The sequence below is a fragment of the Gorilla gorilla genome, chromosome 11 (genome assembly GCF_029281585.2).
Source record: "Gorilla gorilla gorilla isolate KB3781 chromosome 11, NHGRI_mGorGor1-v2.1_pri, whole genome shotgun sequence".
Classification (NCBI taxonomy): domain Eukaryota; kingdom Metazoa; phylum Chordata; class Mammalia; order Primates; family Hominidae; genus Gorilla; species Gorilla gorilla.
In genome coordinates, this window is record NC_073235.2 from 110,761,502 (window position 1) to 110,832,922 (window position 71,421).

Consider the following 71,421-nt stretch of genomic DNA (forward strand, 5'->3'; position numbering starts at 1 on the left):
TCCCGAGTAGCTGGGATTACAGGCGCCTGCCACCACGCCCAGCTAATTTTTGTATCTTTAGTAGAGTCAGGGTTTCACCATGTTGGCCAGGCTGGTCTTGAACTCCTGACCTCAGGTGATCTGCCCACCTAGGCCTCCCAAAGTGCTGGAATTACAGGTGTGAGCCACCACACCCAGCCATAATGGGCCTTTATAACAGTGGAGATAATAAGCAAAAGGGAAAAACCAGGAATGCTGTGTTGTGCCCTAAGTCCTCCCACTCCTTAGTAATTCTAATTTTTATTTCTTCTGAGATGAGAAATTAATGTTACAACAGCGGTAGCCAATTCTAGAGTTTTGCTGGTGTCTGAGGTCCAGCCAGCAGTTGATTTTACCACCCACCTTCCTTCTTCTTAGCAATTAATATATGGTGGTATCATATGCAGTCATGCATCTCTTTTTTATATGATTGCAATTTTAATTTTAAAAAATGGGAAAAAATGGTACCCTTGCAAATAAAAAGGCAATTCTACAAATTAATATAAAATTCACTGGGGAATTCTAAAGCGAAGGCCAAGAGTTCCCTTGAGGACATGGGAAAGGCATCATGCTGGGGTTTTTGTGTGGTGCTTTGCCAGTCGGCACCCCCTCAGCAAGCCCTTCCTGAAGGGCTTATTGCCCTGGTTTTGAGAAGTCTATCTAAATAAATTACAGCAAACTCTGCCCTCACCCCAGGGAACTGGTCCCTTCATGCTTCTAGAATAATTGAGATTAGCTTGTCCAATCTACTCTCTAGTCATCTTCCTACTTGCAGGCTGCTAGGGGCCACAAGTAGAAAGGGGAGGAACAAGCAAGGGCAGAGACAGGAAGCTGGTTTTCCTTGAGGCCTCATGTGGTCACCTTACAACAAACACTGCAAGGCTTTATGAGCTAAATGTCAACTCACACACAGATCAGGTGCCTGCCCTGAGCTTCTCTGAGCCTTTCTGCCCCGCTGCATCACTCGTCAGTGAGTCTGAGGTCGAATGCAAACACTCATGGAGCAGAGATCAGCTAGAAGCAACGTGAAAACCACGAGGGTTTAAAGTATGGTGTATGCTGGCACCAGCTTAAGGTGGCATTCCCCACCCACGCTTCCCCCTTCACTTCAGAAGGCTGCACCTCCTGTATTGCAGGGATTAGGACTCTTGTAACTCAATCAATAAAGCCTCTGCTCTATGGCCACTGGGGCCATTGTCTTCTGATGTAGCCTGGCCAGGAACCCCATTGTCTGCAGAAGGGAGTTCACTCCTCCGCTGCTTTCATACCAGTGTATCCAATTTCCTTGACAAACTCCACTTTATCAGTTATTCTGCCATTTGGAAAGTTTTACACACTTGGAAGATGTTGCCAATGACATCTTCTGGTGAGTAGCCCAGATGCCATAGGTGAGCGGGAATCTTGTAGGTTTCCTTGACATGGGCATTCACACAGTGCTGGATCATCTCCTTCATGAGCAGGGGGTGGGGCTCGTCGCAGACCCTGAACACACTTCTCGCTGTAACTGAAGCCAGATCCTGGGAAGATGGACTGCAAGTTGTTCAGGGCCTGTCTCATGTCTCCCTGGGCCATGAAGATGATGGCTTCTAGGCCAAAGTCAGTGTACGGAACTATACCCTTCTCTCTAGCATTCATCAGCCTCACACTGGTCTGGGCATCGGTCAGCTTTGTGTAGCGGAGGACTATGCACTGGGATCCAGTGGCCTCTGAACAGAGACGGGAAGGCAGTGAGGTTTCCCTCAGAGGCTGGCATCACCCTATTAGTGCTTTGATTACGAGGATGCAGCTGCATAATCCACACAGCCCAGCCATGCTGGTGGTGCGACTCCTCTTTGGCAGCAGGTGCTTCAGAGAAATGCAGTAAAACAAGGCTAAATGTCAAAGTATTAACCAAAGTATAAAGTATTGCTTTATAAATTGCTTTTCGTTTTCCAAGCATGAGGGAGGCTATAAAGCTTCACGGGCAAGAGTGTGAGCTTTGGACTCAGGCCGCCTACACTCAGAAGGCCCACTGATTAGCTCCATGGCAAATTACATAACCACTCAGAGGGAGTTATCTCTATGGACTATAGTCTGATTAATGAGAAAAAAAGTGAGAAAAAAGAGCAGGCTCTGACATTCAGATGCTGGCCTGGCACTCACAGTGAGGACATGTTACTCCCCTATTAGACATAAACAGTCTCACAGAATAACAACTTCAGACAAGGCTACTCCGAGACCATGATGAAATGAGATAAAATAAAGCCACCTCTTAACTTTGTCTAAGGGCAGACAAAAACAAAGTCAATGCTCCACTCTCAAAATCCCAAGCCCTCACTCTCTCAGCCAAAATGATTAACTGCTACTTCTTTATGGATTACAGGTTTATCTGTGTTCTAGTCTCCCCTCCCTACGGGTAAGATTTCTTGAGATAACTAATCACAAAATTAACCCTGCTTTCTGCTAACATCTAATCTAGAGTGAACTCCAGCTTTTTAAGATCCTTCCCCAAATCACCCAGCTGAAGTGCAAATCAGACAGAGGCCTCAGCCAGCACTGCCCCAGCATGGCCTTGGCTGGCCAGGGCTTTCAGATGGAGAAATGATCCTCCAAGGCAGACATCCATGTGCCACAAGCCCTCAGATGAGTCAATTCAGGCCCAGGAAGACTCTGGAATCACAATGTGTGCTGGGCGTTGGGCCCTTCTGGGCACATGACAATTCGGTCTGGCTGGGGGTAGGAACAGGACACTCACAGTTTCTTTAAAGCTCCACTGGAGATGCTGACCTGCAGCTGGAGCTAAGAACCACCAGTCAGACAAATGTAGAATTCTAAAACTCTCCTTTATCTTCTCCTTAGACTACTACAACAGCTTCTTCATGATGTCCAAACCCCAATTTGGCCTCTCTCTGATCCTTCATCTATGCTGCTGTCACATGGGCCTTCCGGTGATCTTATCTGAAGCATTAAAAGCAAGAACACAGTGAGTCGTTTTAGAGCAGATTTCAATGGTTCCCCTGAAGGCTTGCTGGACTCCATCAGTTATGCTGTCTGCTTCATCCAGGAAGATGATCTTATGTTGACCTTTGGGAAGGATGACTTTTTGTCAAGCAAACATTTTGATTTTATTCCTCGCAACGTCAATGCCCTTGCCATTTGAAGCACTGAGTTCCAGCATGGCATCCTTCAGTGCTGGGCCCAGGATGCTTATAACTTTGTCAGTTCCCAGGGGGCCAGCAAAGATGATGTGAGGCATATTCCCTTCTCTTGCAAAGATCTCCAGCCTGCCCACAGTGTATTCATTCTTGTCATTTTCATTCAGCTTTACTGGCCTATATTTTTCAACCCCACTCTCACATCCAGATGTGCCCATTCCTTATGACCTGGGCCCTCACCTTGCAGCTTGCAGTCGTTGGCCCTGCCAGGGGCCTTGCTGAGGGCAGAGGCAGGGTCTTGGGCTGCAAGCTCGCCTGCACCACCGCTACTCACTTGCACCTCCATTCTCTAGCTCTTTTTATTTTTATTTTTTTGAGATAAGGTCTCGCTCTGTTGCCCAGGCTGGAGCACAGTGGCGTGATCTTGGATCACTGCAGCCTCTATCTCTCTGGCTCAGGGGATTCTCCCACTTCAGCTTCCCGAGAATTTGGGACCACAGGTGCCTGCTACCATGCCCGGCTAATTTTGTTTATTTTTTGTAGAGATGAGGTCTCACTATGTTGCCCAGGCTGGTCTCGAGCTCCTGGGCTGAAGCAATCCTCCCGCCTCGGGCTCCCAAATTGCTGGGATTACAGGAGTAAGCCACTACGCCCGGCCCATGCCTACATTCTCTAGCCTCCTCTTCCCCCATGCATCTCTTATCAATGGGATACATTCTGAGAAATTTCATTGTTGTGTGAACATTATAGAGTGTACTAACACAAACCTAGATGGATCAGCCTACCACACTAGTATTTGTGTATCTAAACAAATCTAAACATAGAAAAGGTACAGTAGAAATGCGAGACCAGCTCGATCGGGGACAGCCTAACCCAGTGGCGCTAGAGGAATTAAAGACACACACACAGAAATATAGAGGTGTAAAGTGGGAAGTCAGGGGCCTCACAGCCTTCAGAGCTGAGAGCCCCAAACAGAGATTACCCATGTATTTATTAACAGCAAGCCAGTCATTAGCATTGTTTCTACAGATACTCGATTAACTAAAAGTATCCCTTATGGGAAACGAAGGGATGGGCCGAAATAAAGGGGTGGGTCTGGCTAGTTACCTGCAGCAGGAACATGCCCTTAAGGCACATGTCACTCATGCTATTGTTCATGGTTTAAGAACGCCTTTAAGCGGTTTTCTGCCCTGGGTGGGCCAGGTGTTCCTTGTCCTCATTCCATTAAACCCACAACCTTCCAGCGTGGGCGTTATGGCCCTCATGAACATGTCACAGTGCTGCAGAGATTTTGTTTATGGCTAGTTTTGGGGCCAGTTTATGGCCAGATTTGGGGGGGCCTGTTCCCAACAAGAAATATGGTATAAATGATAAAAAACTGTACACCTGGCCAGGCACAGTGGCTCACGCCTGTAATCTCAGCACTTTGGGAGGCCAAGGCGGGCGGATCACGAGGTCAGGAGATAGAGACCATTCTGGCTAACACGGTGAAACCCCGTCTCTACTAAAAATACAAAAAAAATTAGCTGGGCGTGGTGGTGGGTGCCTGTAGTCCCAGCTACTTGGGAGGCTGAGGCAGGAGAATGGCATGAACCCAGGAGGCAGAGCTTGCGGTTAGCCGAGATCACACCACTGCACTCCAGCCTGGGTGACAGAGTGATACTCTGTCTCAAAAAAAAAAAAAAAGATTGTACACCTGTATAGGACACTTACCATGAATGGAGCTTGCAGGACTGGAAGTTGCTCTGGGTGAGTCAGTGAGGAGGGTGAATGAACGTGAAGGCCTAGGACATTACTGTACACCACTGTAGACTTTATACACACTGTGCACTTAGGGTACACAACATTTTTTAAAAATGCTTTTCTTTCTTCAATAATAAACTAACATTAGCATACTGTAACTTTGTAACTTTATAAACTTTTTAACATTTTAAGCCTTTTTGACACTTTTGTGGTAATATTTAGCTTAAAACACAAACATTGTATAGCTGTACAAAAACATTTTCTTTTTATCCTTACTATATAAACTTTTTTCTTTTTTTTTTTTAATAGAGATGGCATTTTGCTATGTTGCCCAGGGTGGTCTCAAACTCCTTGTATGATTCTCCCCAGGGTCTGAAAGCTTAAGGGGATGAGTAACCCCTCCCTTCTCAGGCCCAGTCCCAAGGCGCAAGGCCACTTGTGTCAGCAGTGTGCGCCAGCAAGATAGGAGAAGCAGGAAGAGAGCCGGCTGGAAGACACGTACCCCTGAAGATCGAGAAAGAGGCCATCCGGGTACAACGTAGCAGTTACGTCAGACTAGGACACTTCCTGTTTACAGGAGACTATAAAACCTTTGCCCCGTCCTCACTTGGTGCTGACGCCATTTTAAGCCTCGGCCTTCCTGCACCCGGGTGCACCCAGGCGCTCCTTAAAACAGCTTATTGCTCCACACCTTCTCGTGTTGTCTGTGGACGCGCTGTTGGGCTTGGAACCGATACAAGAACCTTACACTGCTGGGCTCAAGTGATCTGCCTGCCTCGGCCTCCCAACGTGTTGGGATTACAGGCGTCAGCCACCACGCCTGGCCTATTCTTTTACTTTTTAAAATTTTGTGAAAAACTAAGACACAAACACACACATTAGTTTAGGCCTACACGGGGTCAGGATCATCAATATCACTGTCTACCACTTCCACATGTTGTACCACTGGAAGATCTTCACGGGCAAAAACACACACGGAACTGTCACCTATGATAATGATGCTTTCTTCTGTAGTACCTCCTGAAGGCTCTGCCTGAAGCTGTTTACAGTTAACTTTTTTTTTTTTTAAAGTATAAGTAGAAGGAGAATACTCTAAAGTGATGATAAAAAGTATAGTATAGCAAGCTGGGCACGGTGGCTCACACCTATAATCCCAGCACTTTGGGAGGCCGAGGCAGGCGGACCACCTGAGTATTGACTTTCTCTTTATGTTGGATTTAGGAGGAGGACAGGACATCTTTTTCTTTGCCTGTATCCCAGGGATAGGAGCAAAAAATTTCTAAGAATAATGACTTGATCAAAGAGATTCGGGGACTCTAATCCCTTTCAGTTCAGATGTTTTAGAATAATTTTCATGCCTAAAGACGGTGATTTACTTTTATTTTTAGAGATAGAGTCTCTCTCTGTTGCCCAGGCTGGAGTGCAGTGACGTGATCTCACCTCACTGCAACCTCCGCCTCCCAGGTTCAAGCGATTCTCGTGCTTCAGCTTCTGTAGTAGCTGGGATTACAGGCATGTGTCACCACGTGCAGCTAATTTTTGTGTTTAAATTTAGTAGAGACGGGGTTTCGGCATGTTGGTCAGGCTGGTCTCAGACTCCTGGCCTCAAGTGATCCGCCTGTCTTGGCCTTCCAAAATGTTGGGATTACAGGCGTGAGCCACTGCACCCAGCCAAAATATGTGATTTTATGTCTTCTAGGAAAATAGTGTAAAATTCAGCACGTTAAGAAGCTTTTGGTTTTCTGAATTATGTTTGACATATTATTGTTGACAGACAGAGGACCCTGATTAATAGCTCCAGGAAGCCATCACTATTGTTGCGAGTTTAAAGGTTAAAGACCCAAGATTTAGGAAGAGTTAACACTAAATAATCCTAGATTCTGACTATTTTTCAGGAAATAAATCTTTATATGTATTTGTATTCTCTCTATATATACACACATACAGTAGGCTAATATACATATACATACAGTAGGCTAAACTCAGTCTACATTTTTTTAAAATGCTTTCTTTCTTCAATAATAAACTAACATTAGCATACTGTAACTTTGTAACATAAACTTTTTAACATTTTAAACCTTTTTGACACTTTTGTAGTAATATTTAGCACACACACACAGTAGGCTAAACTTGCATCCAAGTTTGCCTAGAACAGTCCTGGTTCATGTCTCTTGTCCCAGTGTAATTATTAATAGTATATACTTTCACTCTCAAAAATGACCCAGTGTAGGCCAGGCGCGGTGGCTCACTCCTGTAATCCCAGCACTTTGGGAGGCTGAGGTGGGTGGATCACCTGAGGTCAGGGGTTTGAGACCAGCCTGGCCAACATGGTGAAACTCTGTCTCTACTAAAAATACAAACATTAGCCAGGCGTGGTGGCACACGCCTGTAGTTCTGGCTACTTGGGAGGCTGAAGCAGGAGAACTGCTTGAACTGGGAGGCAGAGGTTGCAGTGAGCTGAGATTGCACCACTGAACTCCCGCCTGGGTGACAGAGTGAGACTCCATCTAAAAAAAAAAAAAACAAAAAAACAAAAACCCAAAATCAAAACAAATGACCGAGTTTATGACTGGGTGTGGTGGCTCACACCTGTAATTCTGGCACTTTGGGAGGCCCAGACAAGAGGATCGCTTGAGCTCAGGAGTTTGGGACCAGCCTGGGCAACATGGCAAGACCCTGTCTCTACTAGAAATAAAAAAAATTAGCTGAGCATGGTGGTGTGCTTCTGTAATCCCAGCTATTTGGGAGGCTGAGGTGGGAGGATCGCTTGAGCCCTGGAGACGCAGGTTTACAGAGTTGGGATTACAGGCGTGAGCCACCACGCCCGGCCACTTAGTATTATTATGTGTAATCATAATATTTTACTCTCTACTGAAATGACGTGAGGCTGAGCTTCCCGTGCGCATGTGGTTTTTGTAAATGTCCTGAAATTATTCCACAAAGCACATATAGCGAAAACACAGTGAATTCTATTTGGACTGGAAATCTCATAGTGGAATGAGATATTGGCAGTGGAAGTGAGAGGAAAGGGATGGTGACTGTTAGGAGGATAGGAGTGCAATAGGTAAGAGTGGACCAGTTCATTTATTTGTTTGTTTATGGAGCTGAGGTAGGAGTCTAGAGGCTGAGAACAACTTTCCTCATCAGCTAAGGCCTGGACTATTAGGGAAGACAATAGGGATAACCTGGAGGGATAACTTGGAGGTGTTTCAAAAAGTACCAATTCACCGCAGTAGCTGCAAATCTAGCCTTGTGAGACTAACTACAAATGGCCTGAGTCCAAGTGAACTGAGCTTTTATTTGAGCCTACATGTTTTAGTCATTACAAGAGTGCTGGAAATAATATCTCTGCATTATTCCCCTTATAAAAGATCGCTTCCCATCATGAAAACATGTTATTATGTTTGGCTGAGTGCCATTATCACTTATAAATGCTTAATGGATTGAAAGAAAGACAGGGCTCTACTAGTGCCAGAAACACAAGCTAAATATTTTATTAGATTTTAAAGGAGAAAAGTGGAGAATGTAAATACTTCAGTACAAATCCATGACTCGTCTAAGAGAGCCAACTTTGGCATTTGGAGCTCCCCAATCAAGAAACCTCCTGTACTCCCCCGGCCTCAGCAGATACTGCCTCCCCCTGTAGTTGGGCATCTCATAGAGGATCCAGCTGCCCTCCAGCACATTGAGGGAGTGAATTTCAGTGAGGTGGAAGCGGTCCTGAACAGAGAGACAGTCGTCTGTGAGCTCTGACATTTGTCCCCTCAATTCATCTCTGTCGTAGATCTTCATTCTGTAAGCGCCGGAGTGCTGGAGTGGCAGACAGAAAAAGCAAGAGTAAACAAACAAAAACAGATGGAAATTAAAGCTCCAGTCCCTACACCTCCCTGGCCACACCTGCCCAGAAGTTCTCCCAGGCCAAGTTTGCTTCTAGAACAACCTGTTGCAAAGTTAAAGAGCTGTCGCACTCCCCAGTCACCCACCGCTGAGTCTAATGATTCATGGGCAGAGCTAGGGCTTTGGGAATTAAGATTTGCTTACAATAAAATATCACATCACTTTAGTGCCTGTTATTTGAGAAAGCCTTTCTCAAAGGAGAAAACTGAGAGTCATTGGAAAGCTGAATGTCATATTATGTATATACAGTGAAAGGAAAATAAATCTTGGGACCTCAAAATCACTAAGCTAAAGGGAAAAGTCAAGCCAGGAACTGCTTAGGGCAAACCTGCCTCCCATTCTATTCAAAGTCATCCCTCTGAGGCTCACCTGAGACAAATGCATCACTGATTGCTTCGTCTCCCCTATTGTTTATGTAAAGATGCAGAGTCATCGAGCCAGACTAAATTGTGTATTCAGTGGAAAGCTGATCAAGGGCTCAAAGAACCTTTTGTCTCTTATCTACTGTTTTTTTTTTTTTTTTTGAGACAGAGTTTCGCTGTTGTTGTCCAGGCTGTAGTACAATGGCGCAATCTCAGCTCACTGCAACCTCCACCTTCTGGGTTCAAGTGATTCTCCTGCCTGAGCCTCCCGGGTAGCGGGATTACAGGCGCCCACCACCACGATTAGCTAATATTTTGTATTTTTAGTAGAGACGGGCTTTGACTATGTTGGCCAGGCTGGTCTTAAACTCCGTCAGGAGTTCAGATGATCCACCCACCTCAGCCTCCCAAAGTGCTGGGATCACAGGGGTGAGCCACGCGCCCAGCTCTGTTTCTTATCCATGTCTAACCAGGAAGCCCCTACTTCCTGTCTTACCAGACTGAACCAATTTACAACTTATACATATTGATTGATGTCTCATGTCTCCCTAAAATGTATAAAAGCAAACTATACCCCTGACCACTTTGGGCACATGTCTCAGGACTTTCTGAGGCTGTGTCATGGGTGTGTCCTCAACCTTGGCAAAATAAACCTTCTTTCTGGTTTTTTTTTTTTTTTTTTTGAGATGGAGTTTCACTCTTGTTGCCCAGGCTGGAGTGCAATGGCGTGATCTCGGCTCACCACAACCTCTGCCACCCAAGTTCAAGCAATTCTCCTGCCTCAGCCTCCCAAGTAGCTGGGATTACAGGCACGCGCCACCACGCCCAGCTAATTTTGTATTTTTAGTAGAGGTTTCTCCATGTTGGTCAGGCTGGTCTCAAACTCCGGACCTCAGGTGATCTGCCTGCTTTGGCCTCCCAAAAGTGCTGGGATTACAGGCATGAGCCACTGTGCCCAGCCTTGGCAAAATAAACTTTCTAAATTGACTGAGACCTGTCTCAGATATTTGGGGTTCACTATTATATGCGTGTGCACACACACACACATATATGTATTTGTTTCTTGAGACAGGGTCTCCCTCTGTCACCTAGGCTGGAGTGCAATGGCATGATCATGGGTCACAGCCCCCTCAACCTTCTGGGCTCAAGTGACCCTCCCACCTCAGCCTCCCGAGTAGCTGGGACTACAGGCATGCACCACCACATCTGGCTAATTTTCAGTTCAAATTTCTTTTCTTTTTTTTTTTTTTTGAGACGGAATCTTGTTCTGTCGCCCAGACTGGAGTGCAGTGGCATGATCTCAGCTCATTGCAACCTACCCTTCCCAGGTTCAAGCGATTCTCCTGCCTCAGCCTCCCAAGTAGCTGAGACTATAGGCGCGTGCCACCAAGCCCAGCTAATTTTTGTATTTTTAGTAGAGAGGGGGTTTCACCATATTGGCCAGGGTGGTCTTGAACTCCTGACCTCCTGACCTCGGCCTCCCAAAGTGCTGGGATTACAGGCGTGAGCCACCGCACCCAGCCTTCAGTTCAAATTTCAACCTATCTGACTTTTAAGCTTCCTTTCTAGCCTCCTGCTCTCAACTTATTTATTTCCCTCAGCAGCAAGTATCACCTTCATTAACTTCTGTTTTTATGACACTGTATCCCATGCCTCCCACACACCACAATTCTAAGAGTTCTGCAGTCACTGCCCAGAAAATATGGAATCTCAAACTTTAGTTTCAGATTTGGCCTTTTCTCTAATTTATACCTCTAAGTGAGCTAATAGGTACTGACCATTAAATTAGAATAGAAATCATAAGACAGGATCCTATCTTCTCAGGAGGAATAATCAAATAGAAAAGTAAGACAAAGCAAGCAAAAGTTTGTTGTTGTTGTTGTTGTTGTTGTTATTGTTGTCGTTTTGAGATGGAGTCTCACTCTGTCGCCAGGCTGGAGTGCAGTTGCACGATCTTGGCTCACTGCAACCTCCATCTCCCGGCTTCAAGCAAGCAATTCTCCTGCCCCAGCTGCCCGAGTAGCTGGGATTTAAGAATAATGTGATTAAATAGGCCGGATGTGGTGGTTCACACCTGTAATCCCAGCACTTTGGGAGGCCGAAGCGGGTGGATCACTTGAGGCCAGGAGTTCGAGATCAGCCTGGGCAACATGGTGCAACCTCGTCTCTACTACGAATACAAAAATTGGCCGGGCATGGTGGTGCATGCCTGTAATCCCAACTACTCAGGAGGCTGAGGCAGGAGTATTGCTTGAACCCGGGAGGTGGAAGTTGCAGTGAGCCGAGATCATGCCACTGCACTCCACCCTGGGGGACAGAGCGAGACTCCGCCTCAAAAAAAAAAAAAAAAAAGAATATAATGAAATAGCTTTTATTTCCAAAAAGATGGAAGGAAAAGACAGAGCCACACTCACCGGGGGGATGAGGCAGCAGGAGCGGATGGAGTCGCTGAGGCCCATCCATTGCTGGTAGTCGGGGTACTCCCCACGCCGCAGGAAGTACTGGTGGCCCTGGTAGTTGGGGCGCTCATAGATCATCCAGCAGCCGCTCTCCACCCGGATGGAGTTGCAGCGGCTGAAATAGGGTTGTAGGTTGGGGCAGTCAGTGGTGCATTCGTAGCTGCGGCCCTGGAAGGCCCTGTCCTCGTAGAAGGTGATCTGAAAAATGGAAGATGTGGGAGCATGGAGTGATTGGCCCCCACTGAGGCCACTGCATTAGGGCCAAGGCTGAGCATCCGGTACCCAGGGCTTACCTTTCCCATTTTGAAGGAAGTGAGCAGATGTTTTCTGGTTGCTGTGTGGGACTGCGGGAACGTCACTGTATATATAGCAGCCCTGACTGCTGCCTCCACAGGAGATCACACAAAAGGGCCCATTTTGGTGAGTAAGGGGATTTGCAAGCTCGCTGCTCTCCGTGCCCCGGTCACTGGGGTTGGCTGAATGGTTTACTCTCATTCTTTCTGGTAGGTTCGGGTTGTTCTAATTCACTAAAGCTGTTGTTGCCATCGAAATGAATAGAGTACACTTTTAGTTGAGCAAAAGGACGGGAGAAATTCTGTCTCTGTGCTTTTATTTTATAGTTTACTCTGCTTAATTGACTTCTCAAAAGTCATTAAACTAAGTAATGAATTCTGCTCAGGGGCTGGTGGTGTTTGTGTGTGTGTGTGTGTGTTTTAGTTTTAAAAGCCAGAATTTAAATAATAAGGAATCTTAAAGAAGAGGGAATCAAGTGAAGTAATCTGTGAAAATGTGTTAAAACCCATAAAGCTTAGTTCAAATTCAAAATTCTGTGATCAGCCAGGCGAGGTGGCGCAGGCCTATAATCCCAGGACTTTGGGAGGCTGAGGCAGGTGGATTGCTTGAGCTCAGGAGTTAGAGACCAGCCTAGGTAACATGGTGAGACCTCGTCTCTACAACAAATACAAAAATTAGCCCGGAATGGTGGCGCATACCTGTAGTCCCAGCTATTTGGGAGGCTGAGGTGAGAGGATTGCTTAAGCTCAGGAGGTCGAGGTTGCAGTGAGCCATGATTGCACCACTGCACTCCAGCCTGGGCAACAGAGCAAGACCCTGTCTCAAAAAAAAAAAAAATTCTGTGATCATCATTGTTGGTGTTTGGGGGCTTGTCTTGAATAAAACTGATACTTGCCTGGAATTTTGTAGGCTTCTGGGGGCTGGGTATTATTTCTTGTTCATGTCTATTCCTGAGCCCTAGAGCAGAGGGTTGGCACATTGCAGGTCCTCAATAATTGGCTCTGACCTGAGAAAAAACAGATAGTTGTGGCTTTCTTCCCCCTTTCAGATTTTCCTAAGGGCCTAAATCCCTCCTTCTGCTGGTGGCTGTCCAGAGTCCTGCCTGCTGTTTGGTGTTCCTGCTCCGCCTCAAATGTTACCACTAAGTGGCTGATTGGTCTTCTCAGGGCATGGGACCAAAAGGGCTCAGAGTTGGTCCCTATTGCTGGCAGATTGGACATTCTACAGTGGAAATAGCTGGATTGGCCTTAATAAGTAGAAGTTAATGCATAGCCTTCATCCATACCACTATGAACGCTCTCTTAGTGAGCTCACTGCCAGCAGTAGGGTGGCTGATGGCAGAGGCTGACTGGTATCAAATGACCAAATCATTTTTTCTACTTGGTTGTTTAGTGCCTCTTCAATGGTGGATGCCCTACACTGGGCCTTCACATGGGATACAACTATCTTCACCCTTTGTGCCCAATCCCCTATATCCCTGCACATTCCTCTACCCCAGACCTTCTTGTCCCTAATCTTCCAATCTTTCTCCTTCCAGGCCCTGGACCAGCCAGCCAAGCCACACATTACTGCTCAATAATTTCATATATGCTTGACCTTGGGCTACTTTTCTTTCTGCACCGAGTGAGCAGCCAGGTGCACTACCTCAAGGTTGCCTTTTGGGAGGATTTCCCTCACTGCTGTCTTTGGGGTGACTCCTGAGTGAGCTATTCTGCAGCAGCATTCTATTTTGGGCTTGTACCCAAATGCCATGCCAATTTATTAGTGTATCAAGCTCAGCCTTCCCCCACTCTATCAGCTGGTCAGAAGGGACCCCTGCAGGCAGTTGTAAGTGTGAGCTGAGAGAGAGCTATTGCAATAATGGTGACTTCATCCGATCCCACAGGGAAGGCTAGGGCTACAGTCGTCAGGAACTTAGGCAAGTGGACTGGGAATCTGTGCCTCTGCATTGCCCCGTAATTTGATGTGGGCTGTTGCCATGGAGAAGTGTAACTTTGGGCAAGGCAGCTTCCTCCAGCAGAGGAAAATTCTTGGGGACAAACTCAGCTTTAAGCTGTCAGCATCTGGGAGAAGGAGTGCTTCAGTCCAGAGTGGAAGTCCAGGCAGCACCAGAGTGTCCACTACAAGAAGAAAATAAAGCTGAGATAACTGCAGTTAACATTTTGGTGTTTCATCATCCCAGCTTTTTTATATGTCAAACCCATGTGTGGTTATACAGTGTTATTTATACTGTGTAGCATTCTCTTGTTTTCTTCTAAGTCATCTTTCAAATAAAGTGATTAGTAATACTGATTAAGGTGATCACATTTAGCCTTTTAATAATTTTTTTTTTTTTTTTTTGTGAAGAGAAACTGAATGAAAAATCATTCTAGACTCTCTATTGGTTAGCTATACCCATGCTTGAGGTCTAGGCAGTATTCAGGAGAATATCTTTCACCCAGTGGACTCACTAAAACAGTGTAAACAGTCTTTATGTGCTGAAAGTTCTAACTCTTAAAGAGACTAAATTAACAACCCTGTTTTATGTAAGACCTAACATATTCAGTGTGATTCATAGGTGGGTGTTTGAGGATCATGATGAACTATCATGTAGTGAGCATTGATCTGATTTTAAATTACCCAGATTTTTATCTGCAGGATGATGTTTAAGTGATTGAGGACCCTAGAGTAACATCCTTTAAGTCATACAAATTCAACCAATCTCTGGTTCTGATACGTAGAAGAATCAGTAATCCTATGAAAGAAAGATAAACTAAGTATTAGGAACACAAAATCAAAATCTCATTGATTCTAATAGAATAAATTTAAGGATTAAGCATATTTCAGCATCAGTTGTGACTCTTCTTGAAGGGCTCACATTGACATTTGTCTTCCCCTAGTGGTGAAATTCCTGTTTTCTTTGGAGCCTCAGTAGGAATTTTCTCCCCTACAGTTGGGCATCTCGCAGAAGATTCAGGGTCTTTTATAAGTCTAGGGATTGGGAGAAGATATCCTTGAAAGGAACTAATCATGTATGTGGGAATAGTCTTCAGGGAGCCCCAACATGAGGCCTCCTTACCTGGTACTGGGAGCTGGTCACTTTTGAAAAATAAAAGAGAAGAAAGAAGATGAAAAATAAAAGAGAAGAAAGAAGAAGAAATTAGTGCATGATCTTGTTATTATGGCTTTATAAGATCTTATATAATGTATAAAAGCCTAACTGAAGATAAAATTTGTTCAGTGCTTAGATCACACAAATCGGAGAGTCTGCCTTTGACTTGGCACGTTAATGAGCATTATAATTCAGGCACATTAATGAGCATTATAATTCAAAGAGCAGAATTACCTGTAATTAACCTGGGTTTTCACCATAGTTTGTACAAGGAGATAGCTACTTTCTCCCTACTTCTCACGAGACTGGTGGCTTCCTCTTCTGGCAGGGGGCAGGGCCCCTAATATCCTATGGGCCCCAAAGATCCCATCTGTCCCAAAGTTTCTAGGTGCAGGGAAGCTGGTGTTCCCAGAGACCTGTAAATAGCTGATACTGTCAATCCAGGCAGCTTGTGTATTTCTCCCACTGACTTATGCTACACTCCAAAAAGGGAAATCTATAGTGGGTAGGGGTCCCTCTGTTGGAACAGAACCTACACAGTATCCAGTAGATACCCAGGCCCTAGCATGACTCTCCATAGCCAGATAAACAGTATGGAGTGCTTATAGGCTCGCTCAGGCCCATTCCTTAACCTATCCCATGTGACATTGAAGAATTTGTTCCAACCCCTTGCACAACTAGTGACAGCCCTAAACAAGCCTTGAGGCAAATTGTTATATTGAGATTACTGGTGAATCAAATTAAATACTTAGAAATAAAATGTTGGTTCAAGAGGTTGGTGAAAGAGCTTCATCTGCTGTTTCCAAAGTCATGGGAATGTCTGGGCCTTGAATTCAAGTCCTCTCAGTTGCATAGTCAGCTTCTGCTATTGGAGTATCAGGCACCTAGGCTGATTAGAGTTGTAGGAGGGGAGAGTGATAGTTTCAGGGCCTGCACCATTGCTTGGTGGAGAAACCAACACTTGAAAACAATACCACCTATGACAACCTATCCTGCTTGTCCCATGGTCTGGATTTCACACTGCTTCCTCTAAAAAAATTTTGCTTTTCATCACAATACTAACAACCACTGGGAAATTGTTGACTAGGCACTATTTGTGGAGAATACACTCAGGGGAGCAATAGCTACACACATCTACTAACTTTTACAGTTTCTGTAACTGCTTGTGAAAAGTCATTTAACTTCCCTAAGCCTCAGTTTCCCAATTTATTAAATAGGAATAACAATGAAAATCAGATGAGACAATGGATTTGAAAGCATATGACAAATTTGTAAAATACTGCCAATGATTTAGAAAATCGTGTCATATATGTTGTTAAAGAAAAAATTATCACACTTGTTAAAGTGGTAAGGAAGACTGTTCAGAGAGGGCCATGGAGATAGGAATAGGGATCATTGCAATGGGGTTTTGCAGTGGGGAAGAGAGATTGTACTCAACTCTGACTCCAAAAAGGACGAATGGGGATTTACAACCTAGGAGTGGGGTCGGGGCAGTGGATGGAAAATTACTAAGAGGAAACACCAAGGATAAGAGGTTTCTGGCTAAACTGACTTGGTAGAGTTATTGCTGAAGGATGACCAAGGTGTTCAGATACCAAGGGAGGGAGATATTCACTAAAGTGACTCAGGAGGATTCTCGATCAAACTGGATTCTATAAGGACAAAAAGGGAAGCCCGAGGTTGGACCTAGTAAAACAAAAGACTCAGAGAAGACTGACTATAATTTTGGTAAAAAGGGAGAGTGTATTAGTTTGTTCTCACACTGCTATACAGAATTACCTGAGACTGGGTAATTTATGAAGAAAAGAGGTTTAATTGACTCACACTTCCACAGACTGTACAGGAAGCATGGCTAGTAGGTCTCAGGAAACTTACAACCATGGCGGAAGGCAAAGGGGAAGCAAGCACATCTTACCATGGAGGAGCAAGAGAGAGAGTGAAGGGGGAAGTGCCATACACTTTCAAATAACCAGATCTCACTCATTATCACAAGAACGGTAAGGGGGAAGTTCAACCCCATAATTCCATCACTTCCTACCAGGCCCTTCCCCTGACACATGGGGATTACAATTTGAGATGAGATTTGGATGGGGACACAGAGCCAAACCATATCAGTCTTTGTCAATATCTTAATAAATGCTAAAGATGATAAGATTAATAGCCTTGGTACACCAATTAATAATATGTTTCTAGAATTGAAAGCAAAAATCATATGATCATCTCAATAAAGGCAGAAAAAGCTTTTGATAAAATCCAACATCCCTTCATGATAAAAACTCTCAACAGACTGGGCATCAAAGGAACATATGTCAAAATAATAAGAGCTATCTATGACAAACCCATAGCCAATATCATACTGAATGGGCAAAAGCTGGAACTATTCCCCTTGAGAACTGAAACAAGACAAGGATGCTCTCTCTTGCCACTCCTATTCAACATAGTACTGGAAGTCCTAACCAAAGCAATCAGGCAAGATAAAGAAATAAAAGGCATCTGTATTAGTCTGTTCTCATGCTGCTAATAAAGACATACCTGAGCCTGAGTAATTTATAAAGGAAAGAGGGTTAATTGACTCACAGTTTCATATGGCTGGGGAGGCTTCACAATGATGGCTGAAGGCAAATAAGGAGCAAAGTCACATCTTATAGGGTGGCAAGCAAGAGAGAGCTTGTGCAGGGGAACTCCCATTTATAAAATCATCGGATCTCATGAGACTTATTCACTACTATGAGAGCAGTATGGCACAAACTGGCCCCATGATTCAATTATCTCTACCTGGCCCCACCCTTGACACATGGGGATTATTACAACTCAAGGCGAGATTTGAGTGGGGATGCAGCCAAACGATATTAGCATCCAAATAGGAAAAGAAGTCAAACTATTTCTCTTCACTGATGATACGATTCTATACTTACAAAACTCTGAAGACTCCTCCAAAGGCTACTAGAATTGATGCATGATTTCAGCAGGGTTTCAGGATAGAAAATCAATATACAAAAAACAGTAGCATTTCTGTACACCAATAACGTCCAGGCTGAGAGTAAAATCAAGAACATGACCCCATTTACAATAGCCACAAAGAAAATGAAATACCTATGAATACAGCTAACCAAGGAGGTAAAATATCTTTATAAGGGAAACTACAAAACACTACTGAAAGAAATCAGAGATGACACAAATAAATGGAAAAATATTCTATGATCATGGATTAGAAGAAACAATATTGTTAAAATGGCCATACTGCCCAAAACAATTTACAGATTCAATGCTATTCCTATCAAGCTACCAATGTCATTCTTTACAGAATTAGAAAAAAAGTATTCTAAAATTCATATGGAACCAAAAAAAAAAAAAAAAAAAAGCCCAAATAGCCAAAGCAATCCTAAGCAAAAAGAACAAAGCCAGAGGCATCACACTACTCAATTTCAAACCATATATACTATTAGGCTACAGTAACCAAAATATCATGGTACAGGTAGGAAAACAGACACATAGACCAGTGGAACAGTACAAAAAACTCAGAAATAAAGCTGCACACCTGCAATCATCTGATCTCCAACAAGACTGACAAAAACAAGCAATGGGAAAAGCACTCCCTGGTCAACAAATGGTTCTGGGATAACTGGCTAGCCATATGCAGAAGATTGAAACTGGACCCTTACCTTTTACCATATAAAAAAGTAACTCAAGAAGGATTAAAGATTTAAATGTAAGACCCCAAAATATAAAATTCTAGAAGAAAATCTAGGAAATACCTTTTTCAACATTGGCTTTGGCAAAGAATTTTGGCTAAGTCCCCAAAAGCAATTGCAACAAAAACAAATATTGACAAGTGGGACCTAATTTAACTAAAGAGCTTCCACACAGCAAAAGCAACTATTAACAAAGTAAACAGAAAACCTACAGAATGGGAGAAATTATTTGCAAATTATGCATCTGACAAAGGTCTAATATCCACAATCTATAAGGAACTTAAACAGTTCAACAAGCAGAAAAAAAATAATCTCATTAAAAAATGGGCAAAGGACGTGAACAGACATTTCTCAAAAGAAGACATACAAGTGGCCAACAAATGCTCATTACTACTCTTCAGAAAAATGCAAATCAAAACCACAGTGAGATACCATCTCACACTAGTCAGAATGGCTCTTATCAAAAAGCCAAGAAACAACAGATGCTGGTAAGGCTGTGGAGAAGAGGGAACACTTATACACTGTTGGTGGGATGTAAATTAGCTCAGCCACTGTGGAAAGCAGTTTAGACACTTCTCAAGGAACCTAAAACAGAGCTACCATTCAACCCAGCAATCCCATTACTGGGTATGTTCCCAAAGGAAAAGAGACCATCACACCAAAAAGACACACATGCACACTCATATGTTCATCACCTTGCTATTCACGATAGCAAAGACATGGAATCAACCTAGGTGCCCATAAATGGTGTATTGGATAAAATATGTGGTACATATACACTGTGCCATACTACACAGCCATAAAAAGAATAAAATTCTTTCCATTGCAGCAACATGGATGGGACTGGAGGCCATAATCTCAAGGGAACAGAAAACAATATCCCACATGCTCTCACTTATCAGTGGGGGCTAAACCTTGAGCACACATGGACATAAACATGGGAACAATAGACACTGTGGACTACTAGAGGGGGTAGGGAGGAAGGGGTGTGTGGACTGAAAAACCACCTGTTGGGTATTATGCTCACTACCTGGGTGCAATATACCTATGTAACAAAGCTGTACATATACCCCCTGTATCTAAAATAAAAGTTGAAATTTAAAAAAATTTTTTTAAATATATGTTTCTGTGCATATTTTATTTATTTATTTTTTTTAAGTAGAGACAGTGTCTCTCTATGTTGGGCTGGGATCAAACTCCTGGCCTTGAGTGACTTACTTGCCTCGGCCTCCCAAAGTGCTAGTATTATAGGCGTGAGCCACTATGGCTGGCCTGTTTCTGGGCACTGTCATACTGCCTACACTTTTGTTTATGGTATAGAGACTAAATGTGATCAATGGATAATTTCAATTTTTTTTTTCTTTTGAGAGAGGGTCTCACTCTGTTGTCCATGCTGGAGTGCAGTGGCACAATCAAAGCTCAGCCTTGACCTCCTGAGTTCAAACCGTCCTTCCATCTAGCCTCCCGAGTAGCTGGGAATACAGGCATGCACCACCACCACACCCAGCTAATTTTTATTTTTATTTTTTGTTGAGATGGGGTTTCACCATTTGCCTAGGCTGATCTCAAACTCCTGGGGCTCGCCCTCCTTGGCCTCCCAAAATGTCGAGATTACAGGTGTGAGCCACAACTCCTGGCCGGATAATCTCGTATATTGGAACACTTTTGTTTAATTTAGCAAAGAACTGCTATTTGGTAATTTTGATATCACAGTCAATGATGACTATGAGGAAGAGTAACCTAAGTGGGGACTGTGCAGTCTGAGCAGATCGAGTTGTTGATGTGCTGGTGGTTGATGTATCTGCTCCAGCAGAGCATCCAGCCCTTGCTGTCCACCTGTATACACCAGGTTGCCGCAGCTGAAGCAGGACTGCAGATCACAGTGGTCACTGTTGCACTCACAGTGGTCATTTGCAATGGAATATGCCAATAGCAGGGAAATGCTCCCCAGAACATGTTACCATGAGTTCATGACAAGCCCCTGTTCTAAACTCATCTCACTGTGGCCAGAGGACTGAGGATGCAAAAGCCAGGGTTGTTCATCAGCTGTAACAGAGACTTGGGAGAGAGAGAGAGAGAGAGAGAGAGAGAGAGAGAGAGAGCGAGCTTGTGCATATTTTAACTTTTATCCTTCATTGTGTTATAGCTGTGTATCCTTCCTATAATAGCGCTTTGGAGGTCTTTGAAGCATTGGAAAAGGCAGGTCAATATATAAAGAAGAAGTTAGAAAAAAATGTCCTCATCCTCACTGTTTTATTGAACTCTTATGGTTAAGTACAGAAGCAGTGAGAGTAGATAAAATTCACTCTGGAAACTGTGGGTATATCGATTTAAATTTTGGCAGCCAAGAAGGGCAAACCAGGGAGAACGTTTTTCTTATTTTGCCTTCTAGATTCAGAGTGTCCATGGAAATTTGGGCCTACGGATGGGAGTTGTTCCCTAAGCCTAGAACACCTTCCCTTCCCCTAAATCTTGCCAGATCCTGCCCAATATTCAAGGCCGTCCAGGGTCCTCTTCTTAGGAAATCGCTTCTCAGATCCAGCCCTTACTCCTGTCTCCCTTCTCTGACCATCAACGTCACCTCATTATTGCCCAGCTTCTTTTAAATATTGTCTTCCTCATGCAGTTTCTCCTTTTCCAGGTTTATTCTCTTCAAAAGGTTTTTAAGCTCAAGGATAAGGATCATGCCACACTTCTCTATTCCCGATAATGACTTATTAATTAATTGGACAGATAAATAGACCCCTGGTGATTCCTATTCTATTCTGGAAAACAATTACTCTCCCATATGAGGTCACCCCACGTCAAGTTCAAAGACACAGAAGCCACATGTGTTGAGATACGGGCTTTCTCCTGCTCACTCCTCTACCACATCCACTGCTTCTGATACCCTCCCTTCAGTTCTCTCCAGTCTCTGGTGACCTGGGAAGCCTGAAGGTAAATAAAAATGACACAGAACCCTGGCTAGCTGGTGTAGATAGATCATGGGGCGACGTCCCTGGGAGGTGGAAGGAGGTACCTTGGATGGGTAAGCACACAACCAGTGCTGTCAGAGTAAGGCCTCAGAACTTACCTCGCATGGCTAATGTAGAGGGACAGGAGAGGTGGGCTGACCAAGAGTGTGAAAATGAAAAAGAAAAGGTGATAAGCAGCATTTTTGTGAAGGGAAATAATGAAAGAGATTCCCAGCCACTTCCTTGTATTTTGGAAGATGGATGGGTCCATGGAATGAGACATTGGGTCTTGAATGCAGCAACACATGCTTTGTTGGCTGATAATATCTCTTTGTGTCATCAGAATGGGGAGTGAAGACAATGCCGGAGCCTTTTATCCGAGGATTTGAATACTGAGTTTAACTCTAAAGTTATACACAAGCTTTTTTCCTTTAAAAATAAGTGCAAAACTTTTCCTTAAAAAATACAGGCCTTATTTAAATCAGAAAAATTCACCCATTTAAGGTCCTCTAGAATGGTTAATACAAACTTGTATATAAAAATGTTTGAATGGATCTAACAAAACCCTGACTTTTTCCAAAAACAGTCATTCATTTAGAAGCCATTAAAGTTAACTGAGGTCTTTTAGAGGCCTCAGTGGGAAAGTTCATTACCCTCTCTCCCCTCCCCACACACAAATATTATAGCTTATAATCTGATTTTTCCTGTAGCTTTTGCAGACTTCTTTTCCTGGCTCTCTGGTAACCAGGTACATGTCTTCCACATGAAGCCTCCTGAGTTCATCAGTACATCATTGCATCATTGACATGACCCTGCTGAGCTATGCCACGTCTGCCTTTGCTTAAGTGGATAGGACTGAACCTGCAGCAAACTTTGGAGCACTCATTTGGGTCACAATGATAAAAATAATAATACTTAATAATAGCCTACTGTGTCATTGAGTGTCTAGTATGTTCCAGACGTCGTACCAGGAATCTTATACAAGCTGCAACATGTAGCCAACTCAGTCCAATTAACACCAGGACTACCCCTAATATTTGAGAGATATTATGCCTAGAGCATAAATAGAGCCCCTCCCTACTCCATGAAGTACCCTCCTTTCTCCCCACTCTCTCACATGTCCAAGTTCTGTCCATATGCCCCCTCCTCAAACAGCAGCCTGTGGCTATCAGCATGCCTGGGAGGATAGGTCTGGGGAAGACTCCCTCTTAAGTCTCAGAAGTGATCTTGGGTCTAAGTGGAGGGAATTTTGAAGATCCAGGTATAAAGAGTGTGGTCTAGAAGGAGAGGTGTGGGGATGTCCCATGGCCCCACAAATTCCTGCCCCCCTGGGAAGAGTTCAGCTACAGGAAACCAGAGGGAAGTTCTCTGAAGCACCCAGTCCAGTCTGGGGGTCCTGGTCCACCAAGGCTAATCACAGTACTGATCACTAGGGAGAAACGAATCTGAAAGGTACACATAGCTAGTGAGTGAAAGAACTGGGAGTAGAACTCAAGTCCGTCTACCTCAAGGCCTAAGCTAATTGTCTCTTCATACACTGATGGTTTGTTTTAGATGTTATCTCTTCAGGTGTGCATATCTTATATCTTCTCTAAATTATACACTTGTCATAGTAGGTCCGTTGTCATGCTTTTTTTTGAATTTCCACAAGGTCTGCACCCAAATAACCTGTTCAATCCCTATAAATTCTGTGTATCTTGGGCTTTAACAGGAATTCCAATATATTCTAGTGGATTGGCCAATTTATTAATTGGTGGAAGGCTGATTTCTTTTCTCTTCCTTTTCTTTTGTTTTTGTTTTGTTTTATTTTGTTTTTTGAGACAGGGTCTCGCTCTGTCATTCAGGCTAGAGTATAGTGGCATGACCACAGCTCACTGCAACCTCTACTTCCTGGGCTCAAGCAGTCCTCCCACCACAGCCTCCTGTGTAGCTGGGACTACAGGTGTGTGCCACCACACTCGACTAATGTTTTGTATTTTTTGTTAGAGACAGGGTTTCGCCATGTTCCCCAGGCTGGTCTCAAATTCCTGGGCTCAAGCAATCTACCAGCCTCAGGCTCCCAAAGTGTTAGGATTACAGGCATCAGCCACTGCATCTGGCCCTGAGTTAATTTTTATGTATGGTGTGAGATTGGGGTCCAGCTTCATTTTGCATGTGGATATCCAGTAGTCCCAGCACTGTTTATTAAAAAGATTATTTATTCCCCATTGAATGGTCTTAGCATCTTTGTCAAAGATCAGTTGATAAATCTCCACCCAGGGGTATGTAAAATTAAAAAAAAAAATCAGTTGAACATAGACATATAGGTTTACTTCTAAATTCGCAATTCTATTCCGTCTATATGTCTATCCTTATGCTAGCACCCCACTATCGTGATTACCATTGTTTTGTGGTAAATTTTGAAATTGGGAAGTGTGAATGTTCCTGCTTTTTGTTCTTTCTCAAGGCTGTTTTGGCTATTCTGGGTCCCTTGCAACTCCATATGGATTTTAAAATCAGCTTATCAATTTTTACAAAAAAGTCAACTGGGACAGAGCATTATTTTTGCTTATATAAATTTGGGAAAAAAACTAACATTCCAGAATTGCAGCTCAATATTTTTTATTTGAGATATAATTTACATACCATACAAATCACCAATTAAAAGTGTACAATTTAGTGGCTATTTGTGTATTTACAGAGTTGTTCAACCAATGCCAGAATCAATTTCAGAACATTATCATCACCCCCCGAAAAAAAATCCTTTACCCGTTAGCAGTCATTCCCTATTTCTCCCCAGTTACCGCTCCCTTTTTCCACCCTAGCGCTAGGCAACCACTAATCTTCAGTGTCTATTTGCTTATTTTGGAAATTTCATAAAAATGGAATTATAAAATATGTAATCTCCAATGGGTTTTTGTCAGATAGCAGGTTTTAAAAGTTCACCATATTGTAACATGAGTTGATACTTAATCCCCCTTTTTTTTTTTGAAACAGAGTCTCACACTGTCTCCTAGGCTGGAGTGCAGTGGCATGATCTTGGCTCACTGCCACCTCCATCTCCCAGGTTCAAGCAACTCTCCTGCCTCAGCTTCCCGAGTAGCTGGGATTACAGGCGCCCGCCACTACGCCCAGCTAATTTTTTGTATTTTTAGTAGAGACGGGGTTTCACCATGTTGGCCATGGCTGGTCTTGAACTCCTGACCTCATGATTCCCCCTCCTCAGCCTCTCAAAGTGTTGGGATTACAGGCATGAGCCACCGCACAGACAGATACTTAATTCCCCCCCCGCCTTTTTTTTTTTTTTTGAGACGGAGTCTCGCTCTATCGCCCAGGCTGGAGTGCAGTGGTGCAATCTTGGCTCACTGCAAGCTCCGCCTCCCGGGTTCAAGCAACTCTCCTGCCTCAGCCTCCTGAGTAGCTGGGACTACAGGCGCCCACCACCACACTCGGCTAATTTTTTCGTATTTTTAGTAGAGACAGGGTTTCACCGTGTTACCCAGGATGGTCTTGATCTTCTGACCTCGCGATCCGCCTGCCTTGGCCTCCCAAAGTGCTGGGATTACAGGCGCAAGCCACTGCGCTCAGCTATGTTTAACCTTCTGAGGAACTGCCAGACTATTTTCCAAAGCAGCACATCATTTTACTTTGTTTTTTGTTACATTTTTTCCCACCAACAATGTATGGGACTTTCAATTTTCTCACATCCTCACCAACACATTATTAGCTTTCTTTTTGATTATGGCCATCCTAGTAAATGTGAAGTAGTATCTCATCTTGCTTTTTGTTTCATAAAGAACTCCACTAACGTAAAATTCATATACAAAGAACGTGCAGTTCTATTATAGTGGAAAAAAATCCCAGAGATATGTAGGATAGCAAATATTAATCACTCACTCTGCATATAGTTGAGTCCTTTATTTTTATTTTTATTATTATTATTTTTTTAAAGAGACAGGGTCTCACGTTGTCGCCCAGGCTGGTAGTGTTGATCTCCTGGGCTAAAGCAATCCATCCACCGTGGCCTCCCAAAATGCTGGGATTATAGGCATGAGCCACTGTGCCCAGCCAGAGTCTTCAGTAATTTAGTCTTGATAAAAATTCATATTGGAGTCCAACACGAAGGTGACCACATTGTGATACTGAATTTTAGAAGACACTGTGGATATATTAAATTCTTACATTTGTATAATAATTTAAAGGTAACAAAATTTGCTCACAATCTTTTCCCATCATTTCATTGTGATTATCCTGGGATTTAGTGAAGCAAGAATTTATTATTACTTACAGTTTTCAGTAAGGTAATTTAGGCACAGAGATGGTACAAAGTGACGTGCTCAAAGAGATAAGCTAGGAAGTGGGGTAACCAACCACTTGGGCTCACCTGACACTGAGGGGCTTTCTGGGATAGAAGACTTTAAGTGCTAAAATTGGGAGAGTCCCTGGAAAATTGGGCTGGGTTGGTTACTCTACTAGTAAGTAGCAGAGGTAGGCTGTTTAACTCTTGGTTTAACACTTTTGCTACCAGATTGCCTAGTGAAGCAGGCTTGCCCTTCTCTGTGTGGAAGTTCTCTTTAGAGCTCCTCTCTTCAGCTGGGCGCAGTGGCTCACGCCTGTAATCCCAGCACTTTGGGAGGCCGAGGCGGGTGGATCACCTGAGGTCGGGAGTTTGAGACCAGCCTGACCAACATGGTGAAACCCTGTCTCTACTAAAACTACAAACTTAGCCAGGTGTGGTGGTGCATTCCTGTAATCCCAGTTACTTGGGAGGCTGAGGCAGGAGGATTGATTGAACCTGGGAGGCGGAGGTTGCAGTGAGCCGAGATAGCACCATTGCACTCTGGCCTGGTGACAGAGCAAGACTCCATAACAAAACAAATTATAAAATAAATAAATAAAGATAAACAAGAGCCACTTAGTGCAGGGAACACAACTTGTATATTTATTATGTTTCTATGGGGATCACAACAAGGCAGGCACAGCTTAGTACAAATCGGTGACCCGTCTCAAAGAGCCGACTTTGGCATCTGCACCCCCCCAGTCGTGGTACTTTCTGTAGTCCCCAGGCCTCAGCAGATACTGCCGCCCCCGGTAGTTGGGCATTTCATAGAGAACCCAGCAGCCCTCCAGTACGTGGAGGGAATAGATCTCAGGGAGACGGAACAGTTCTGGAACACACGCGCAGTCATCAGTGAGCTCAGACATAAGGCCTCGGTAGTCATCTCTCTCGTACAGCCTTAACTTGTGCGAGCTGGTCTGTCATGGCAATAAACAAAAGAACAAAAATAAACAGCATGCATCCTTGGGTGTCAAAGAAAGTGACACAATCAGTCTGCATCTTCATGAAGCATGGCTTTTATTTTATTTTTGAGATAAAGGTCTTGCTGTGTTGCCCAGGCTGGAGTACAGTGGCAGGATCACTGCTCACTGCAACTTTCACCTCCTGGGCTTAAGTAATCCTCCCACCTCAGCCCCCCAAGTAGCCGGGATCACAGGTGTGCACCACGACACCCGGCTAATTTATTTTTAAAAATTTTTTTGTAGAGAGGGAGTCTCACTATATTGCCCAGGCTGGTCTTGAATCCCTGGGCTCAAGTGATTCTCTCACCTTGGCCTCCCAAAATGTTGGGATTACAGGTGTGAGCTACTGCACCTGGTTTGAAACATGGTTTTTTAAACCAGTTGATACAGTGTTTCTCCCCGAACCCACTTTCAATGTTGTTATTCTAACAAATTAGGAAAAATATTAAAACGAATCTGACCTGATCAACAAACTGGAGATGTTGTGGAAGAAACAAACATTAAAATACAGGGAATAAAAGTGTGTTCTTTGTAAGCAATCATCAATACAACTGTAGTCAGTGAGTCTGTAGTGAGGATTTCAACTCTCGGTTCCATTTTGACTCCATATAATTGAGTCTTATCAAGCTTGTTTTTGAGTCACTTTTTGCACTTGTAATTTACAGTGATTTATATTTACACTGAGTCCACATGTATTTTCAAGTGACATTTTGCCAAGTCACTTGTGCCATTTGGGTTTCTTGCCCCAAGGAAATGCCTGTTTTATTTATACCTCTTTGCGCATCTGCAAATTTTTCTGGCCTAAATTTGTTTTTTTATTTTTTTATTTTTTTTTAGATGAAGTCTCGCTCTGTCACCAGGCTGGAGTGCAGTGGCATGATCTCGGCTCACTGCAACCTCCGACTCCTGGGTTCAAGCAATTCTCCTGTCTTAGCCTCCTGCTTTAGCTAGGACTACAGGCATGCACCACCATGCCTGGCTAATGTTTTGTATTTTGGTAGAGACAGGGTTTCACCATGTTGGCCAAGCTGGTCTTGAACTCCTGACCTCAAGTGATCTGCCCAGCTCAGCCTCCCAAAGTGCTAGGATTACGGGCATGAGCCACTGAGCCTGGCCGTGATTTCAATTCTTGAATCTCCTTGTCACACTACATAATTTGGTGCCAACAGAAAGTGTAAACACATGCTGCACGTGATTAAAAAAGATTAAGCAGCATTTTGGTGAGGACCATGTTCTATGAAATCCTAATCAATTGTGTGTCTCTGATATTTGTAAGAAACTAGTTGATAATGACTCCTGGAAATTATAAATCCACACAAGTTGAAACATATTTTCCTAGGTTCTAGTAAGTCCTAGAATGTAGTGAAAAAAATGTCCAATGCAGTCAGAATACATTATACCTATATTGTTATCTCATAGTCTGTTAACTTTTCATCATTAAAAAATAATTATCATGGCCGGGCGCAGTGGCTCATGCCTATAATCCTAGCACTTTGGGAGGCCGAGGTGGGCGGATCACCTGAGGTCGGGAGTTCGAGACCAGCCTGACCAACATGGAGAAACTCTGTCTCTACTAAAAATACATAATTAGCTGGGCATGGTGGCACACGCCTGTAATCCCAGCTACAAGGGAGGCTGAGGCGGGAGAATCGCTTGAACCTGGGAGGCAGGGGTTGTGGTGAGCTGAGATTGCGCCATTGCACTCCAGCCTAGGCAACAAGAGCGAAAGCGAAGTTCTGTCTCAAAAAAAAAAAATTATCTAGATAAACTAGATAGACTTTTCTTTTTTTTCTTTCTTTCTTTTTTTTTTTTACTACTGAATAAGGTGACTTTTATGTAGAAATTAGGGATCACCTAGATGCTACCAAGTTTAATTTAAAGGCTATGTTGTGATTTCGCATGCCCTAAAATGATGTCCTTAAGTAAGAAAAATAGAGATTATTGTTACTTTTTTTTTTATATATGTTTGAGGGTCAGGCCTTGCTATTCTTACTGTGAACACTCATCCTGTGTTGGAACAAAATGACTTTTATAAACAGGAATTGATGGCCATGGATCATTGATGCTTTCACATCAGTCAAGTTGAAGCAAGACTCACATGAGGAATTATACGGCAGGATTGGACCGAGTCGCTGAGGCCCATCCAGTGCTGATAGTCGGGGTACTTGCCTCGGCGCAGGAAGTACTGGTGGCCCTGGTAATTGGGACGCTCATAGAGCATCCAGCAGCCGCTGTCTACTCGGATGGAGTTGCAGCGGCTGAAGTAGACCCGCAGGTTGGGGCAGTCACTGATGCAATTGTAGCAGCGACCCTGAAAGTCTCGGTCCTCGTAGAAGGTGATCTGAGGTAGAAATAAGGTGACAGTAGACAGTCAGCTGGAAGGAACATCCCCACACACCACAGACCCCAAATAGACATGGCACAGCACCTCCACAGGCTCACCTTCCCCATGGTTGTTGACAGAGGGTGATTAGCATCTAGTATGATAGGGACAAAGGGGCAACTGGTATATATAGCAGGGAAGCTGCTGTGTTGGCAAAAACAACACAAAAGGGACCTGGGGGTGGTGCATAGGGGGATTTCTGTATTCTCTTTTTTTTTCATTTGAGATCATGGGGCAGTGGGCTCTCTCTCTTTCCGGCATTTTCGAGTTGTCCTCACTAGCTCCAGTGAAAGGTATTAAAGTCAGCAGAGCCATTATGACCTTGGAGACAAAGGGCACACTTCTCATCCTATGCAGCTCACTAGAAATGCATTACATGCCCAGCATTCTGCAATGTTTGCCTATGGAAACTGCTGAGATGGAGGTTGGTGGTTCCATCTGAGGTCACTTATGAGAACACATGCGTTCCAGAAGGACTTGAAGTGTGAAGAGGCAACAAAAAAATCCCAGACAGAAAATCCTCTAATTGAAAGACAATTATATTTCTTAAATGACTTCATCAGTATGATAGGGTTTTGATAAAAATATTTTGCATATATTTATGTAGGGAAAACATAAGATTAGAAGTGTGTACTGTACCAACATATCAATCATGGTAATCAATGAATGGCAAGATTATAGATCTTAGCTTTATGTTTTTATATTTTGTTTTTTGCTGCTGTTTTCTTAATTTTCTATTATATCTGCCATCTTCAGCCAGACAGAAAAAAAAATTCGATTATAAATATAACAATTTCATGAGATGAAAAAATAATAAAATCAATCTTTAAATGTATGACTTTGAGGTGCTGGTGAAAAGCAGTAAATACTGGAAGCAGGTATATTTTGCCTGGAGATTAAACACTTCTTGAGCTAAAAATAAAAAGATACCCTGAGAGTCTCTGAGAGGCTCAAAGAGCAGAAAAATACACAGGATCCTTTCACTCCCCTCCCCCTGCCACCCTCCTTCTAGCATTGCTTTTATTTTTTAAAATTAGCGTGATGATTTGCCTGTGTTTTTCCTTTCAATAGTATCACTGTTTCATTGAACCCAAGTGACTGCCTAACAGCCTTCTCCATTGCTGCCAACTTATTGATTTAGAAGCATTCCTCAGATGTGCAAGTGTGGAGGAAGACTCCAAACCCCAGACTGTCTTTTGTCATTCCACATGTACGTAGGAAGATGAAATCAAACACCTTTGTGCTTTAGACCCACGGAGGGATTCTAAAAGAGTATTTGACCACAGCTAGCAACACACTCACAATGTCATTTGTGAAAATCCTCAGGCAGCATGTAAGGCAAATGCGCAGGTGGTAAAAGGAGAGACAGCAGTAGCTACCGAGAAAAAAATGTTTCCTCATAACTAGCAGAGCTAGGCAAAAGAAAACTGGGTGAAGTCCTATGAAGCTAAACACCTAGTAGTGCATGCAGGGACCACAAGTTGCTGATTCCCTCCTTTGCCTCCCCCTAATTAGCTGCAGGCCTACTGGTAAATCTTACAACCATAATCAAACCCAGCGTGGAAAACGCTGCATTGGTCTCCCAGCCCCACATGAGAATACACCACCATTTTCAGAAAAAGTCTACAATCTCCATCTGTGTTTTTGTACATGCTGATGAAAACTGTTCTGTAGACAGATGGCACACCAAAACCTTAAGAAATGTATTATGTGTACTGACATTCATGTGATCAAGTTGTTATTACATACATTGATAGGCTAAGCCATGTGCCTAATCAGCATTTTGGAAAGGTACTAAAAGACCAGAACATCTTCCCTCCTAGTAGTCATTATAGTCTACTGAGAGAAAGCCTGTATTCATTTTTTTAATGCTTTATTGAAATGATTTAAAAACTTTTTTCATATGAGAACACAGTAAAGGCAAGCAATGACATATTAATTTTATTTTGGATTAACTCTTTGGAAATCTGCCTCCCACTCCATCACTGTGCAATATTCAATGCCACACATTTGTAAAATGTGCTACAAAGCCAGCTTGCTCTAACACAGAAATACTATATACTTTCTGAATTCTCCAGCAGTCTTCCAGTCACAATGAAGTAGCATAAGATCATACTTTTTTTTTTAACAAAATGTAGCCATGCAATATGCTTCTAAAAGAAGAAAGCTCAACATCAAAAATAACACTTCAGTGCAGTTGTACCAAAAACAGTTGTAAAGAAAAATGTACTGGCAAGAGCTGTGGTTTTGAGATGATGCTTCTCGTCTGCTCCCAGAGAATCTATTATGAAGTTCCATGGTACAATTCCAATTTTCTAAGTGACCTGCAGAATAAAAGATGATTTTGGTATCAAGCACATCAATTTAACATGGACACAGACATTACTTTAAGTCTATAGGAAGTTAAGGTCAAATATCAGATACTAACTTACTGACAAAGATAGATTAGATTAATGTAATTACAAAGGAATTTTCATGGAATTATTCTGATATATTTGGAAATTGAGTTATATTTCCCAACTAAATGCAATATGTGATCCCATACTGGATCTTATACAGAAGGAAAAAAATGCTTAAAAAGAACATTATTGGGTCAATTGACAAAATTGGTGTATAGAGAGTACATTAAATAAAAGTACCAATAATAGATATTCTGAAGTTGATAACTATTCTATGGTTATTTAAGAGAATTACTTTGTTCTTGAGAAATACACACAGAGGTACATAGAGTAAAGTGGTAGTGTATATATATAACTTCTAATGGCTCAGAAAAAAATTATATATCTTTATCTATATACAGAGAGACAAAGACAGAATATAATAAAGCTAACAGAACAAAACATTAACCATTCTTGACTGTATAAAAGGAATACGTGGGTTCTTTGTATATTATTCTTGCAAATTTTCTCTAAGTTTGAAATTATTTTTACATTAAAAAGTTATACTTCTCTTAACCAATCCTACCCAAAGCAAATCAGTTTTTGGCCTTTTAGCAGTTATATATTATGCTTGTAGGATATTATTTTGAATTTCTGATGTATTGCTTTGGATTTAAATTTAAATTGTCCTCTCTCTATGTCTCGTTTCCTTTCATGATAGAATGAATTTCTCATGAGTGGTGATAAAGAGAGCGATTATATTATTGCTTGCCACTGTCCTGACACTTTTTTTTTTTTGAGACGGTGTCTCACTCTGTCACCCAGGCTGGAGTGCATGCAGTGGCGGGATCTCGGCTCACTGCAAGCTCCGCCTCCTGGGTTCACGCCATTCTCCTGCCTCAGCCCCCCAAGTAGCTGGGACTACAGGCGCCACCACGCCCAACTAATTTTTTCTATTTTTTAGTAGAGACGGGGTTTCACCATGTTAGCCAGGATGGTCTTGATCTCCTGACCTCGTGATCCGCCCGCCTCGGCTTCCCAAAGTGCTGGGATTACAGGTGTGAGCCACCATGCCTGGCCTGTCCTGACACTTTTCTAAGCCTTTACACATATAACTTATTTAATGCTTATAACAACCCTATGAGGTAGGTACTATTATGACTTTTTAAAGAGATGGAAAACGAAAGCACAGAGAGATTAGGTAACTCACTGAAGTTATTAAGTGGGTAGCCTGGATTCAAGAAGTATGCTGTATTCTAGCTCTTTAGTATGGTCCTGTTCATTCCAAATTTACTTCCTAGTAATGTGCCCACTACTGACGCTTTCCTAGGACAATGCAATTTAAAAAAAAATCTTTAAAACTGTTTCCTAGCCGGGCATGGTGGCTCATGCCTGTAATTCCAGCACTTTGGGAGGCTGAGGTGGGTGGATCACGAGGTCAGGAGTTCGAGACCAGGCTGACCAACATGGTGAAACCTCGTCTTTACTAAAAATACAAAAATTAGCCAGGTGTGGTGGTGCACACCTGAAATCCCAGCTACTCAGGAGACTGAGACAGGAGAATCACTTAAACCCGGGAAGCGGAGGTTGCAGTGAGCCGAGATCACACCACTGCACTCCAGCCTGGGCAACAAAGCAAGACTCTGTCTCAAAAAAAACAAAAAACAAACAAACAAAAAACTGTTTCCCAGAACACTGAGGGTTTTGTTTGTTTGTTTGTTTGTTTTGAGACAGAGTCTCGCTCTGTTGCCCAGGCTGGAGTGCGCTGGTGCAATCTCGGCTTAGTACAACCTCTGCCTCCTGGGTTCAAGCAATTCTCATGCCTCAGTCTCCCTAGTAGCTGGGATTATAGGCGTGCACCACCACACCCAGCTAATTTTTGTATTTTTAGTAGAGATGGGGTTTGCCATGTTGTTCAGGCTGATCTTGAATGCCTGACCTCAAGTAATCTGTCCTCCTTGGCCTCCCAAAGTGCTGGAATTATAGGCATGAGCCATCGTGCCTGGCTGTGATTTTTTTTTTTTTTAATAATTTCCTCTTTTCTCTTACTCTATGAAGAAATTTGGTGGCTGGAAATAAATAAAAAATTCTGAATAAGGCATTGTTTTATCTTGAAGTTAAAAAAATTGTTCTTCAGCTAAAAGACATATAATATCTACAAGCCAAAAAGGAAAAACAGTAAGCTCAAATATTTAAAATGAAAATCTTCTTCAAATACCAAGCTGTGAAAGCATGTTTTTCATCCATTTAATAAAATACTTATTCCTTTAATACAGAAAGAATTCTAACAAACCAGTGAGACATACATATATGTATGTTTATATGTATATGTGTAGCAAATATTTAAATATAAGAAATATTAACAGTGGTTATTTCTGAAAAGTGGGAAAGGGGTGTGAAGAAGAGGGAGTTCTTTTGCTTTTCATTTTATATTTTTTGTCTGGCTTGAAAATTTTACTTGTAAGTGTGTACACTATTAAAATTTTTAAAACTAGTTTAAAAGATACATTACCCAAGAGTTGGACCGGGCGCGGTGGCTCAAGCCTGTAATCCCAGCACTTTGGGAGGCCAAGGCGGGCGGATCGCGAGGTCAGGAGATCGAGACCACGGTGAAACCCCGTTTCTACTAAAAATACAAAAAATTAGCCGGGCATGGTGGCGGGCGCCTGTAGTCCCAGCTACTCAGGAGGCTGAGGCAGGAGAATGGCGTGAACCCGGGAGGCGGAGCTTGCAGTGAGCCAAGATTGCGCCACTGCACTCCAGCCTGGGCGACAGAGCGAGACTCCGTCTCAAAAAAATAAAAGAGTTGGAAAAAATGCCTAAAGTGCACAAATAATAAAGTGTGAAAGAAAAAACACAAACGAGTTTTCTGTCGCTTGATTAAGAAAGGGCCTTTCTGGAAGGGATTCATCTCAGGACCTGGGGCCCTACTAAAACATGGGCATTTGTTTTTTTGACACTCCTGGGCTCGCAAGCATCAATCAGCCTATAGAAAGGTCTGGTCCCCAGAACTGAGCCTTTGATCACTATAGACAGGGCACAGAGATTTGAGAACCGTCACCTAAGGACTATTCGCTTACTACCTACTGCCAATTCACTAAATAAAAATTGTTACTGAATCTCTGCTGCCTGCGAAGTACTTTATATACATGTGAGAAATACTAAGGAAATAAAAGATATGCTTCCATCAAGAATCGAAGAATCTTCATTGGTTGTGGAAGAAAACATATATGGAACAAAATTATATTTAAAAATAAGATACCAATGAGTAATCTTTAGAGGTAGGTTCTCCTTACATAGGGTCCATTGATGAGGCTTGCCGGGGGTGTCTATAAACCCCTGTTTCAGAGATCTTTTTGTGTGTGTGTGATTAAGTTTAAAGTCTAGATTGTGTCTGTGTGTGTGATTTTTGGAGTTGTTACTGTTTTTTCATTGTTGTTTTGTTTTGCTCTCTAAAACTTGCTGCTTCCAAACACGTATAAAAAATGAACTTATTTTTCAAATTCTTCAAAAAATTCTTCAGAAACAAAGATATGGTTCTAGAAAGTCTAATACCTTCGGCCGGGCACAGTGGCTCACGCCTGTAATCCCAGCACTTTGGGGGGCTGAGGCAGGAGTTTGAGACCAGCCTGGACAACATGATGAAACCCCACCTCTACTGAAAATACAAAAATTAGCCGGGTGTGGTGGTGCATACCTGTAATCCCAGCTACTCGGGAGGCTGAGGCAGGAGAATCGCTTGAACTCGGGAAGTGGAGGTTACAGTGAGCTGAGATTGTGCCATTGCACTCGAGTGTGGGTGACAGAGTGAGACTCTGTCTCAAAAAAAAAAAGGAAAAGAAAAAAAAGAAAAGAAAAAAAGGAAAATCTAATACCTTCAAATCTTATTATAGCAAATACGTTTGAAGGAAAATTGAATATGGTGATAATTTCCCCAAATAGTGCAGTTGTTCTGTTATCAGAATAACATTTATTAAAACCCTGATATGACCAAAGAATTCAATCAGTTCCTAAAGCAGTTGCTATGATAAGGTTACATTTCTAATTAATCAGATATAAGGGACAGAGAAGACAGTTTGCCTCTGAAATCTGAATAAATCCTAAGCCTCATGTAGTCCAGTCTATTCAGAGACTCAATTTAAAAATGCATGGTACAACAGCCAAACTAAATAAAAATAAATTTAAATTGTCACTTGTTTCCTGATGCAAACCCAATCATAAGTCAGTATATCAGTTCTCAAAGTTCCCTTCCCCGTTTTCTACCTTACAGCCTTCCAGCATATCTAACATCTCTCATTCAACAAAACTCTAAAATATTCCAGAATTCCAGACACCCACCCTGTACCACTTTTCTGATTCTCTCCCCGCTCAGCTTTTATTCTGTTGATCAGAGAAGTGTCTCTGACTTCTTAAATTTTCTCTTCACTTTGCACATTACAGCTGAGAGCCCAGAGCTGGAAGAACGAAGAGCCCTCCTCCCTTTCTCCTTTCTTTCCAACCCTGTCCATCTCTGACCATTCTCTGAATTCCGCCACAAATAAATCAGGAATCAGATGGACAGGGGAGGAGCAGGGGAGACTCTAAGCAGGAAAAAAGAAAATTACTATTACTGAGAGAGGGATCAAGGATAGAAACATTTGGGATACAGAAATTAATACAAACTTTCTCCTCAACATGCTTATTTGCATCAACAGAGTAACAGCCAATTAACTTGTGGATAGTATTTTTCAAATGCTGAAAAGATAATAATAGCTAGTATTTATTTGGGGTTTACTCCATGCTAAGCACTGTTCTAACCTTTTAACATGAATAATCTCAGTTAATCACCCCGACAAGCTTAAGAGGTAGATATCATTATTCTTCCATTTTGCAGAGGAGGAAACTAAGGCACAGAGAGTTTAAGTATCTTGCCTGATGTCCCATAGCTAGTAAGCAGTCGGCTCTAGATTCAAACCCAGAGCATCTGACTCCAAAGGCTAGACTTTTAACCACGGTATCAGGAAAGTACTCCCAAAAGAGCTGGTATCAGTTTGGTCCAATTTACAATTTCACACCTACTTTGTGCTTTGGCTGTGTGTCTGAAAACCTTTGTGATGATTTCCATTCTGTGGCATTTGCTCCCTTTGCAGAGATGCTGGTGGCATTTTTATTTGTTGTTCCCTTTCTTGACTTGACACCTACAGACAGATGCAGTAACCATATCTGTATATAAAACTTTTTAAAAAATGTGTCCATCCACAGTTTCATTTAATTTCATTTCACTAATTAATTATTTTTGAGACAGGGTCTCACTCTGTCACTCAGGCTGGAGTGCAGTGGTTCCATCACGGCTCATTGCAGCCTCCACTTCCTGGGCTCTAACAATCCTCCCACCTCAGCCTCCTGAGTAGGTGGGACTAGAGGAGGGTGCCACCATGGCCAGCTATTTTATTTATTTATTTATTTATTTATTTATGAGATGGAGTTGCACTCTTGTTGCCCAGGCTGGAGTGCAGTGGCGCAATCTCAGCTCACTGCAACTTCTGCCTCCCAGGTTCAAGTGATTATCTCGCCTCAGCCTCCTGAGTAGCTGGGATTACAGGCGCCTGCCACCATACCCAGCTAATTTTTGTATTTTTAGTAGAGATAAGGTTTCACCGTGTTGGCCAGGCTGGTCTCAAACTCCTGAACTCAGGTGATCTGCCTGCCTCGGCCTCCCAAACTGCTGGGATTACAGGCATGAGCCACTGTGCCCGGCTTATTTTTGTAGGGATGAAGTTTCACTAAGTTTCCCAGGCTGGTCTCAAACTTCTGGGCACACAAGAGATCCTTCCAGCCCAGCCTCCCAAAGTGCTGGGATTACCAGTGTGAGCCACCCCATCCAGCCCACTCACACCTTTAGATCCTTTGCTTCTGGAGTGCTTTGCTCCCATCACCAAAGCATCTGAGAAACAAGACTTCCTTGATTTCAGTAATGGAGGGAAATCAAGCCCTAAGAGCCCCTGGTTCTTTTAAATTCAACCAGACACAGAAATCTAATTCCCATTACAATTTTGGCCTTACCTGGTGAGCCTACTTCCTAATTTCCTAGTTTGACTTACATTCCTCTAAGCAGGTGAAAGTAACCAGGCTTACTCTGTTTGCGGGCGTATGCTGCTGCTTTGGGTGCTGTTAACATGGCAAAGGGGTGCAAGGAGAGGCGGAGAGATGAAACTCGGGGAACCTGAAAGGAAAACAGTCCTACTTTTAAAATCTGTCCATCATCTGTGGCATGAACACCTGCTAGTCACAGCATTTGGCCTATTTAATCAACTCAGAATCCTTGAGTCCAATTGTTGAGTACTGTCCAACGGACACACTGTCCACAGTCCATTGATGGGGCACGTGAAGCATATGAACGTGAACTTGCACACATGGCCTTTTGTTCCTGTACTTGGTTCCCATTGCCTAGAATGCCCTGTCATGCACAGATGCTCTTCACATAGTTCCGTTTATAGCCATTTCCTCCTTTTCTGCCTAGAGGCACCTACCTCTCTTTTACCATGTAGCTCAAATATGACCCCTTCCGAGAAATGTATCCTGATGTCCTCCCACACCCACTCTCCCTTGCTGGCACAGTTCCCCCTGCCTACCCAATGCAGAATTGTTGGTTCACTCATCTGGCCCAAAGTCTTTAACAGGCACTTTACAGAAGAAGAAATATATGAATAGCTGTCCATTGGTAATCAGGGGGAATGCAAATTTAAACCACAGTGAAATACCATAATACACTTAACAGACTGACAAAACTGAAAAAGCCAGTATAGATAACCTGCATTGCTGGTAGAAATAGAATTGGTACAATCATTTTGGAAAGCAATTTAGCTTTATGTAGAGAGTTGAAGATGCTTATACCCATGGCTTAGCAATTTCATTCCTAGGCATATACCATACAGAAACTCTTTTGCCGTGCAATGCTTCTTGCTTTTGCAAGAGATAACTTGGCCAGGCGCAGTGGGTCATGCCTGCAATCCCAGCTCTTTGGGAGGCTGAGGCGGGTGAATCATCTGAGGTCAGGAGTTCAAGACCAGCCTGGCCAACATGGCAAAACCCCGCCTCTACTAAAAATACAAAAAAATCAAGCGAGTGTGGTGGTGGATGCCTGTAATCCCAGCTACTCGGGAGGCTGAGGCAGGGGAATTGCTTGAACCCAGGAGGCAGAGGTTGCAGTGAGCCGAGATTGCGTCACTGCACTCCAGCCTGGGCAACAAGAGTTAAAACCTCATCTCAAAAAAAAAAAACAAAAAAAACCTCAAGTGCCTGAAATGGAAAAATAGATGACAACATTGTGGTATATTCCTAGAGTGGAATACTGTATGTAGTGAAAAGAAACTATAGCTATGTTAGCTATGTGCAGCAGTATTAATAAGTTTCTGAAACATAATGTTGAATGAAAAAAGAAAGACATTAAATGACACATTTGCTAATATCCTATTTATAAAAACTCAAGGATGGGTGTGGTGGCTCAAGCCTGTAATCCCAGCACTTTGGGAGGCCAAGGCGGGCAGATCACAAGGTCAGGAGATCGAAACTATCCTGGATAACACTGTGAAAACCCGTCTCTACTAAAAATACAAAAAAATTAGCCAGACGTAGTGGTGGGCACCTGTAGTACCAGCTACTCGGGAGGCTGAGGCAGGAGAATGGTGTGAACCCGGGAGGCGGAGCTTGCCGTGAGCCGAGATCGTGCCACTGCACTCCAGCCTGGGCGAGAGAGCAAGACTCCATCTCAAAAAAACAAAAACAAAACACCAAAACTCAAAAAATGTGCAAAATTAAACAATATATAGATTAGAGATGCATATGTGGTAAAACTATAAAGAAGTAAAAGATAGTAATCAACACATAATTCAAACTAGTGGTAACCTAGGGCAAAAGGAAGGGTATGAGACAGGAGAGGGTATGCAGAGAGCTTTAAAGCTGTTGATACTGTTCCATTTTACACACTTGGATTTGTTTGTTTGCTTGGTCTTTGTCTTTTAAATATATATTGGTAAGTGTTCATTTGGACACAATTAATATTGAAAGTGTGTTTTTAATCCCTCGTTTACTATTATTATTATTAGTTTTTGAGACAAGGCCTCACCCTGTCACCCAGGCTGGAGTGCAGTGGCGAGATCTTGGCTCCCAGCAGCCTCCACCTCCCAGGCTCAAATGATCCTCCCATCTCGACCTCCCAAGAAGCAGGGACTGTAGACACACAACACCATGCCTGGCGAATTTTTGTATTTTTTGGTATAGACAGGTTTTTGTCACGTTGCCTAGGTTGGTCTCGAACTCCTAGGCTCAAGTGATTCTCCTGCCTCAGCCTCTTAAAGGGCTGGGATTACAGATACTGCGCCTGGCCAATTCCTCATGATTAAGATCTGTCAATATTGAACTTTTGTTTAAAACATAGGTCCCTCCCCTTATCATGAGAACATTTTACAATTTCTGCACAATTCAGTCTGAGTCAGCATCCTCCAAAAAGAGAAGACGCTTGGCAAATTACTGGAGTAAGTGTGAGAGGGTGGAAGCCAGGCCTATCACGAAGGGACCAGGTTGCTATCAGGAGGAAGGAGGGTGGTCATCCCGAGTGGGGGTGAACTTGGAAATAACAGCACTAATATGGAAGGTCCCCTGGTGCCACCATCGTGTGCTCGATACGTGCGGTCTCACTGAGTCCTCAGAGTGATCAGGTGTGTTTGGGTAAGTGTAATCATGCCTGTTTAGACATGCCTATTTACATATGGGGAAATTGGGAATCAGAGAGAAATAACTTATCCGAAGACACACAGCTAGCAAGTGACAAAGCTGGGACTGGACATCAGTCTGTTTGCCTGTGACATGCCCTGGACTTGGATGTCAGTTAGGATGGACTCGAATGATAGCCAGTCAGACGCCGGGGTCCGGCCGCATGAAGAAAGAAGGAAAGCAGAGGTTCTAGTGCTGTCTGACCACCTGCCTTTGTCTCTTTCCTCTTTCTGATGTGCTCATTTCCACTCTCTCTGTCTCCCTCTTTCTCCATCAAATGGAGTTGAATAATATTTTTATTTTTGTTCGATTTGTTGAAGGAAGATTTATGTTCTCTTTTCTTCAGGTTAAAATAGAATAAGACATGGTCGGGCGCGGTGGCTCAGCCTGTAATCCCAGCTCTTTTGGAGGCCGAGGGGGGTGGGTGGATCAGTTGAGGTCAGGAGTTCAAAACCAGCCCTGTCAACGTGGCAAAACCTCGTCTCTATTAAAAATTCAAAAAAAGTAGCCGTGCGCAGTGGCACGCACCTGTAATTCCAGCTACTCGGGAGGCTGAGGCGAGAGAATCACTTGAACCCGGGGGGGGCGGAGGTTGCAGTGAGCCAAGATCACACCACTGCACTCCAGCCTGCGTGACAGAGTGAGACTCTGTCTTAAAAAAAAAAAAAAGAGTAAGACATTTTATATTTATCCGGGGCTAGTTGTCAATAATTCTCACTTGCGTAAGGTCTTTAGTTGAATTTTTTCTATGAGTCCAGAATCCTCAGCAGAAAAAAGCTCCCTATCAGCAAAAAGCAGTTCCCTCTCAGGAGGTAGAACCTGAGGCTAACAGAGTTGGTGAGCAAACCCGCGCCTATGACTCCTTTCTACCATCAGGTGGCAGCACATAACCCCGGAGAAAGCCATCCAGCCTAGCACAGTACCCATATTGTGTCATGCGGCCAATTCCAGCTGCAGGAAATTCTGCATAATCTGATTAGTATTCAACAGAGTTTTAAGCTTTTGCTTGGGAAGGATTTTAGCTGTTGCTTAGGAGACATTTTATCAGAAGGAATCATTCAGATGTATGTAGTAATTAAAGAAGAATCTCTTGCAATATCTTTTTTTTTTTAAAAAACTCTAGTTAAAACCATTTTTTGAAATTATGTTAAATTCCAAAAGGCTCTTTTAAAATAGCTTTACCGTTCAGTCTTTGAAATGCTACATTGCTATCGAGAGGTCCTGCTAATTCCTAATTCAAGATGTGGCAAAAGTCCCTGTGTGCAGCTGATGTGTAGCTCCAAGAGTAAGGCCTGAACTGGCGTTCTGGAGGCGGGGAGCTTGTGAGGCTCACGGGGCAGATCCTCAGGCTCTTAGGCTCTTGTACTGGTAACTCAAATTATGCCCTCTGTGATCACTGGTTGTCCAAAAGAGGCAAAGTTTACATTGTGTTAATAATACACGTGGATGCTTGATTAGCTATTTAATTTTTGAATATTTAGAGCAGTGGTTCTCAATCTCATGTGATTTTGCCTCCCTGGGGACATTTGGCAAAGTCTAGAGACTTTTTTTTTTTTTTTTTGAGACGGAGTCTCCCTCTGTTGCCCAAGCTGGAGTGCAGTGGCACTATCTCCACTCACTGCCACCTCTGCCTCCTGGGTTCAAGCAATTCTCCTGACTCAGCCTCCTGAGTAGCTGGGATTACAGGAGCCCACCACCACACTCAGCTAATTTTTGTATTTTTAGTAGAGATGGGGTTTCACCATGTTAGCCAGGCTGGTCTCGAACTCCTGACCTCAAGTGATCTGCCCGCCTTGGCCTCCCAAAGTGCTGGGATTACTGGCGTGAGCCACCGCACCCGGCCGACATTTTTGTCACAACTGGCGAGAAGCTCCTTGCATCTAATGGGCAGAAGCCAAGGATGCTGTGAAACATCCCACAATGCACAGGACAGCCCCAGAACTCCATTCCCTGAGTAGCAGAACTTTAATTAAAGCTATTATTTGGAGGTTACCATGGGCCAAACACTAAGGGCTTCATTGATTCTAACTTACTTCATTCCCACGACAACCCCATCTTTGCGTCCCTGTTTTTACAAATGAAATTGAGAATTATAGAGGTTAGAACGTTTGCCCAGGATTATTCTGCTTGTAACTGTGGAGCTGGGATTCAAACCCAGGAGGCCAGGCTTTGGAATCCTAGTGCTTAACATTACACAACCTGCCTCTCAGATAATATATCTATATATATACTATATATACATATGTATACATATGTGTATATATACACATATCTGTGTATACATGTATTATCTATATACGTATATGTATACATATGTATATAGTATATATATGTGTACTATATCTGTATATATGTATATATGTATACATATACATTTCTGTATATATGTATACATATGTATACAGATATGTATACATATGTATACACATATCTGTATACATATGTGTATACATATCTGTATACATATGTATACACATATGTGTATACATATGTATACAGATATGTATACATATGTATACTTATATAGTAGTATAGTAATCAATGGCTCGATTTTATATATATACACACATATATATTATATAGTGTGTGCATATATATGCGTATATGTAATATACATTATATTGTATATTATAATATATATAACCGAGCCATCATTCACATCACATAGCAATAAACAAAATACAAGCGGCCAGACGTGGTGGCTCACGCCTGTAATCCCAGCACTTTGGGAGGCTGAGGTGGGTGGATCCCCTGAGATCAGGAGTTCGAGAACAGCCTGACCAACATGGCGAAACCCCATCTCTACTAAAAATACAAAATTAGCCAGGCGTGGTAACGCATGCCTGTAATTCCAGCTACTCAGGAGGCTGAGGCAGGAGAATCACTTGAACCCGGGAGGCGTAGGTTGCAGTGAGCCGAGGTTGCACCACTGCACTCCAGCCTGGGCAGCAATAGGGAAATTCCATCTCAAGAAACAAACAAACAAACAAACAAAAACTAAAACACAAAAAAATACAAGCCTTTAAAGAAAAGTCAGCCTCTGTGATAATATTATCTCTTTCTGTTTAGAGCTGGTTATTGTCACTGATTGTGAGAATGGGGACTATGTGTCACTGAACAGAGAAGGTGCTGAACAAAGGCTCTTTAATGAATAAATGAGTGATCAGATGGATAGGTAGAGATTGGTTGGTCCACTTCTACATGGCCTGTCTTCCCCTTCTAGCACCTTTATTTATTTATTTATTTATTTAATTTTTATTTTTTTTGAGACAGAGTTTTGCTCTGTTGCTCAGGCTGGAGTGCAGTGGCACAATCTGGGCTCACTGCAACCTCTGCCTCCCAGGATATCCTGCTTCAGCCTCCCAAGTAGCTGAGATTACAGGCATGCACCACCACACCCTGCTAATTTTTTGTGTTTTTAGTAGAGATAGGATTTCACCGTGTTGGCCAGGCTGGTCTCAAACTCCTGACCTCAGGTGATCCACCCACCTCTGCCTCCTAAAGTGCTGGTATTACAGGCATGAGCTACCGTGCCCGGCCTTCTAGCAACTTTAAATGAACCTGATTTATCTGAGCTACTCAGACACCCATGTTTGCAAACCTTCTTGACGGATAACCCAGCCAAACCTGGAGGGGTCCACAGTGCCATCCTCTCTAGGATGTGTTTTTCCATATTAGTCTTTTAGCCATGTGAGTTGGGACCAACTAGTCAGATGTGCTGATGCCTTTCTAGACCTCTCCCAGGTACCAGAAGACAGCAGGGAGAAAACAGTGACTGAAACAGAAGGGTTTGGGGCTCAGGCTTGTATGTATATGTGCTGAGGGGTAGGGGAAAAGGAGAAAGGGCAGCCTAGAAGGGAGAAAGCTGCAGAAAAAGACAAGCAGGAATAAAGCAGTATGATTTGCTTGGCTATCCAAGGAACACAGAGAGCTGAGCTTTCTTTGAAAACCAAGAACAGCTTGATCTCTGAGGAGCGTCAGGCCTGGGGTGGCTTATATCTCAAACAAGGTAAGCTCCAATATAGGATATAAGATCTATAAGAAAAGTAATCTTGGCTGGGTGTGGTGATGCGTGCCTGTAATCCCATATTAGGGGAGGCCAAGGTGGGAGGATCGCTTGAGCCCAGGAGTTCAAGACCAGCCTGTGGAACAGAGGGAGACCCCCCCCCATCCCTAAAATTTTTTTTAAATTGTTTTTCGAGATGGAGTTTCTGCTCTTGTTGTCCAGGCTGGAGTGCAGTGGCATGATCTCAGCTCACTGCAACCTCCGTCTTCCGGGTTCAAGAGATTCTCCTGCCTCAGCCTCCCCGGTAGTTGGGATTACAGGCGACCGCCACCACACCTGGCAAATTTTTTGTATTTTTAGTAGAGTTGGGGTTTCACCATGTTGGCCAGGCTTGTCTCAAACTCCTGACCTCAGGTGATCCACCCACCTTGGCCTCCCAAAGTGCTGGGATTACAGGCATGAACCACTGCAAACGGCCTGCAAAAAAGTTTTTAAAAAGTTATCTTGTCTGACTTGCTCACCACTGTATCCCCTGCACCTACAATTATACTGAATGAACAGATGAATGAATGAATGAGTGAGTGAATGAATGAAGTGAGTTGAAACTAGAGGGATCAGAGAGAAAGTTCTGATTTTCACAATGATCAAGGGCATTTGAGTCTCAGGACTACAGTCAGGTTACATATGGATTAAAGTGATAGGAAAGTTGGTTTCAATGTAAACACTTGACTCCTAGGGTGGACCTGGTGGGCTCTTGAACTCTACATGACCCCACTGCTTGCATAATGACCTGCAGTAAAAGAACAAGGGAGGCAGGCATTCCTGTGGCCACAGCCCTGCCCCTGCCCTGCCCTCCCTTCTGAATCCAGGTGGGGGCAGGGAAAGCCACAGTGTGAGCAGAAGACCTGGGCGTGAGGGCGTTGGTGCCCCCCTTCTCCCCTCCCACTGCATGGCCCTCGCCACCTCACCTTCCCTTTCCTCTTCCCTCTTCTGGAGGTATCCAAAGGCGAAGAGATCAGTAGTTCACCTCTAAATGGCAGTTCATATTTAAATGTTTACTTAATGTTCATACATTTACAAGTGGCAAAAATGGAAGTGGTCTTAAAAATTATTCAGAACACCCTTTTTTTTTAAGATCAGTCATATGGAGGCCCGAAAGGGGACAGGGACGCATCTAGGGTTTCATAGTAGTGGAGTCAGAACTCAAACCCAGGTCTCTGAACTCCCAGGTCATTGCTGCTTCTACTGTTAATGATTTCAAAGTAGTTTCATGGGAGGAGCTGAGAGTGGAGCTCACACCTATAGTCCAGCTACTTAGGAGGCTGAGGCCAGGATTTCGAGGATTACTGGGTCCCAGGAATTTGATACCAGTAGTGAGACCTGTCTTTAAAAAAAGTAGTAGTGTTGTGGGAAAGGAAGATGTATCAGCAGTAAACTAGGGAATTTGTCATGAGAATGAGCCTTGTGGATCTTGTCCTAGTTCTAGAAGATATAGTACATCATAGAAGGGAACTGTGTGGACCTACCAGATCTACATTACAAAAAGTGTAAGTGAAAAATTACATTTATTAGAAACAGAGCAGAGGTTGGCATGGTGGCTCATACCTGTACTCCAGTACTTTAGGAGGCCAAGGCAAGCAGATCACTTGAGGCCAAGAGTTTGAGACCAGCCTGGTCAACATGGCAAAACCCCATCTCTACCAAAAAATACAAAAATTAGCCGGGTGTGGTGGTGCATGCCTGTAGTCCCAGCTACTCAGGAGGCTGATGCACGAGAATTCCTTGAACCCAGGAGGCAGAGGTGCAGTGAGCCGAGATCGCACCACTATACTCCAGCCAGGGTGACAGAGTGAGACTCTGTCTCAAAAAAAAAAACAAAACCACAACAGAGTAAAGTTTGGCCCCCAAGCCTGGTACTCACTGCTGCCCCTTCTCAGCCGTACACAAGATACATTTGTTATTACTGCATGGTCTTTTACATATGAAAGGCATTTCACACACATGTTATTCAAGTAAGAAATGGTTATGTCTGGTTTTGTACATTTTGATGTAAAACTGTTATTTCATAATTGATGTCTGAAAATACAACATTATACATTTATACACTAAATAAATTCTCTCTAAAAATCCCTTCTATTGACAATCCCAGGTCACCCTTACCTTGATGGTACCAGAATCGGAAGAAGAATCAGCCCCATAAATTTTAAAGACTTCCTCAATCGGGATACTGTTCTGTTAAACAACAACAGCAATAACAAAGTATGATCATACCATGGCTTTTCTTTTATTATAAAACAAAGCTAATATAGCTCCAGTATGTCTAAAACTGTGCTTGGGTATCATAAATACTAAATACAGTAAATAACTTCTGATCAAGGATAAATCAGTTTTCCAGATACCAATTAGTTATGTCTCTCATTCTTTTCTTTTTTCTTTGCCTCTAAATAAATGTTTTCACATACAGTGTAGAAGTTAGTCTTTTTATTACTTTAAAAAATGAAACATTTACTATTAGTAACTCCTAAACATTTAGAAACATTGGTTGAAAAATAATGTAAATATTCATTACTGTAAAAATGCTCAGAGTAGATATGAAATATTCATATAGGCAGATAGTATTCTTTTCCTTACCATTAAGATTCCAGCATAAGATGATAAAATCATAGCTTCTCGTTCTCTACGATTTGGATATATGGGTCTGCCATGGAATGGTATTTTCCTAATGGGGAATAGGAAATACAAGTGGAAGATTTATTCTTGTTCTTTTTGATGCCTGCTAAGGTTGTGATGATAATTGATAAGTAATCTGCAATGGCTGTGTGCTATCTGCTTATTTATATTAATAAAATAATAAAATTGATGTGATTGTTCCTCCATCGGTGAAATCCACACTTTGAATTTTTAATCTTCCAATAATGGTGATGAATTTGGCCTCATCTATCCATGTTTTCACAGCAATCAAAGATTGGCAGACTGGCCACTATGGTGGATGTTTATGGTTTTGCAAACCATTATCCTTTCCCCTTCTTGTGACAATTTGCTTTGGGGGAACTACCTAACCCCACTGTAAGCCTATATGCTTCTAGGGAAGCTGACTACACCCCTAGATTCCAAAGATGAAAAACACACTGTGGACTGAGCTGTCAGTGTATTCCACCTCCCCTGCGCTGCCACTGTCCAACCCTAGACAAGCCAGGTAACAGCCACTGAGATTAAAAAAAAATATATCCACCCTTCCCCGACAATGAAATGGGCTGAAACTAGGAATGGTGTTCACCCTGAGGAAATGGAGTCAGGAGGTAGATCCAGATGACATTGTTTGAGTTTTGAATTAAACCACGCCTAACACTGTCCTACCCATGGACTTTTCAGATACAAGGGCAATAAAATCTACTCCCCAGCTTTTTTTGCTTAAGGCTGTTCAAATTGGATTTTCAACTGGATTTTCAAATTGGTCATTACAGCTAAACCCTAACTGTTACAACTCTCTAGGATCAGGTGTGTAGTCCAGAGCCATTGAGTAGAAAAAAAATAACAGGCCTCCAGAATAAGCTATTTGATCCTGTCCTCATTAGTTCTGTGTTCTTACCAACTGAGTGAGTCTGCCTGAACACTCACTATACATGACAGAAAATGCTGGTAATCCCAGAAAGAAAATTATTCTGCGCTTCAAACAGCTCAGCTCAGATACATGTCTGCCTAAATGCTTAAGAATTTGTTTGGTAGTCCTTAGGAAAAGGTTACAGTCTTTACCCATAGAACTGACTGTTTTAAATCATGGCATGTACATAGTAAAGCAGTCATGTTTCTAAGACAGAGCATTCTTTATTTTTGAGATGGAGTCTCACTCCGTTGCCCAGGCTGGAGTGAAGTGGCACAATCTTGGCTCACTGCAACCTCTGCCTCCTGGGTTCAAGTGATTCTCCTCTCCTGCCTCAGCCTCCTGAGTACAGGTGTGCGCCACCACGCTAGGCGAATTTTTGTATTTTTAATAGAGGCGAGGTTTTACCATATTGTCCAGGTTGGTCTTGAACTCCTGGCTTCAAGTAATGAGTCTGCCTCAGCCTCCCAGAGTGCTGGGATTACAGGCCTGAGCCACTGCGCCCGGCCCCTTAAGACACAACATTCTGTGCAAGAAAGTCTTTTATCTCACAGAAGTCGATTAGTATAGAGATGCAAAACATGGAAACATGTAACTTCTTCAAGTTGGCAACTGTTCAGGTTCCTCAGGTGTCTCGTTGAAGAGGGATATTCACCCAGTAGTGTTTTCAAATCAAAGTGCCTCACGATGGAAGATGTTAGGGCTGGAACTTCCTCTATCGTTAATCATAGGCACAAATTAAAGAGGAAAGCAACAAACCTACTTCAACTTACAGTTCCTCCCACTCCAGCCAAGTTAAGTCTTCTGAGGGATCCAGCCATTGCAAAGCAACACTGATGGCCAAGTCATAGTGTGCCTGGGAGCAGGAAGCACAGAGAGCAAAGAAACAGGCTTAGACATTGGCCGAAGTACTCCCTAGACCCAATGACAATGGCACTGCTAAGCCTATTCTAGTCTGTCATGTCCAAAATGGGAAGGATCATTAGCTTTAATAACCTGATGCTCGGCCAGATATATTTTTTTTTTTTTCTCAGACCTCACCTCACAGGGATGAATCAGCCAGAAATATTTTGGGATCTTCAGACATTAAATTTATTTCCCACTAGAGCAGTTATCTGATTTCTGTGATTTGGAAAAGAAAGGAGAGATCAGTGAAGAATAATAAACTTGGAATCAGAAAATCTGGGCTCAAATCTAGGTATTGCCAACAACTCACGGAATATCCTTAGGTGAGTAACTGATGCTTTCTGGGCCTCCGTTTCCCTAAATTTTAACATAGTAAAAGGTAAGGGTGGGGGAACAGGGCTGCAGGGAACAATTTCTGATTCTGTGAGTAGAATGTCAGAAATGTGCTTCCAGGGGTACAGGGGCAGTGTGGTGGGAATTTGGAGGGATGGGCCGTTTTATGTCTACCTGGGGAGATAGCTAGAATCCCAAGAAGCTTCAGAGAGGGAAGCTTCATTGGAGCTGGGGCTTGTGGGATGAGAAGGTCTACAGATGGGGAAGGAAATCACAGGCAGAGGAACTAGCATGAGGCAAGGACGGAGCGGGCGGGGAGGGGCGTAGACCTGAGTAAGTGACTTGCTGAGAGTTTCACACGCACGTATAGTAAAAAGCTGAGAACCAATGCGGAGGCTTATTTTTATCATAGTGACCACCTTTTCCTAGTAATTCCTAAGAGTTCTTGTTCAGTAAGCATATTTACCATTTGTCTATCAAAATATTCCTTCTCTCCTTTCAGTCCCCACACACAGAAAAGGGAAGATTGGTTTTGTTTTTAATTATTGTAGAGGCGTTCTGAAGTTTTAACATTTTTAAACGGTGGAGTTATTTCTTCCAGGGACTGAACCAAACTGAACAGTGAACCTAAATGAATAAATAAACAGGAAGAATGGGACCATGACCAAATGTTGCAACCGGATCCAAAGTTTGATGCCTTGGCATCACTTGTTTGGTCATTTGAAATGCAAATTCCTAGGCTACGGCACCCCCCCCCCCCCGCCCCCGCCCCCCTTCACCTCCTGAATCAAAACAGCCTTGTAATACGACCTCATTAAAGTTTGAGAAGCACTGCTCTAATCTACTTAATTTCTCTGTTTAATATGTGTACAGAGAGAATAAGGCTTAACTATTTCCTTAGCTCCAGGGTAGTTTTGAAAGCCAGTGAGCCTGGCTCTACTTTAGTCGGAGAAGAAGAGGAGAGGGGAGTGGAGGGAGAGAGTCTTTTTTTTTTTTAGTGTAAGGATAGTAAATGGGCAGTGAAAAAACTGAGGGTTTGCTAATTTCTTTTGAGTTAGATCTTTATATGGTTTCTTCCTTAATTTCTGTGATGTGAACTTTCAGATCCTGAGTCTGGGCTTCGAAATAAATAACACCAAGGATTTTTAGGGTTACTTAATTTATTTGGTTTTCTCTCACTAATGCAAATGGTAAAGAAATTATTTTGAGAACTACATGATAGCTAATTTTGTCATACTCTTAACTCCACAGATGTAACCTTTTGCCTGGCATTAATTTTGCTTTTTAATCTTCTTTCCTAATAGCAAATAACTCTCATGATTTTTATTTTCTCATTCTCTTTTTGCTTTCTGGTTAGTGGGTTGAAATGACCATATGAACAATCTCAGGGTGAGGGGAAGATGAGGAAGAGGACATTTGGGGGATGGGTGTCAATATTAGCCTTGTTTATTGTATAAATAAGATCCTTTTTCTGTCTCTTTAATACACATATAACACAAATATGACTCGCATCAGCGTGCCTTTCTTTACCATATCATCTAGAAAGGTGAGTTGCCGTCTTCCTTTTGGGTCAAATTCATTTTCCCGAAGTCTGATGCCAATATAATCTCCCCTTAAAAGCAAGAGAGCAGCATTGAACCATTGGAGTGACACGGGCTCAGTCTGCAGAAAAAGACTTTTTTTCCCCCATCCCTCCCTCCCCCACCAAAATACAAGAGAATTTGCTGTTGCTCTGGTAGCTGAGTTAATATTCGGTTTTGGTTTACATGATAATTCTACAATGCTGCAGTTTAAAATGTCTAACCATAATTAACTGAAATAACATTTATCTAAAAATTAAACTCAATTGGAACAGAATTTACAGGAAAGCAAGGAATATGCCAAATACCCACACACAGAAATGGTTTTACAAGACCAAAAGGATTGAGACACACTGTTTAAAATAATCATTTGCTTCCCGTGTTAAATTCAAGCAGTATGTCCAAAGTTGATACATTCCAGATATATAAAATTCTGTAGGTAAGTATTCTTTTGCCATAAGGCTTTTTCTCTTTAGAATGCAAATACCCTTAGGAGGAGGAATGCATAAAAACGTATTAGTGATTCCACTTTAGTTTATCCTTAGTGGATCCTTTCCTAACAGTAACTTTTAATAAAAGAAGGTAAAATAAGCACCATGAGGAGAGAAGAGAGAAAGGTGCTACCCTGGGAATGTGACAGAGAAAAAATAGGTGCAGGAAAAGAAGGACTATGGCATCTCCCAGGTTGATTTCGGCACATCTCAATTTTACGTAAGGTGGAGAATAAGTTTATTTCTGGCTTCTAAAAGCTTTTCTTCTGAGTCATTAAGCTTAACTAGATTGATAAAAATTCTTAAATTTCTGCCGAAATTTCAGGATACTTTAAAGTAGCCTAAATGTATTCTTTGGATATAAACTTGTATTTATATCACTTTTGAAATTCCAGTTCTTTGGATGAGATATGTGGAAGAGTTGGCATTCCTGATCATGGTTTGTTCTTTACTATTCTATTGGCCTCTAACATATAACACAAATATGACTCGCATCAGCATGTCTTTCTTTACCATATCATCTAGAAAGGTAAGTTCCCTTCTTCCTTTTGGGTCAAATTCATTTTCCTGAAGTCTGATGCCAATATAATCTCTGCTTAAAAGCAACAGATGAATATGAATTCACATATATGTGCATACACATATATGTGTGCACGTGTACTATATATGAATTCACATATATGTGTATACAGGTATATATGTACATATATGTATATTCATAGTTTCTTCTAGTATTTCTTAAGGGCTTGTTAAAATAAAATTATCTTAGAAGGCCGAGAAAAGATATTTGATGGGAATGGTGATAAGCTCTTTGATGAAAAGGCTATTACTGTTGTGTCTATAACACATATGACATAGAACATAATCTTTCTTTTTTCTTTTTATATGGTTTGTGATCTTTCACCAACATTTGTTAAGTACAAGTCAAAGAAACACTACCATGGGAGGAAAACATTTCTTTCACAGGAAACTTGATGTGTTCGTTTTAAAAATGTTCAGATGTAAAGAAAAAGGAGATGAATTTCTTAGTTGATAAGGCTGACAATAAAAGAGGCAGAGCAGAGGCTGCAATTTAGATTCTGGGCCCTTTCAGGAATCTCTCTTATACCTTTTACCAGCAGGGCCAGCCCCTTTCAACGGTGTATCTTGCCTACACAGGCTGACTGGGACATAGGCTCAGCTCTCAGGCTCTAGAATGTGGATGCCTCAGATGTGCAGGCTGCCAGCAGAAACATCCTCCGAAGTGTTTCAGCATCCTGCCTCGCACCACATGTGAGGCCTCCCTGGCAGGAAACCGACAGAGGCCAGATCATCCTCTGGTTTTCTCCTACCATGCAGAAATAGATTCTTAGATTTTTACCCGCTGCCAATACCCAAGCCATCTATGACATGAAATCCACCGAATGCCAAGTGTCATAAATGAAAGTTATTCTCAGTCATACTTACAAGAGCTTTTTCATTTCCTTCTTTATGAGCCTTCTTTCCATGTTAAAGGCTTAGCCAGCTGAGCAGGTATCCGCAGCTAACACTACACTTAGACCCAGCTTCTCTGAGTCTAGAGGCTACAGCAGCAAATCAGAGAGAATATGAGTTAGGGATGCTATCACTCCAAATACCAGTCATGGAGTCCTAGGCTCTGGAAGGGATCTGAGGGAGCACCTCATTCAGGCCTCTTACTCGGCAGGTTCAGGGTCAAAAAGCCACCTGGAGGCTCATGCACTGTACTTTTGTGTTTATTTGACACCTTTTATTCCTTCCAAATTTTTCCAACACTTATTTACTTAATTTACTCTTCCTTGCAATAATCTAGCAAGTAAAACCAAAATGGTTTGTGTAATAGCTGATGAGACTATTCGGGCAGAACCATCCAAACTAGATGGATGTGATCCATCTAGATCTGACTGTGTTTGGGTTTTTCTGTGAGCATTCAACTCCCAGTGAGTTCACCCTGGCTCAGTGGCTCATAATGGAGTTTTCCATAGAATCCATCTACACTCTCCTATTGCCAGGAGATCCTTGAAAGAAAATATGGTTATGGGAAATATGTCTTCAATTCCCACCCCCACATTGAACCAGAAATTGAAGATCAGGTGATGGGGTCAAAAGGAGTCTGAAGTCACCAAAAAGGAGTCTATAGAAAATCATCACTATTGAATGGGGTACTCAGAGAGAGGTATAAATAGGATATCAACTCTATTTGTGATGTTTTATTTATTTTTAAATTTATTTTATGGTTGGGCCTCTATGATCAAATAGTTGTTCAAACTTTATCCCGGATGTTTCTGGTTTTTTTTTTTTTTAATGAGATTATCATTTAAATCAGTGGACTTTGAAAGCAGATTGCCCTCTATCTGAGTGAGCCTTTTCCAATCAGTCGAAAGCCTTGGCAGAACAAAAGACTGACCTCCCCCATGCAAGAAGGAATCTGCCAGTAGGCAGCCTTTGGATTCAAACTGCAACTCTTCCCTGAGTCTGCGGGCAGCTGGCCTCCTCTATCAGATTTTGGACTGGCCAAGACTCCACAATCATGTGAGCCAATTCTGTAAAATCAAAATATTTGAGTGAAAGAGATGGTTAAGCCTATACTGCACTGTGTGTGTGTGTGTGTGTATGTGTGTGTATCCACACACATCCTGTCAGTTCAATTTCTCTGAGGAACCCTAATACTCAAATATAACAAAATGTTAATAGTTGTTGACTCTGGAATTCTAAGTCCATGGATGTTCATTATACTACCCTTTGTACTTTTAAAATTGTACGTATATTTAAATCACTACTCTAAAGATGATTGGAAAACAAACTTTAGAAACGGTTTTTTGAAAATGGTACCATATAAACACTAAGCTTCACTTGATTCAGCTCTACCAACAGTAAGCAGAGAGCCAACAGGATGGCGCTGATCTAAATGAATGCTTCCCTAGGCCACCTTCATTATTTTGGATAATTTTTTTTTTTTTTTTTTTTTGAGACGGAGTCTCGGTCTGTCACCAGGCTGGAATGCAGTGGCACAATTTCGGTTCACTGCAACCTCTGCCTCCTGGGTTCAAGTGATTCTCCTGCCTCAGCCTCCCAAGTAGCTGGGACTACAGGTGCATGCCACCAAGCCCAGCTAATTGTTTTGTACTTTTAGTAGAGACCGGGTGGTGTCATCATATTGGCCAGGATGGTCTCCATCTCCTGACCTTGTGATCCACCTGCCTCAGCCTCCCAAAGTGCTGGGATTACAGGCATGAGCCACCGTGCCCAGCCATTTTGGATCATTCTTGCTGCTGCGACATCTGCTTTAGTTTTTGGGGAGTGGACGGGATGTGGATAAGATGAAAGTGGGGAAGAAAGTAAGAGCATTTCACAGGAAATTGATTAAGTATCAAGACAATAATATTGCTCCCTACAGAGTCAATGGGGAGAGGATGCAGCAAGCCATAGAGGTGGCCCTATTGCCTAGAGAAGAGAGAGCACTGGACCCAGGAAAGCCACACTCATTGATGTGGCTGTGTGTCTTCTGCTTCCCAGCCTCAGGTGTTATCCAGAAAAGATGGGCCTGGTTAACATTGCCAAGAGCACTTGTTACCCTAACATTCTGTAACTCTATAAAGTCTGGCATGCATTAAAATTCTTCTGATTCAATAATTTGGAAAAACATTTGTTGCTAGACTATTTGGCCTATCTCAATTCCTTGGCAGGGAGTAAGGCACACTTAGCATGTGCTTTAATCCATTCTTGTCTTGTAATTCTGAGAAAGCCCTTTGAGTTTCAGATTTACAAGTTATAATATTTGCATTGCTTCGTTGTTATGACAGCTTCATCTTAGATCATCTCTCATCCTCCCCATCCCCTGCCCCCACCACCGCCATTCAATATAGTATAATATGCAAAGGTTTCAGTCTTTAAAATATGAGTATATCCCACTCCCAAACCACTAAACTGTAGGTCAGAAGACCCTGTGAGGCTACCAACTAGCTGTGCACCTTGAACAAATTAATTTGCCTATGTTTTTTCATTTCTTCCTCTGTAAAACAAGCGTTGAATGATTGGAGAGGTCCCTTACAGCTGTGGAAGTCAGTGATTTATATGGATTTAGTAGCTACGCCTGGTCTAAAGAAGGCCATTTGCATGGACTCTAATTCAGCTAGATTTGAATTCTGCCAGTTATCCCTCTTCTCTGTCTATAGAGCTCTAAAGAAAACAAGACCGCTGTGTGTTTTGTGTGTGGCTGAAAGCACACACAAAAGAGGTACTGGAAAGATGTCAGCTGTCTCAGGCTTTAGCCGTTTCATAGAAACAATTCCCTAGAAGTCAGAGCCCCCAAGTTCTATAGGAATATCATTTCCTGGAGAATATCTGCACATTCCATGCTCCCTGCTGCACACCTGCAATCGTGGTACAGGTCTCTTGGGCTGTTCTATTAAGTGCCTGCTCTTAACAAATTCCCCTTTGAGAATCGCTCACCAACCGGAGACCGGTTCCAGTGCTTTTGTTCTTTCTCTGCTTCTGGAGGCATGCTGGAGCATCCGCGCATCTCAGACTGGTGCTCACAGACATCAGGAACACATGCTTTTTCCTGGTTGCTAGGAAACAGTGAATGAATTAAAATCATTTGTTTTAAAAATACACTCCCCTACGCCCACCCCCATTAAGGGTTGAGGGAGGGTGGAAAGTCATATATTTGGGACAGGATTGTGATCCTGGCCTGAAGTTCACGTGTCTTTTTACCTGAGTAGGCTTATGTTTCCCATCTAAATGATTAATTGAAAAACCAAGAGGATGGGAGGAGTTTACCTTCCCCAGAGTTTTTTATAGCATTTGGCTGCAGACATAGGAATCAATTGACTAAGCAAGGATTGCTGGGGAAGCTAGTGAAACTCTGGCTCCCACATACTTAGGGTGCCCCAAAGTACCCAATGACCCAAAGATCATTCTACTCGATGAATGTCAACACAAAACAGTGGCAATCCTGAAGAAACATCACCTGGGTTCAAGCTATCACCATCTTTCTAATTATACATGAGATCCCTTTCATGTGCGTCTGTGTGAAGAGACCACCAAACAGGTTTTGTGTGAGCAACATGGCTGTTTATTTCAACTGGGTGCAGGGGGGCTGAGTCCGAAAACAGAGTCAGCAAAGGGTGGTGGATTATCATTGGTTCTTATAGGTTTTGGGATAGGCGGTGAAGTTAAGAGCAATGTTTTGCGGGCAGGGGGTGGATCTCACAAAGTACATTCTCAAGGGTGAGGAGAATTACAAAGAACCTTCTTAACGGTGGGGGAGATTACAAAGTACCTGCTTAAGGGGGGGAGATTACAAAGTACATTGATCAGTTAGGGTGGGGAAGAAACAAATCACAATTGTGGAATGTCATCAGTTAAGGCTATTTTTACTTCTTTTGTGGATCTTCAGTTACTTTAGGCCATCTGGATGTATACGTGCAAGTCACAGGGGATGTGATGGCTTGGCTTGGGCTCAGAGGCCTGACAATCCTTGCCCACACACCTGCCTCCTAGTCTTAAACACTTGCTCCCTTGCTTAAAGCTTGTTAATAGTTTCTGTCTGTGTCTCCTCTATACCACTAGACTGGGGGCAGAGTTTGTTCTTCTGGCCCATCTATGGCTGGGTGTCTGTTGTTGACACCTCTTAATCTTTATTTCCACTCCTTTCCACTGGCCAAGTAAGTCACTTGATTACCTGAGGTCACATTATGAAAGACACTAACAAAACCCTAGATATAGAATTTTCTAAACTAGTTGTTCACTCCATATTGAGTTTATATTGTACCTAGACACTTCCGGGTTTGGTGAGCCTGAAGTTTATACATTATGGGGACTGTCTTTAATAAAAAGAATGCAGAATTGTAAATATGAAACTAATACAAAATTGTATGTTTATTTAGAACTATTAATTACAAGTTACAAATTTTAGAGAGCTGAAAAATACCACAAACAAAAAATCAGTATTAATATTTTCATGATTACTAACTGCCTAACATACACTAAAATTCCTTTTTTTCTTACATACTCTTTGATTATCTGTTAATAGGACCAAGGTTTCATAGTATTTTCTATAGAGAGAATTAAAAAATAATTCAGTCTCTCCTCTACTGTGACTGTTTACTTTTATTTATTTATTTATTTATTTATTCATTTTTTTGAGATGGAGTTTTGCTCTTGTTGCCCAGGCTGGAGTGCAATGGTGTGATCTTGGCTCACCACAACCTCCGCCTTCCGGATTCAAGCGATTCTCCTGCCTCAGCCTCTGGAGTAGCTGGGATTACAGGCATGCACCACCACGCCCAGCTAATTTTGTATTTTTAGTAGAGACAGGGTTTCTCCATGTTGATGAGGCTGGTCTTGAACTCGCGACCTCAAGTGATCTGCCCACCTCGGCCTCCCAAAGCGCTGGGATTACAGGTGTGAGCCACCGCACCCAGGCAATTTTTTATTTTTTAATTAATTTATTTTTTGTAGCAATGAGGTCTCACTATGTTGCCCTGGCTGGTCTCAAACTCCTGGAGTCAAATGATCCATCTGCCTTGGCCTCCCAAAGTGCTGGGATGACAGCATAAGCCACCACGCCCAGCCGTTTTCAATTTATTCTAATATTTTGTTTATAATTAAAACTAAACTGTAGGCTGGGTGTGGCAGCTCACGCCTGTCATCCCAGCACTTTAGGAAGGTGAGGTGGGTAGATTGCTTGAGCCTAAGAGTTCAAGATCAGAATGAGCAACATGGCAAAACTCTGTCTCTACAAAAAATGATAAAAACTAGCTGGGCATTGTGGTGTGTCCCTACAGTCCAAGCTGCTCAGCAGGCTGAGGTGGGGGGATTGCTTGAACCCAGGAGGCTGAGGCTGTAGTAAGCTATGATTACACCCCTCCACTCCAGCCTGGGTGAAAGAGTGAGACCCTGTCTCAAAAACAAACAAACAAACAAACAAACAAACAAAAAGAATAAATAGAAAATAAACTGAGTTATTTTCCAGCTTTTTAACTCCCCATTGTTGATGCCTCATTATAAGGTGTTCCACAATTTCTTGATCAAGAGAGCTTTTCACCCAAAGGCAACCTTGGAGAACTTCAACCTTGACCTTGCTAGGCTTGTTCATCCCTGTTAACTCCCTTACCCCTGCCCCCAGCTGAGGCTGCTGCAGCTGGTCCAACTCAGCCAAATGTTCATCGATCCCAATAGTCACCTTCCCAGCTTCAGTCCTTGAAGGCAAATGGAAGGTCCATGTGTGCAGTGGTCTATCAGAGGCTGGTCATTGCTAAGACTCACATTGATGGAGGTAGTGATGGCAGTGTGCCTACCCTGCTGCCATGCCAGTGAGTCAGGAGTTGGGCCGGACTGGTTTTACAAGGTACAGGTCACAAAGACCCAGCTGATAAAATGATATGTAGTAAAGAAGCCAGTCAAAACCCGCCAAAACCAGATAGCGACGAAAACGACCTCTAGTTGTCCTCACTGCTCATTATATGCTCATTATAATATATTAGCATGCTAAAAGATACTCCCACCAGCACCGTGAAAGTTTACAAATGTCATGGCAACGCCTGGAAGTTACCCTATATGGTCTGAAAGCAGGAGGAATTCCCTCAGTTCCAGGAATTGCCCACCGCTTTCCCAAAAAACTAATGAATAATCCATCCCTTGTTTAGCATATGACTTTTAAAAAAAACATAAAAATAAACATAAAAAACCCACAAAAACATAAAACATAAAAATAGCCAACCAGCAGCTCTGCCTATGGAGTAGCCACCCTTTTATTCCTTTACTTTCACTTTACTCTGTTGGCTTGCTCTTGAATTCCTTCCTGTGTGAAGGCAAATACCACAGGGCCTTTGGTGTTCAGCCTGTGACATCCTTTCTGACAACCAATGAAGGGACAATGGAGACCTCCGCCTGGAACCCAAACTAAAACCAATTGACACCATTCAGACCTGATGGGTGGGTGAGTCTCCCTTTGTCCAATTTCAACTTGCTACTTTTTTTTCCCCTTTGATTTTGGCTCCTCTGTCCTTTCCTATGTTCGTTATTTTAGACAGATGGGGAAGTGGCTGTGAGACCTCTGGCTTGGTAGCCTGATTGCAGTCTTCTGTTGTCTGGGTGCCCCAGACATGCAGCATGCCTGGCAAGTCATGTCCTTTGTAACCCACCTTGTCATCCCTTCTCTTGAACCCAAAAGTCAAAGAGATCAGATAATGCAATGCAAAACAGAGCAAAGCCTTAGATTTTGAGAGGAATCTATCTACTTAGAATTCCTGGGGTTCCGGCCCGGCGCGGTGGCTCACGCCTGTAATCCCAGCACTTTGGCAGGCGGATCACGAGGTCAGGAGATCGTGACCATCCTGGCTAACACGGTGAAACCCCGTCTCTACTAAAAATACAAAAAATTAGCCAGGCATGGTGGCGGGTGCCTGTAGTCCCAGCTACTTAGGAGGGCTGGGGCAGGAGAATGGCATGAACCCGGGAGGCGGAGCTTGCAGTGAGCCGAGATTCCGCCGAAATTGCGCCACTGCACTCCAGCCTGGGCGACAGAGCAAGACTCTGTCTCAAGAAAAAAAAAAAAAAAAAAAAAGAATTCTTGGGGTTCCATGAGGAAAACAGAAGTTTTTCCCAAAACGGAGTCTGTGACATGCTTTCAAATATAAACAGACTGCTTTAAGGAGTCAAAGTTGACTTATAGAGCCAATAAAAGCCCCTTGGGAAAACTGGCCTCACACCTTGTCTATGCAGTCCCTGTACAGGGTTCTTGACTTGTGGTAAGTAAAAATGTCACTTTCTGATAGGCCCAGGAGCCCCAAGTTACCTTGGGACTTCGAGAGGAGAGGAATTCACCCAACTCATAAAGGCATTTGTTGGCACAGATAAATCTGTGGCTGGGCTCAAGACCTTAAAAAACCTAATCTGAGATTATTTATGTAACAAAGTTCCATCAAAGCCTATTTAAAAAGAGCCTATATGGCAAATAATTATTCTTGCTGCCCTTTATGCAAAAATCAGGCAAAATATAATAAGACCGAAACTTATTTTGCAAACAAATTGGTCCTACCACGATTTATCTTTTATAAAAATGAGAGACTTCAGAGAGAAAAAATTATACTACAAAAAACTATAGTACACGTGTTGTTAGATTCTAGTCTTGACCATTGTTTTTTGGGTTTTTATTATTGTTCAAAATTTGGACTGACTCCTAAATTCTTTCTGGGTTACAAGTCCCCAAACTTTTTTCAAATTTTTCTTCCATTTTTCTGATTAAATTCAAAATCACTACTACCTTCTTCCTGAGGCCCTGCAAGCTAAAGTTTATTCCTTGTGATATAGATGAGAAAAATGTGTGAGGTTGCCGCTGCCTTCCTGCTCTATAACTAAAGATGCTTTGAGTCTAACCCCTGGATAGACTGTGCCCAAAATTAACCTTTTTCTTCTGTTCTCATAAAAATGCCTCTTACTAAAAATCTGTTTGTTTTTATTTGATTTTTAGAAATAATTATTATTTGTTATATTCAACAGGGGTTCATCCTGTTAAAGTTTATGTCTTCCAAGTTATAACAGTTCCAGACAAAAATAGCTGGCCCAAGGGTTCCAGCCTGTGCCACTGCAGAAAATATTGAGTTCCTATATATCATTAGATCGGATGGTGAGAGATTTCTATGCCTCCAGAAGGAGGGCAGGTAGGGATGATGGCCCCTGTTCAGCATGAAGCAGTTATGGAAGATGAGACCTTTATCTTCCTGCAACCCTTTAAGACTAAAAAGGAGTATAAGATCTCTGAATGGGGGAGGAGATAGGAGTTTGGCAGGACTGGTTTTGCAAAGCACAGGTCACAAAGACTCCACTTATGAAATGAGATGTGGTAAAGAAGCCGGTTAAAACCTGCCAAAACCGTACAAAAATTATTAGCCAAGTGTGGTGGCCTGTAGTCCCACCTACTCGGGAGGCTGAGGCAGGAGAATTGCTTGAACCCGGGAGGCAGAGGTTGCAGAGAGCCGACATCATGCCACTGCACTCCAGCCTGGATAACAGAACAAGACTCCATCTCAAAAAAAAAAAAAAAAAAAAAACAACCAAAGCTGCAAAAATGATCTCTGGTCATCCTCACTTCTCCTTATACACTAATTATAATATATTAGCATACTAAAAGACACTCCCACCAGTGCCATGACAGTTAACAAATGCTGTGGCAACATCTGGAAGTCATCCTATATGGTCTGAACGTGGGAGTAGCCCTCAGTTCCAGAAATTGCCCACCCCATTCCTGGAAAACTCATGAATAATCCATCCCTTGTTTAGCATATGATCAAGATATAACTATAAAAATAGCCATCAGGGCTGCTCTGCCTATGGACTAGCCACCCCTTTATTACTTTGCAGTCTTCATAAACTTGCTTTTGTTTTACTCTTCGCTCACTCTTGAATTCCTTCCTATGCAAAACCAAGGACCTACGTGGCCTCACAGCCTGAACCAGGACCACCATCAGGACATGGAGAATGGCCCTCAGGCTGGGGCCATGCTGCTTTCTCTTCGCATTCCCCATGGAGGACACGTCAAGGGTTGCAAGAGCCCAGGAAAACGAGGGCCCTCCAGCTAGGCTGCTTTAGCTTTGGGGGAAATTCACCTCTTCTTATACCTTTTATTCTCAAGACATTAAAATCAAAACAAATAACACAACAGCAAAGAACACTTTTATGCCATAGTTAGGAAATTCTCAGTTCTCATAGCGTATCCTTGAGGCAGATATAAAAATAATATCCATGTTTTATACAGATGGGACAGAGGAGGAATACCTAGCTAGAGAAAGACCATTTCTGCAATTCTGACTTCCCAAGTACTGCATGTTCATCAGACTTCAATGTCCCTTTCAAAGTCTTTAAAATTCTTACAATATTATATCTGCATATAATATATTACCTTGATATTGTGGAAATGTCACAGAACATTGCCACTTCCACAGAATATTGATAGGAATTTTTCATCTTCATCAAAATTTATATTTAAATTACTGAAAAGTAGCAGTAGTACATGGTAAGTTAATAGAATGATAACTATGTGATTTTGGGTAAGTTACTTCTGCACTTTACTTCTCTCTTCTGTAAAGTGTTGTTAATGAAAATCTACCTTATGGGTTCTCCTAAATATTAGAAATATCATATATATAATGTTGGCTTGGAACATTATAGTAAGTCTTTTGCAAATGGTAGTTATTACTATTATAAAGTAGTGTTTGCCTCTTTCTTCATTGTATTTATCCAGCCCTTTTAAAGTGTTCTACTAGTGAATTTCTTTGGAATCTCCTATTTTGATAGTAAGCTCCTGAAGTATAAACATCATATTTTCTTTTTTTATTATTTTAATATTTTTTTTCTAGAGACAAGGTCCCACTATGTTTTCCAGGCTGGCCTCAAACTTCTGGGCTCAAGTGATGCAACCACCTTGGCCTCCCAAAGTACTGGGATTACAGGTGTGAGCCACTGTGCCTGGCTCAAAATTTCTATTTCTTTGTGACCCCCAAATAAGAAGTATTAAAATGTTTTATACATATCATGCATTCACTAAACATGATCTGACATGGAAAATTTTTTTATGTCCTGAATATAATAAGAACTCTGAACACATTGCATATTGTAAAGGAGAAAAAGAAATACTACATTTTACTCATCCATAGCAAGGCTGATGGCTGAGACCTCTCTAACAATGACATATTAACAACAAAAAAAAGCAAACAAATTTATTTAATATAAGTTTTATGTGACACGGGAGTTTTGATAAATGAAGACCCAAAGAAATGGAAAAAATCTGTGTATTTTTATGGATAGTTGTGCAGAAGTATGATTTGAGGACAAAAGGGTATGATCTAATGGTAAAAAACTGGGGGGACCTTAGGAAAGCCTGTTTGTTCTGATTCTTCTTGGCATCTTTGTGCCTTTATTCCTTTCCTCCAGGGAGAAGGTCATTGAGTGACCTTCCTAGGTTTCATGACCTGCTTCAGGGGAGAAGGGTAGGAGAAGGCCAGAGAGAACTTCCTGCTTCTGCTGTTTTCTCAGATTCCGTAGTTCCATATTTTGGGTGACCATGTCGTGTCCTGAGCATCAACAGACAACATTGCCTTCTCATTTGTAGAAACTTTCTAGCCCTTATTGGTTGAATAATTGGAGTCTGCAGGAGTTTATCACAATGGGGTTTAGAATTCTCTACCCCAAAATTTGGTACCTTGACATATTGAATATTTTAAGACAAAGGAATTTGAGAAAATAGCGGAAGCAGGAAGGTCACTCTCATCTTCCCGCCATCTCTCCTCCCCTGAAGCAGATCATAAAACCTAGGAAAGATTTTTCTGACTTACTTCTGAAGCAGGTCGAAAGGCCCTCGAGTGAGAGGTGCCCTCTCTATACATGGAGGAAAGGAACATCCTTTTCTCTGAAGACAATGGGTCACAGAAAAGAATCTGAACAAACAGGCCTTGCTAGATTCCCTGTTTTTTGCCATTAGGTTGTACCCCCTTTGCCCAATTATATTTCTCCATGACTGTCTATTCATCAAACATACCATAAAAATATACAAATTTAACTCTTTTTTGGGTCTTCATTTCCTTATTAAGACTCCCATGTCACGTAAAACTTATATTAAATACATTTGAATGCTTTTCTCTTGTTAATCTGCTTTTTGTTAGAGGGGCCTGAGCCGTGAACCTATGTTGGGCAAGAGAAAAAAAAAAGATAGCTCTCCTCTTCTGTAACTGGATGGTAGTATCTTTAGCATTTGCATTTGTTGTGGGGGGGATGACACTTTATGCACATATAGTGTACAGTAAACCGGCATATATAAATATAGCATTTTTGCATGAAAAAAGGATGTGATTTAGTAAATTTCTCTGTGAACACCAGAGACCAGACATTCTAGGGTAATGAGGTTATGGCTGTGCTCAAGCTAGGATTTAAGTGTGTCTGGGCACCTTTGGGGAAGTCTGCAGGACCAGGGGTTGGGAGATTATCAGAATTCTATTTGCATCAGTGGTTCTCAACATTGGCTGTACTTTAGAATCACTGGAGAAACGTTAAAAACTCCCTGGAACAATTAACTCAGAATATCTGGAAGCAGGACCCAGGCAGCCATAGCCTTTAAATTTCTCCAGGTGCTCTAATACGCAGATAAGGTTGATAACCACGGACACATGTGAAAAGCTGAAGGCATCCCAGATGGTGCTCCATTATTGCAGTTGCACTGACCTCTAGCTTGGGGAAAAGTTTTCTTCACTTTTTGTTTTTCTTTGAGTCAGGGTCTTGCTCTGTAGCTCAGACTGGAGTGCAGTGGTGCGATCATGGCTCACTGTAGCCTTGACCTCTGGCTCAAGGGATCCTCCCACCTCAGCCTTCTAAGTAGCTGGAACTACAGGTGTGCACCACCATGCCCGGCTAATATTTATTTTATTTTTTTGTAAAGTCAGGGTCTTGCTATGCTGCCCAGGCGGGTCTTGAACTTCTGGTCTCAAGCAATCCTCCCACCTGGGCCTCCCAAAGTGTGAGCCACAGCACCAGCCCTTTCCTTCCTTCCTCCCTTCCTTCCTTCCCTCCCTTCCTCCCTCCCTCCTTCCTTCCTTTCTTTTGAAATGGAGTCTTGCCCTGTTGCCCAGCCTGGAGTACAATGGCGTGATCTTGGCTCACTGCAACCTCTGCCTCCTGGGTTCTCCTGCCTCAGCCTCCTGAGTAGCTGGGATTACAGGCATGTGCCACCATGCCTGGCTAATTTTTTGTATTTTTAGTAGAGATGGCTGTGGGGAAAAGAAAGAGAGATCAGATTGTTACTATGTCTGTGTAGAAAGAAGTAGACATAGGAGACTCCATTTTGTTCTGTACTAAGAAAAATTCTTCTGCCTTGAGATGCTGTTAATCTGTAACCTTACCCCCAACTCCATGCTCCCTGAAACATGTGCTGTGTCAACTCAGGGGTAAATGGATTAAGGGCTGTGCAAGATGTGCTTTGTTAAACAGACACTTGAAGGCAGCATGCTCGTTAAGAGTCATCACCACTCCCTAATCTCAAGTACCCAGGGACACAAACACTGCGGAAGGCCGCAGGGACCTCTGCCTAGGAAAGCCAGGTATTGTCCAAGGTTTCTCCCCATGTGATAGTCTGAAATATGGCCTCGTGGGAAGGGAAAGACCTGACCATCCCCCAGCCCAACACCACCCGTAAAGGGTCTGTGCTGAGGAGGATTAGTATAAGAGGAAGGAACGCCTCTGTGCAGTTGAGACAAGAGGAAGGCATCTGTCTCCTGCCCATCCCTGGGCAATGGAATGTCTCGGTATAAAACCCGATTGTATGTTCCATCTACTGAGATAGGGGAAAACCACCTTAGGGCTGGAGGTGGGACAAGGCGGGCAGCAACACTGCTCTTTAAGGCATTGAGATGTTTATGTGTATGCATATCTAAAGCACAGCACTTAACTCTTTACCTTGTTCATGATGTAGAGACCTTTGTTCACGTGTTTATCTGCTGACCTTCTCTCCACTATTATCCTATGACCCTGCCACATCCCCCTCTCCGAGAAACACCCAAGAACGATCAATAAATACTAAGGGAACTCAGAGGCCGGCGGGATCCTCCATATCCTGAACGCTGGTCCCCTGGGCCCCCTTATTTCTTTCTCTATACTTTGTCTCTGTGTCTTTTTCTTTTCCAAGTCTCTCGTTCCACCTAACGAGAAACACCCACAGGTGTGGAGGGGCAACCCACCCCTTCAGACGACGTTTTGCCGTGTTGGCCAGGCCGGTCTTGAATTCCTGACCTCAGTGATTCACCCACGTTGGCCTCCCAAAGTGCTGGGATTACAGGCTTGAGCCACTGAGCCCAGCCCTTTCCTCACTTTCTAAAAAAGACATGAGGAAGAGGTGGACCACTTTTTTCCTCTGGCCATTGTCACACTAAATATGATGCCCAGCACTGTGATAGCCAACTTATTATCAATCTGAAGATGAAGCTACTATATAGATGAGAGTCCAAGGAATTCCAGATATGTGTTTTTTTATTTTTATTTTTTTTAGATGGAGTCTCGCTCTTGTCACTCAGGCTGGAGTGCAGTAGCGCGATCTTGGCTCACTGCAACCTCTGCCTCCTGGGTTCAAGCAATTCTCCTGTCTCAGCTTCCCGAGTAGCTGGGATTATAGATGCCCACCACCACACCCGGCTAATTTTTGTACTTTTAGTAGAGACTGGGTTTTGCCATGTTGGCCAGCGGTCTCCAACTCCTGACCTCAGGTGAGCCTCCCACCTCAGCCTCCCAAAGTGCTGGGATTACAGGCATGAGCCACCATGCCCAGCTCAGATATGTGTTTTTATAAATTTGATTACTTTAAAAAATATATATATATGTATTTTTATTTTTAAAGCCAGTTGTAGCTGCAGATGGATGGTAACTTTAGCCAAAGACACCCTAAGTGATACACTCTTCTAAATCCAACCTCAAAACTCATCCCAGGATTCTTGGTAGAAGGAACTGCAATAGAAGAGTGAATAAAAACAAAAAGTAATCACCAAGGGACTCTGGGTGGACAATTTGTCCACAGAGTCTTGCTCTGTCGCCCAGGCTGGAGTGCAGTGGCGCGATCTCCGCTCACGGCAAGCTCCGCCTCCCGAGTTCATACTATTCTGCTGCCTCAGCCTCCTGAGTAGCTGGGACTACAGGCACCTGCCACCACGCCCGGCTATTTTTTTGTATTTTTAGTAGAGACGGGGTTTCACCGTGTTAGCCAGGATGGTCTCGATCTCCTGACCTCATGATCCACCCACCTTGGCCTCCCAAAGTGCTGGGATTACAGACGTGAGCCACTGTGCCCGGCCTCTGGGTGGACAATTTGGCAGCAGTAGTGGTACCACAGTTTCTGCCATGATGGTAGACAATGCCACCAGCTGTGGAGGCAGAAGAGAAAGGCAGACATCAGCAGCTTGGCACCTGGCATCACCAATAGGTGTTATAACAAGCAGACCCTGAGAGGTGCCAGTAGGAGCTCTCTTTGTGATCTTCTCTTGGTGGATGTCAGTGCCGTCTTCCCTGACTCACCATTTGTGGCTCAGGCTGCAACAAAACACATTATTATAAGATGCTTGGCAACATGTAACTAGCCATTTGCTAGCCGTGGGGTATTAAAGCAATGTGCTAAACATTTCTAAGGTAATCTACACATTGTGTGTAATATTAATAACAGGTTTGTGAAGGATGCAGATCAACTTAGACAATGGGTAGGAAAGGTAGCCCCGTGCTTGCAACAAAATCTTTATTCAATAACTTTAATTCAGGCAGTTCAGCTAACATTAATGTGTGAAAAGGTGTTTCCTCTGGGAAAGAGCTTCCAGAACAAAGAATGTGTACTGAAGATAAAGACAAAATCTTTAATTTCCTAGAGTGCTCTGATGGAAAGTTTCCAGTATTTGCACTAAGAAGACTCTGCCTCCCTCACTCACAGAGGGTCCTGGTGAGCCACTGGGAAACAGACTGCCATTGAAATATCTTAATTAGGGGTGACTTTCCCCCTCAATGCTTATCCTAAGTTCTTGAAAGCAGGATTGTCCTTTTTAAAAAATTAATTATTATTTATTTATTTATTTATTTTTAGACTGAGTCTCCCTCCGTCGCCCAGGCTGGAGTGTGGTTGTGCAATCTCAGCTTATAGCAACTTCCATCTCCTGGATTTAAGTGATTCTCATGCCTCAGCCTCTCAAGTAGCTGGGATTACAGGTGTATGCCACCACATCCAGCTAATTTTTGTATTTTTAGTAGAGACAGGGTTTTGCCATGTTGGCCAGGCTGGTCTTAAACTCTTGACCTCAAGTGATCCACTTGCCTTGGCCTCCCAAAGTGCTGGGATTATAGGCATGAGGCACCGTGCCTGGCCTGTCCTTTTATTTTTAAAGTAAAACTTGTTCTTAGACAAAAAAAAAAAGGTAACTTTTGAAGCATGGCCTTTTATTCTCTCCAATTGGGTTAGTAAATAATTTTCTTAGTTGTTTTGTTACTATTATCGTTGTTTTTAAGGAAGATATTTCCAAGGGTAGCACTTCAGGATGATTTGTCTCCTTGAGTTTGTTGAGAAATAAAAGGTCTGGGTAAGGCCAATCATGTCATGTTTCCAAAACATCTCTTGGAAAAAAATTAAGGTGGCCATATTAACTGTCTTTTCTTCACTGTGTTCTTCTTGAAGGCAGAGTCTTTGTCCTATTGGTTTTTGTCCTTTATGAGGGCAGTGAATAGAAGAGATTCTCCTAGTTTCCTGCCAGCAACGCCTCTCACATTGAGGCTGAGCAGCATTCCTATCTTTATAGAATTGCAGTATAATAAGAAAAATGAAAATAAAAAGTCAAAATTTGTTTGTAAAAACCGTCATATGTTTTAAATGGTGAATTAAATATAAAAATATTTGAATTATAATGTAATATAAATGTGCTGCTTACAAAATAATAGGAAGAAAAGGATATGAATCCATCGTGATCTAGAAATAAGTTTAAAGTTGACCCATGAAGGTTTTTTTGTTTGTTTTCTTCAACTCCAAGTGTAGATACAATTAGAGTGATGTCAAGAGTGGGGTGAATATGAGGTGGAGACATAATAGACGCCCTGGCCTGTCACTTCATCCTTATCCACACTCTAAGATAAGTCTACTTATTAGGTCCAGATGTGGTGGCTCATGCCTGTAATCCCAGCACTTTGGGAGGCCAAGTGGGTGAATTGCTTGAGCCCAGGAGTTCCAGACCAGCCTGGGCAACTTGGCCACACCCCATCTCTACAGAATTAAAAAAAAAAGCTGGCTATAGTGTCACGTGCCTGTAGTCCAAGCTACTTGGGAAGCTGAGGCAGGAGGATCACCTAAGTCCAGGGAGGTCGAGGCTGCAGTGAACCATGGTCACGCCACTGCATTCCAGTCTGGGCAACAGAGTGAGACTGCTTCAAAAAAAAAAAAAAAGTCTACTTATTAGATACACAAGCTATTAAAGATATCTTAAGATAGAAACTGTATGTTACAGAACTTGTGTGTTTAAAATATTACCTATTAGGCCAGGCGTGTGGCTCATGCCTGTAATCCCAGCACTTTGGGAGACCAGGGCAGGCAGATCACTTGAGGTCAGGAGTTTGAGACAAGCCTGGCCAACGTGAAGAAACCCCACCTCTACTAAGAACACAAAAATTACCCAGGTGTGGTGGTACATATCTGTAATCCCAGCTACTTGGGTGGCTGAGGCATGAGAATCACCTGAACCTGGGGAGGCTGCAGTGAGCCCAGATCGTGCCAATGCACTCCAGCATGGGTGAAAGAGAAAGACTCTGTCTAAAGAAAAAAAGAAGAACAGAAAAGAAAAAAAGGAAAGTTAACTTGTAAAATTAGACTGATTTTATTACTTCTAACTTAAAACTGCGGCTTTTCTCTGTATCAGCTGGTTTGGATGCAGGCGGGATCGCTGTGTGGATAGATGGTCAAGGGATTTGAGTTGGAAACATGGAATCATAGGCTATAAGAACTAGAAGGGTAATATTGAGTAAAATTTTCCATCTCAGAGGACAAGAAATATCCCTAAGGCCACAGATAAGCTGAGGCCAGAAGCCAGGCCTCATAATTAAGAGCCCAAGTGACCTTGTTGTTACAAACATACTTGAGAAGGCTTCAAACATGAAACAGAAGCTTCAGGTTGTTCAAAACAGCGCTCCTTTATCCATCTCCCTCCTTGTTGAAATAAATTATAGTTAGCTTTGCCATTTGTCCTAGGATATTTGATACTGTGATAAGCCAAGCCTTGTTGATCCTAAAGTGAAGAAGTGAATTGCCTGTGTTAATCATGTGAAACCTTGTTTCATTCCATTCCTTAAATTCTCAAAAGCAAACTTGCCTCAAAAAACTGTGTAAACTATACTCAAGTAAAGACTCATCTCACTAACACAGTAGAATGAAAGAAGGCAGTCGCAGAACACACATGATCTGATTCATGTATATAAAGTACAAAAAATGGTAAAACGACTCTAGGCTTTTGGAAGTCAGGGGAACGGTTACTAAATCTTTGTTGCCAGGATGTGGAAGGGGCACATCTGGGGACTTCCTGGGTTCTCTAACATTCTGGGTCTTGATCTGGGGCTAACAAGGGAATGTTCAGCTTGTAAAAATTCACCGAGCTGTATACTCATGATGCGTGCTCTTTTCTGTATATTTATTGTATTTCAATTAAAAATTCTACAAATGGACAGAAGAATTAGTAATTGTCATGGGTCCATCTTAATGTGCCTGGGATGAGCAAAATTTAGAAACAGAGTTATTTATAATCTGTTCTTTCAGATTAGATCCCATCTGTAGAGCCACATCTAGAAGCATGAAGTTGAATTTTACTGAGCTTTTCTGCAAGAATAAAATGGTTCTTTTTAAATTTGGTGCCAGCTCAGAAAAAGTTATCTTTGTATTTCTGTTAGAGAGAGGTAGTTGTTTGTTTGCTTATTTGTTTTTTCAAGATAGAGTCTCACCCTGTCGCCCAGGCTGGAATGCAATGGTGCGATCTCAGCTCACTGCAACCTCCGCCTCCCGGGTTCAAACGATTCTCCTGCCTCAGCCTCCTAGGTAGCTGGGATTACAGGTGTGCACCACCATGTCTGGCTAATTTTTATATTTTTAGTAGAGACAGGGTTTCACCATGTTGGCCAGGCTGGTCTCGAACTTCTGATCTTGTGATCCACCCACCTCGGCCTCCCAAAGTGCTGGGATTACAGGCGTGAGCCACTGTGCCTGGCCGAGAGGTAGTTTTAATTGCCCTTGCTGCCTCCAAAATCCTGTGGTTTGTGAGATATGAACGTTCATTTCACCAGTTATTCCATGATAATCTGCAAAAAAGGGTTCATACCAGAAGAGATGAAGACAGCAAGGCTGGATTCTCAGAAACAGTGAGTAAAAATAACTTGCAGAATCTCTACGGTGAAATTCCTTTGTGTCCACTCTACTCTGGGCATAATATACCTAATTGGTATATTCTTTTTTTTTTTTTTGAGACTGAATTTTGCTCTTGTCACCCAGGATGGAGTGCAGTGGTGTGATCTCAGCTCACTGCAA

General features: G+C 42.6%; 3 protein-coding genes and 1 pseudogene across 8 annotated transcripts; all 4 read right to left on the minus strand.

The window, feature by feature from the left end:
* Nucleotides 1–1,177: 1,177 nt before the first annotated feature.
* LOC101123706 (replication factor C subunit 2-like) lies at nucleotides 1,178–3,498 on the minus strand (annotated as a pseudogene).
* A 4,875-nt stretch (nucleotides 3,499–8,373) lies between these two features.
* Nucleotides 8,374–12,108, minus strand: CRYGB (crystallin gamma B). Its single transcript, XM_063695377.1, has 3 exons — nucleotides 11,896–12,108; nucleotides 11,569–11,811; nucleotides 8,374–8,705 (listed from the first exon to the last, which is right to left on the minus strand). Exons 1-3 carry the CDS (start codon nucleotides 12,106–12,108, stop codon nucleotides 8,430–8,432), a joined length of 732 nt encoding a protein of 243 aa, XP_063551447.1. The 3' UTR covers nucleotides 8,374–8,429.
* A 14,445-nt stretch (nucleotides 12,109–26,553) lies between these two features.
* Nucleotides 26,554–29,274, minus strand: LOC101149104 (gamma-crystallin A; the record flags this gene model as incomplete). The annotated part of the gene is made up of 2 exons (XM_004033129.4): nucleotides 26,554–26,879; nucleotides 29,023–29,274. Coding segments are annotated over 2 exons (525 nt in total), but the record flags the coding sequence as incomplete, so codon positions are not given.
* Nucleotides 29,275–31,163: 1,889 nt separating this feature from the next.
* Nucleotides 31,164–56,114, minus strand: C11H2orf80 (chromosome 11 C2orf80 homolog). Of its 6 annotated transcripts, none has more exons than XR_010129688.1 (11): nucleotides 56,067–56,114; nucleotides 55,807–55,921; nucleotides 52,800–52,915; nucleotides 50,813–50,894; nucleotides 48,817–48,899; nucleotides 47,074–47,161; nucleotides 46,603–46,674; nucleotides 37,800–37,887; nucleotides 36,744–36,862; nucleotides 34,198–35,500; nucleotides 31,542–31,631 (listed from the first exon to the last, which is right to left on the minus strand). XR_010129688.1 is itself a non-coding variant. In XM_004033130.4 (10 exons), the coding sequence occupies exons 3-10, from the start codon at nucleotides 52,838–52,840 to the stop codon at nucleotides 31,623–31,625; spliced, it is 582 nt and encodes a 193-aa protein (XP_004033178.2). In that variant the 5' UTR covers nucleotides 52,841–52,915; nucleotides 55,803–55,921; nucleotides 56,067–56,114; the 3' UTR covers nucleotides 31,164–31,622. The 6 variants fall into 6 exon arrangements, 3 of the variants coding, with proteins under 3 accessions (XP_004033178.2, XP_018877325.3, XP_018877328.2); XR_010129687.1 differs by having other exon boundaries at nucleotides 55,803–55,921; XM_004033130.4 differs by lacking the exon at nucleotides 34,198–35,500 and having other exon boundaries at nucleotides 31,164–31,631; nucleotides 55,803–55,921.
* Nucleotides 56,115–71,421: the final 15,307 nt, after the last annotated feature.

Excerpts from the sequence above, each read along its gene's own strand:
- CRYGB (XM_063695377.1), bottom strand. The coding sequence starts at position 12,108 with ATGAGAGTAAACCATTCAGCCAACCCCAGTGACCGGGGCACGGAGAGC. Across the intron at positions 11,812-11,895 it reads ATGGGAAAGGTAAGCCCTGG|ATCACCTTCTACGAGGACAG; the intron begins GTACCGGATGCT and ends TCCATTTTTCAG. Across the intron at positions 8,706-11,568 it reads CCTGCTGCCTCATCCCCCCG|CACTCCGGCGCTTACAGAAT; the intron begins GTGAGTGTGGCT and ends CTGCCACTCCAG.
- C11H2orf80 (XM_019021780.3), bottom strand. The coding sequence starts at position 52,840 with ATGGAAAGAAGGCTCATAAAGAAGGAAATGAAAAAGCTCTT. Across the intron at positions 50,895-52,799 it reads AAGGAAATGAAAAAGCTCTT|GGGAGATTATATTGGCATCA; the intron begins GTAAGTATGACT and ends CTTGCTTTTAAG. Across the intron at positions 46,675-47,073 it reads CTTATGCTGGAATCTTAATG|AACAGTATCCCGATTGAGGA; the intron begins GTAAGGAAAAGA and ends GTTGTTTAACAG.